The sequence below is a fragment of the Lissotriton helveticus genome, chromosome 7, assembly GCF_964261635.1.
Source record: "Lissotriton helveticus chromosome 7, aLisHel1.1, whole genome shotgun sequence".
Lineage (NCBI taxonomy): Eukaryota > Metazoa > Chordata > Amphibia > Caudata > Salamandridae > Lissotriton > Lissotriton helveticus.
Genome location: NC_136068.1, coordinates 180,984,188 through 181,056,276, shown reverse-complemented (window position 1 = coordinate 181,056,276; position 72,089 = coordinate 180,984,188). Strand labels below are relative to the sequence as shown.

Below are 72,089 nucleotides of genomic sequence, written 5' to 3'. Positions count from 1 at the left end.
GTTTTGCACAGAACAAAAATTATTGTGAATGTAATATATGGCACTATGCCATTAATTCAGTTTTAAATGACAAACATCTCTGTCTAAAAAGTGAACAGTAAAGGGTTAACAGGGGTAGGTTGGAAATAATTAACACCACCCCTTCTTAAGTACCCTCGTCACTGTTTAGCAACTGTATCATGTGATCAAGCCTCGAGCTAGAGGCGAAACGCGTCATGCGGACTTGCTGGGTTTTATTTCTGAAATAAAACACTACATTTGCACAACTTTAGGTCTGACTTGTTCGCTTTTTTCGAAAACTGTCCGAGCAGAGAGGACAGTGATGTGGCGGCTGCAACATCGAGTGGAGTACAAGGAATACTAAATACCGTAATTGGCTTCTAAGGTGGAAGTCAGACCCCTCCCCTGTGGACTGGCTCGGCGGCAGGAAGCAGTTTGATTCCCTAACCCGGAACAAGCATCTCTACACGGCTTCGGCGAGAAGCATACCACAAAGAGCCCCTGGATACTGGATGAATTACCTACCTGGCATACGGGAGTCGAGTCCGCCAAGTGTGAGAGAATCCGACGGCAGTGGAGACAATCCGTGAAAGGTAGGACGAAAAACCGGAGTTTCCAGTGGGGAGTTGTGCGAACAGCAGAAGCGCGAATCAACTCGAGGATCCGAGGTTTGAGTGCTCAATCTGTTCTAGTGTTGAATCTCAAAGGAACTAATTACCCGTAAAATAGAAGCGGTAACGCTCCAAGCAAGAATGTCTGCGGATACGTTGCGTAACAGGGAGGAGGCGGCGGACAACATGTTTGACAAAGCCCCGGCTGGGGAGTCGAACCTGCAAGGGCAGTTACCACCCAACGCCAGCTTGAGCTCTAATCCCACATTGAGAGACCTATTCAAGAAATTAGAGAAGCTCATGAAAAAAGAGCAATCCAAGTGGTGGGAAAACAAGTCCTTATCAAGATACTTAAAAGTTGGCAGAGTTCCGAGAGGTCTTAGAATAAGTCTTGCACCAAGTTATGAAACGCCAGACCCCGCAATGCTCACGGAGTGGGCGGAAACCAACTTAGAGTGTTCTGGCAAACTAATGGGGATCCTGGTTCGCGATGCAGAAAGCGACCGCCTGAAAATACAAGCGGACATTCAAAAACTTGAATTAGAAATAGCGGCATTGGGACCCAGTGATGAAGCAGATAAATTCAGGAGTGACATGACACAGATGGTGAAAAAAGATGAGGAAATAATAAAAAAACGCAAGACTTTTAAATTTGAGCGTGACCGCCTTGATTACCTGAATGGTCAAATTTTCACATATGCAAAAAAGTATGAGAATGTGAAAGCCTGGGCAAGGAAAACCAGACAGATTGCGGTGGATAATGGAACCGTATCGGTGTCTTCTACAGAAGCCAGTCTAACATCGGGCAGTGAGGCGGAAAACGAGGCTGCAGGGCCCTCCACGGTGGGGTCAGGGAAACTGTCATTAGGCGCAAGAAGTAAGCTGCCTATGTCTAGACCGGCGTGACACTTTAATACCAAGAGTGAAAGGGAGGACACAGGCAAGCAACATCGTGCCAACCAAAAGCGGCACGCCATGAGAAAATGCCGCAAGTACAAAGCAGCCCAAAGGGCCGCTGGAACAAATCGAACCGGAAAGCGACCCAAAGCTAAAAAATAACAATAAAAAATCGATTATTAACCTCACCAATCTCACCCTAACGTCTAATGAAGAAATGATCCTAGGCTTAGGATTATCATATTGTCCTCCATCGTATTTTAATTATGTTGATGCAAGAATGGACTCCTATCGGTTTATAAGAAAGTTGAAACTTAACAAGTTTTTCCTCCTGCAACCAAAAAGAAAAAAACCAACAGGGGCACAAAGTAGTCCCTCTTTGTTGGAAGCAGGTGATCGTGGCACATTTGATGAGATCTGGGGCTTAAAACAAGAAGGAGAAACAACCAGTGACCTGCCCTTAATTACATCAAGTGAGGACCGTGCTATGAGTCACACTCCTTTTAAGCCCAAATCGACTTTCCAACCTGTATTAGTTCATGACAACTTGGAGATATATCACAAACTTGTTATGAAAGAGCTTAAGCAACTTTACATTGTTACTAATAAAAAACGTAAAGCAGCCGATAAAAAGACTCAATGTTATCACAACTTAATCAAAAAATTGGAGTCTAATAAAAATGTGATTGCCCGCCAGGCCGACAAAGGCGGTAACATTGTTTTATGGCCGCGAGAGATGTATGTTGCCAAAGCCGAGAGTCAATTATTGGACACTACTTGCTATAGGAAAAGTAACTTGACTGTTTTGAAAGGAGCATGGCAAGAACAAAACATGAAATTAATGGCATGGAGGAGTGCTAAACTTTTGTCCAATGATGAATACAACTTCATGAAGAACGACCACCCGGTAATACCGACATTTTATTTAATACCAAAGGTACATAAGGACATTAAAACACAGCCTGGACGCCCGATCATATCGGCGATAAACAGCGCGACTGAAAATATCTCACGATATATAGACTTCTTCTTACAAGAATGGGTAAAAGGTTTAAGATCTTATGTACAGGACACATCTGATTTTATCAGAAAATTGAGCAATGTTGTATGGAGTACGGACTGTTTATTGATAACATTAGATGTAACTTCACTATATACATCAATCAAACATTCCGATGGGCTTAAAGCGATAGAATTTTTTTTAAATAAAAGACCCATGAATTTCTCGGCCCACAACAAAATGTTGTTGTCAATGATTGAAATGTGCCTTGAACAAAATGTCTTCCTTTTTAACAATCAGCTATATCAGCAGGTCAGGGGTGTCGCAATGTGGGTCTGCTTCTCCCCGAGTCTGGTATGTTTACACATGGGACTTTGGGAGGAGCAGGTCCTCGGAGGCACTCTGAGTGAAGTAATGCAGGAACATGTTCCCTTACATGTAAGGTACATAGACGACCTATTTTTGATATTGCAAGGTTCATGGAAAGAAGCCAACGATTTTGTGGAAGCGATTAACAACAATGGTCTTAATTTGATATTTACTTCGCATATAGATGCTAGGTCGGTGGTATTTTTGGACACTGAGGTTTATATAACGGAAACAGGTATAGCCACGAGGATGCACAGAAAACCGACGGCTGGAAATACAGTCCTGCATGCGTCCAGCCAGCACCCTTATCACCTGATCAGCAGTCTGCAAGGCATGTAGGCACGGGTGCAATAAGACACAATATATAGTACCCTTTAAAGTGAGCCCTTGCTGATTAGGAAGCGCATGTCTTGTAGAACAGAGTTTACAGTGTATGTGCTGCAGTGCCCTTGTGATCTCCGGTATGTGGGGAGTACCCGCCTTCCGGTGCACAAGCGGATACTGCAGCACATAAGGGCCATCGTGGGGAAAGATCAGTCGTACCCGGTAGCCCGTCATTTTGAAAATCTGCATAACAGTGTCCCCGTATTCCTTCAATATTATGCCATAGATTGTGTCCTGCCATTAAAGAGAGGAGGAGACAGAGATGCGAAACTCCGGGTATTGGAAACCAGGTACATAATAGAATTAGACAATAAGGCCCAGCGGGGGATGAACGCCAGTGAAGATCTTTATACTTGTCTTTAGTTTCATATTTATATTGTACCTGGTTAATTGAGAATTGAGAATTTAGATAACTTACAAACCTGGAAAGATGTCCCTTTTGTCCCCCAAGCTCGCTGTGAATTATGATTGATGTCTCTCAAGTTGGTTTTTAGTACTCGTTGACTAAGGGTGGTATAAAGATGTCCTATAAAATCTGAAACTTCTTCCCACACCTTTTTATGACTTTACCAAAAAATGAAATTTTGAATTATTATTTTGCACTATTTTTTTCACATAGGGTTAAGGTATTGACGAGGATAAATTATAAGATTGTGTGAGTTCATATGAATTAGATGTGAATATAGTTTTTAAATATTCTGATTATTTTGTCCCTTTGTGAAAAACAATACTGTCATTTTATAAAATATGCACAAGGGTTTGCACATGGTCTGATGTTAACATAATATTTATTATGATGTTTACAGAATCTGATATCTATTGCTAAAAATTGCACATACATTTTATCAGTGGTAAATTACAATTATGAGTAGGAGTAACTTCTTTTTCCTACGCACGGGCATTTTGCCTTTTATTGTAAATAGTATGTACATAGAATAACAATGAATGTTATTCTATTTATGCATATATATATATTTTTTTGAACTTTATATATTTTTCTATATATATTATCATATTGTATATGGATTGTATATTTATGATTGCGAAATTTGCACAATATATGTTTTGCACAGAACAAAAATCCTTGTGAATGCAATATATGGCCCGATGCAATTAATTCAGTTTTAAATGACAAACATCTCTGTCTAAAAATGTGAACAGTAAAGGGTTAACAGGGGTAGGTTGGAAATAATTAACACCACCCCTTTTTTTGAACTCCTTAAGTACCCTCGTCACTGTTTAGCAACTGTATCATGTGATCAAGCCTCGAGCTAGAGGCGAAACGCGTCATGCGGACTTGCTGGGTTTTATTTCTGAAATAAAACACTAAGGGGACGATTATGATGGCGGACGGACCTGAGTCCGTCCGCCACCATAGAGTAGGAGGGACCGTCCGCAGGGGCTGCGGCGGTCCCTCCGTGCAGATTAGGATGTGACCGCCAGGGTGGCGATCACATCCTCAATCTTTAACATTGCGGCGGGTGCAGCTTCAAGCTGCACCCGCCGCAATGTTAAAAATGCATACATTGCATATGTATGCAGAAAGCGGCAGGCATCGCGCGGTGCCTGCCGATTACTGTATAAAAATGCAGGGGGGTACCATAGGTACCCCCCATGTGCACCCCCACCCCCCCTACACCCAGGGGGCCCGCAACGGGCCCCCGCAGTGAAGCTCCGTATGCTTTTCCACAGCGGAAAATCCGCCGTGGAAAAGCATTTCTTTTTGGGCATCCTAATATGGCTGACGGTGTCTGAGAGACACCGTCATCATATTAGTGCTTTTCAGCCGCGGTTGTAAGCCAACCGCGGCGGAAAAGCTGCGGACGGAAACCAGGGCCCACCAGCCATCCTAATGTGGCGGTGGGTCTTTGGTGGGTCCGCTGCGGTTTTTCCGTATCCTCCGGGCCAGCGGTGTCTTCCGCCGGCCCGGAGGATGCGGAAAAACCGCTATCCTAATCTACCCCTAAATTTGCACCAGAAACTTTGGGTCTGACTTGTTCGCTTTTTTCGAAAACTGTCCGAGCAGAGAGGACAGTGATGAGGCGGCTGCAACATCGAGCGGAGTACAAGGAATATATATATATATATATATATATATATATATATATATATATATATATTACCTACTAGCAGCTGCCAGTAGGTAGCTATAGTTAGGACCTATTGTCCATAGGAAATCTGCAACATTGTATTCCCAATAACTATGGCGCCGGTTGACGAATCTTCGCGAAATTTTCAAAACTTTTGGCCAGCTCCAGTACGCTCCTATCCTGAAAGTCTCGGGGGGATTTGTCAAGCGGGGGCCGAGAAAAAAGGGGGTCCTAAAATGTGTTTTCCCCATGCAATTTTCCATAGGAACCTTAAGTCGCAGCTACAGCCCGAACTGCTGAACGGAATGACACCAAATTTGTCAAAAAGGTAGCCCTTGGTTCAGAGTCGTGCCTTTTGGTTAAATGGTGTAAATCCGTTCAGTAGTTCCTGAGAAAATCAAAAGTAAAATCACAAATATATCTATGGCTGCGGTGGATCCACGCGCCCTAAGCGCACCCTGCCGAGCAGAGCTGTATGCTAATTGGCTGTCAACACTCCAAACCAGGAAGTGTTGGCAGCCATCTTGTGCCAAGGAGCTGCGTTGCAGAGTGCTGTAAAAAGGGGTGTGGCCTCTGAACACCTGTCCGCAACGCAGCTCTCTGGCGCATACTGGAGGTGCCTGGTGGGCTAGTTGGTCTCCAGGGACCCTCAGGATTGCCCAACTATGGGGTCGATTATGATGGCGGTGAATCTGCATCCTCCGGGCCAGTGGAAGCCACCGCCGACCCGGAGGATGCGGATTCACCGCCACGGTCCCTGTCAACACCACCCGCCAGATTAGGATGACGGTGGGATCAGCGGCAGATGGCAGGTCCGTCCGCCGCTGATCCGCGGGGTGTTGGACGCAATTTGGTGGTGGTGTCTGCAAGACACTGCCAGCCAAATTACGATGGGTTTGTAAACATGCTTTTCCGCGTCTGATTTACCGCCGTGGAAAAGCATGTGGACAATAGCTTCTGGGGGGCCCTTGCGGGCCCCCAGGGTGTCGGGGGTGGGGGGTGCACATGGGGGGTACCTACGGTACCCCCCTGCATTTACATGCACAAAGCGGCAGGCACCGCGCGGTGCCTGCCACGTTGTGCATGTAAATGCAAATCATTCATTTTTAACCTTGCGGCGGGTGCTGCTTCAAGCAGCACCCGCCGCAAGGTTAAAGATACGGGATGTGACCGCCAGGGGACGGGGCCTGAGGTGACGTGTGCAAACACACCCTGGGACACGTTTTAGGTTTCGGAAATAATTCCCCTTCAATCCTGAGGGACCCTGGGGGCAAACTAACCCACCGGGTATTTCCAGTAAGCGCCACTGCGCTGCGTTGAAGAGAGGTGGTGCAGACTGTGCCCCTTTTTACACCTCTCTGCCATGGTGCTTACTGGACATACCTAGTGGGCTAATTTGCCCCGAGGGACCTTCAGGATTCAAGGGGAGTTAGTCGCCCAACTTAAAATGGCCACAGGACGTGTTTACACAGTGGGGAAGGGAGGGGACGGGGCCTGAGGTGACATGTGCAAACATGCCCTAATGCGCATTTTAAATACTTCCCATTTAATACCGAGGACCCATGGGGACGAACTAGTCCACCAGGTGCTTCCAGTAAGCTCTACTGCGATGTGTTGCAGAGAGGTGGTCCAGGCCGTGCCCATTTTTTCTACAACGCAGCTCTGTGGTGCTAACTAGAGATACCTGATGGGCAAGTTGCACCCAAGGGACACTCAGGATTCAATTGGACTTTATCCCCCAAATTAAAATGGCCACAGTGCGTGTTTGCACACATGTCATCTCAGGCCCCCCCTTCCCTTCACCAGTGTGCAAACGTGCCCTGTGGCGCATTTTAAGAGGTAGTTTTAATCCCCCGCCATATTATATACTATGGGCTTACAGAGGAGGTCATGCTAATAACAGGGGTACCCTAACGCATAGTGTTCCCTAGTGTATGTAGGTGTTTTAACTGTATTCTAAGTGTCTTTTAGCTTAGCACTGGCTCTAGGACTGGTTAGTCAGAGTCAGTTACCACCAGTACCCATCTGAAAAAGTGGAGGGTACAGGATGATTTTGCAACAAAGGCCTCTTTCTGCTCCTCTGTTTGGTCTTTCTGCATGTCTTCCTTCTTCCTGCACTTTTCTTCGTCTTTGAGGACTTCTGTTGCTTCTTTCTGCATTTGTTTTTCGTCTTTCTGTGTGTTTTTTCTTATTTCTTCACATGTCCTACCTTTGTAGGCATAGTTAGAAATTAACATTTAAAAAAGCTTTGAAATTCACTTGAAAAATCATAGGTTTCAGTTACGTTAAAGTTAGAAATTAGCATTTAAAAAACCTTTGAAATTCACTGAAAAAAACATAGGTTTCAGGCATGTTATAGTTAGGAATTAGCATTTAAAAAACCTTAGAAATTCACTGAAAAAACCATAGGTTTCAGGGGCGTTATAGCTATCTGGACATTTCGCTCATACGAAACCATAGAAATTCCCCTGTCATAGTTAGTTCAGCTAACTATAACTTGCGGGCCCTCAATGCACTGCTGATGATGTCACATATTACATCACTCATGACATGGTCAGTGACATCACTCATGACATCACTGATGACATCAGAAATGACATCACTGATGACATCATCCTTGTGATAGAGTGGCAGACCTCCTCTCACCCTAATATAACCTTTGATACACACATTGAAAAATGGAAACTAACGTTTTCAAAAAAATTGACATTCCAATACCATTTACAACACACCTATTCAGTAATTCCAAGATCTACATACACATCCACTCATTCACCAACAGTACTATATACTCACTCATACATGTACTCACTCATCATATGTACTCATACACCTATAAATCCTGTTACACACCACCACTCATTCATAGAGTTACTCACACACATAGTCACTCATGCTAATAAAGAATCAAATACATTTACTTGCATATACCGTTATACACACACCACTACACTTACTTCTACAGAAACGTACACATACTTACTCTCTTAAACAATCACTTATAGAAACATATACTTATTTATACAGGAACTTTTCCAATCTCTCACTCTCACATATACTCACTTATATACACCAATACTCACCTATACTAGTTTAAAACATATGTAGTTACTCATAAAGACACTATTGAGACAGTCATTCACTCACTAACACACCCATGCACACACTCATCCACCCATACAGTCCTGCACACATGCTGTCTTCAAAACACATACAAACAGTGAGTCACTCATTCATGCATCTATGCGGAAAGTAATAGCCCCCACCGAACCATACAGACACTCATACTGATACTCAAAAAACAACTAAAAACCCGTATAGACACTCATGTAGCTACTCACCAACCCATGCAGCCAATTATACACAAAGTGAGAGACTGATACAGATATTTACATATTTAAACATTACACGCTAACCCATGATACACTTAATCAGTCCATTATACAATCAATTTCACACAAAAAATCATCCATTTAGACACTTATTTACCCATTTATTCTTCCATCGAGCTTGAGATATATATATAAAACATATTTAATTTTCAGAAAAACACACATTCACTGGATGATGTCATCAGTGATGTCATTTGAGATGTCATCAGTGATGTCATAAGTGATGTTACTGACCATGTCATGAGTGATGTAATATGTGACGTCATCAGCAGTGCATTGCGGGTGCGTGAGTTATTGTTAGCTGAACTAACTATAACGGGGGAATTTCTATGGTTTTGTACGAGTGAAATGTCCAGCTAACTATAACGCCCCTGAAACCTATGGTTGTTTCAGTGAATATATATATGCGTATAAATACGGTATTATGAAATATGTACGTTCTTTTTATAGGAAATTTTATTTAATTTCAATTTTTTTTATTGACAACTTGAAAGATAACAAGCAACAAACACATAACATCAGAAGGGGAAAAAAAAGAAGAAAGGATTTGTTAAACAGAAAAATAAATTTAGCAATTTGTAGTAATTATAGCACCAAATACCAACCATAGAAAAATCAAATAAACGATCCCCAGATTTCCCCCAGTTTCCGTAATGATTGAATCCCCCTTCTTTTTGCCAATGCATATTCCATATCATATGTTTCCTTAACCAGACTCCACCACTCCAGAACCGTCGGTGGGCTCCGCGATATCCAAACCTGGGCTATTGTCAGTCTCGCACTAGCAATTAATATAATTATTAAGTCTTTCTGACAGGTATTCCAGTTCTGCCCACCCACTAATACTTCTAGAGCTGTAAGTGAAAATGGTCTCCCAAATTTCTGAGAAAGAGCTTTAGTGACTCCTTCCCAAAATTCTGTTAATCCAGGACAAAGAAAAAACATATGTTTCAGGTCGGCTGCCCTTAGGTCACATTTTGGGCACTTTGTTCGATCACTGTTAGAATAGTTTGAGGACCATTTTGTTATTCTTTCCAGAGTGTGGTATAGCTGACATATTGTTCTATATTGTTGCAGCTTTAAATTAGAAGAATGTACTGATCTGCTAATGCTGTTAAGAGCTGTGGAGATAGAATTGGCTGTGACAACAGGGCCCATTTTTTTACTCCATCTCTCCGCTAATTTCACACAGTCATCAGTCCTATAGCAATTTAAACTTTTATATCCAGTACTAATCAGCGATTTATCCTTAACCGCGTATAGGCAGTTCTAAATGTCAGGATCTAAAATGGCTGTAAGATTCAGCTTGCGTATAAAGTAATCACGTATCTGATAGTACTTAAACCGCACCCCTTCTGTAAGATTGTATACAACCTTCAATGCTTGGAATGTCATGAATCCGTTATGGTCATATAAGTCCCCAAGAATTTTAATGCCCAGGCTAGATAAATGTTTACCAGCTTTATCATGAAAAAATTCTGGAAGACCTGGATTACCCCATAAGGGAAGTCTTGAGTGATAAAACAATGTCTCGCACTTGATAAGAAATGCACGCCAGATATTTACAATGTCCAGTGCGGTCTTAAATTTGACCCTCTTAAAATAATTTGGGTCGTTAAGTCTGAAAAAAAACATATTGGAATCTTCACCCAGCATAAATTTATTTAAAAAAAGGACTATTAGTAGGATTTAGTAAGCTACGGAAACGAGTAAGAAAAGCTGACCAAAAATATAATTTAAATCTGGGAAATCGAGGCCTCCTTGTTTAAATGGAAGTTTTAATAAGGCAATTGCTCGGCCATCTTTTTTGTACCCCCAAATAAAGCTACTAAGGATCCCATCTAGACGTTTAAAGAAAAGGTTGTCCACCTGTAAAGGTATAGACCGAAATAAATAAAGATATTTGGGCAGGATCTTCATTTTTATTAAATTTATCCGGCCACTGATACTTAGTGGCACCTTATGCCATTTTTTAAATGAAGTAGCTGTTTCTTTTAGTAGTGCCTCATAATTTAATGCAGCTATTTCGTTTATTTTTGCAGATATTCTGACCCCTAGATAAGTAGCAACGCTACATACTCCCTGTATTGGAACCAAAGGTTTATAATTCATTAAAACTTGGGTTTTATTAGTATTCAGACTGTATCCAGAGATAGCCCCGAATCTTTTTGCCTCCTGGATAATTCCCTTCATAGCTTCAGACACATCTGTTGAATATATTGCAATGTCGTCTGCATATGCTGTAATTTTAAGAGAGTTCGGACCTGATACAAAAGGGGCTATCCGGTATTGATTCTGTAAAGCTAATAAAAATGGCTCCATTGTTAGCGCAAAAAGCAGGGGTGAAAGGGGACACCCTTGTCGTGTACCTCGAGATATTAAAAATGTAGAGGAATGCATCCCTGCGTAGCTGATTTTAGCAGCCGGGTTGTCATATAAAGCCTGTATCCATTTCAAGAATTGGCCTTTGAAGCCAAATGCTGAGAGCGAAGCCCAGAGAAAGTCCCACCCCACTCGGTCAAAAGCTTTTTCAGCATCTAATAATATCATACCGAGTGGGGTTGACTTAGTCCAAGCAACGTCAAATGCTGTCACAGCCATATTAATATGGGATGTAGTGGGATAAACCCATGTTGCTGAGGTGAAACCATGCTAGACATTATTGGTGACAGACGAGTCGCTAGAACTTTCACAAATATCTTTGCATCGTTATTTATAAGCGAGATAGGTCTATAAGACCCACACTCATCAGCCGTTTTTTTTATTTTTTTAAAGAAGACAATTTGTGTAGAGTTCCAAGATTTAAGGGCCATTTTCCCTGTCCCGATAAAACTAATAACCTGACTAAAGACTGGGATCAGCTCCTCCATACATGTCTTGTACAGTTCCAAGGGTATTGAGTCCTCTCCTGTTGCTTTACCTGATGGCAAAGCATTGGTTGCAAGTCTAATTTATGCTCTTGTAACATCATCTATTAGTAAATCAGAATTTTTGTTCCCCATACATTTTATTGTGCTCTTATCTATATATCTGAGTATCTCATCTTTTGCTATATGGCTTTCAGGAGTATAGAGTTCTTGACAGTAATTAACAAATTGCTGCAGAATCTGCCTAGGATTGTTGTAGACCAGAATATTAGGCCCCTTAATTGCTTTTATAACAGTCTTGGCCCTGTCCTCTGCAACTTTGTATGCCAAGATCCTGCCTATCTTTTCTCCACTCTCGTACTGTGATAGATTTTACTTCTTTAATTTAGCAATGCTTTTTTTCCCTGAGTGTGCTTTTCAGAGCGGACTTAAGATCTATCAAGCTATAGCCCAGTTCTTCCGTCTTTGCCGATACCAAAAGTAGCGCTTCGGCGAATTTTTTTTTTGCAGAGTTTTATATAGCGCGAACTAGAACCGAACCGAATCAGTTATCAGAGCGCTTTCCATAGCACCAGTTACGTTACATGAGGACACACTTTCATTTTAGGCACGGGGAGATTAAGTGATTTGCCCAGAATCACAGGAGGTTTTTGGCGTCGTTAGCGAGACTCGAACCAAGTTCCCCAGGTCCGAGGTCGAGCGCCTTAGCCGTTAGGCCAACCCCTCTCCCCAATTGATTCTCAATTGAAATTATGTTGGCAATAGTTTTCTCATTTTCTCTCTTACGTTCATTATTCTGTCTCCATTTAAATTGTTGTGTAAAGCCCCTTATACTAGCCTTACAAGCATCCCATACCACAATTGGTGAGGCCGAGTCAATATTTATATAGATAAATTCTTTCAAATGTTCCTTTAGTTGTGTTAAGAAGTCTATATTTAAAAACAAATATCTAGGGAACGAGAAAAGCCTAGGCCCTGGCCTCTCTACTGAGATATTAAAAGAAAGGAGAATATGATTGTGGTCAGAGGTCACTCTTGGGCAAATTTCTCTTACTTCCCTCCTTGCGCATTCCAATCAAGATAGTCTTACTGATGATATTCTTTATACAAAATATCCTCATGTTGTTTTTTCCCCAAGTTTTTCCTCCTCCCCAGGATCCACCCACCACCATCCCCTGATCCACCCACCCCAGACCTTCAGTTAACCCCCATAAAGGAGGACTCCTCTTTTGGACCAGCTGCCGCTGTCTGGGCAGCCTTACAGAGTCACAGCCTTGGGGATCAGCCCTGCACCCATATTATTCTGCCCCAAAAAAAAATACAAGTATGAGATTTGGATTCCCTGTTCCAATTCCCAATATAATATACTTAATAGGGAAGAGAAGAAAAAAAAGTCAGAAAGCAAAATCTTCAGCATCCCTACTCTCAATTGAACTGATCAGACATCAACATCGAGAGACGTGCGTCTTTCTAGCAATGTTCAGAATGTTCCAGTCCTTATTTCAAATTATTAGATCGCGTCTCTTTCCAGTAGTCTACATAATGTTACGATCATTATTTTACATTGTTTCACATTTTATCTGCAGCCTCAGTTTGACACTTAATTACAAATTGTTCTGCTTCTTTTTCATCCAGAAAGAAATATGTACGACCGCTCTTAAATACTTTTAACTGTGCTGGTTCCTGCAGAAAGACTTGTCCACCAAGGGCCTTTATTTGATCTATAAATTGACGCAGCTTCCAGGACCTTTCCATTGTGGCTTTACTTAAATCTGATCTCACAAAAAATGTGACAGAATCTACTGAAACAGGAGTGTTAGGTCTAGCTTTTAGCGAAATAGCCTGTCGTAATAAGAAGTTTCTCAGATTAATCAGGAACGGGCAAGGGTATTGACCCCCCCTTGTTTCTTTGTACCAGCGGCAGTCTATGAGCACATTGTATCTGTGAGTCCCAATCCCAGTCGGAGAGATCGGGAAATGCCTTCTGGAGTAGTTGTACCGTATATGCCCTCGGGTCTGCTCCTTCAGCCCCCTCCGCAATTCCAAAAAGTCTAAGGTTTTGTCGGCGCTGCCGGTTCTCCATATCCTCCAGCTTAGCCTGCATACTTGCGATCTGAGCCTCATGTTTATTGACAATGACTTCTGTATATGCCGATTTTTCTTCGGTGCCCACGACCCTTTGTTGCAGCTCTGCGACTTCTTGAGACATACAGCCTAATTTACCTGCCATCTCCTGTAAAGAAGATTGCGTTTTGCTATTATCCTCTCGCATCTGTAGATAGTGCTGTTGTGCTTCTTGTCTTTGTTCGTCTAGTGTTTGTAGTATCAGATTAAATGATGATGGTAGATCTTCCTGGCTATCCGCGGCCGAGGTCGTAGCCCTTTCTCTTGACTGTGAAGCCACTGGAGTCAAATTAGAGCCTTCTATAGCATAGGCCTGGGCAGTAATAGTAGCTGGGGTAAGGATTGGTATTGACATTGGTATTGGTATTAACGTTGAACCTGATGTTGAAGCCATTGTTGCAGATTGGCCCCCCTCCGGTGTACTCGGTTTAGGCTTAGGCTTGTCCAGCTTATCCAATTTATCAGGCACTGGATTTATATTCATAGGGCTAGTGCCAGAGAGCCGCAGTGCCATAGTCTTGACACCTCCTTTTGCCTGCACCCACTTCTGCAAAGGGCTATTCTCTGTGATAACTTTTCCTATTGATGCTATGGTATTCTGTTTGGCGGTTATTTTTTTTACCTTATTTTTAGATTTTCTCTCCCTTTCTTAATGCCGGCAGATTTATTTGCATCCGTAGCAGTTTGTATCTGACCATCCGTTAATTCCACATAATCTTCGCAGAGCCCACTTCCTCTATTACATCCGTCTCATCTATCATTCCATCTATAGTCAGAGAGATCTTTGAACCTAGTTCCACCACTGTATTGTATTGTAAAGTCTCGGTAGGGATGGCAGTTAAAATATCAGTTGGATAAGAGCGTGAGTTTGGCACAATCAGCGAGTTCTCCGATGACTCAGATAGCCCAGAGAAATCAGTTGAGTTTTTCTCCGGAATTTTTTCCTCCTGTGCTTTCTCCCCCGGTGTTTTCGGGATTTCACACGGACCCAGCGGCTGAGCCATTCCAGAATTTAAGGTCACTGGCACTTCGATATTTGTCCAAACCCCTGGGTCTAAATTTGGCCTTTCAACTGTTTCACCTGCTTCTGCTTCCATGTTTACCTTGATATTCCCCCCAGAAACATTAATTGAAACACTGGCAGCCTCATTATCCACCCTATTCACAATGACTACTATGTTGCATGATGAATCTGTTGTTGTCGTCCCTGCAGTCACTTTGTTTCCACTGCTCTCTTTCGCAGTGCTCCCTGCATTGCAGGCAAAAGACTCTGCTACCTTCCCGAGCAGCGGTAAACGTAGAAGAGGCTTACCAATCAGCTGTCCAGTTTTCTCTGCAGTTTTCGCCGTTGTTTTCTCTGTGGCCGATTCTGCCACTGTTTCACCACCATTGGCGGCACTTACTTCTCCTGCTCCGGCGTTCCTGCCAGCACGAGTGTTCCTCAACGGATTCTTAGGTGCCATTCTCTTCAGCATGCCAGAACCCAGAGCTGCCACAGGAGTGATTCCGGGAGTAACTGCCAGCAGGCTTGACCAGCCGATTGCTGACCAGCCAACCGGTCCCAGTGCAGGCAACCGCACAAGCTGAAGCAGTCTGCCGAAATGACTTCTAAACGGCCGCCACATCCGCTTCTCCAGCCCCGATCAGACCGCACGTCAGGTACTGTTCTCCGCTATATATATATTTTTTCCCCATAAGTTTTTATTCTTGGAACGAGCGAATCTCATAGAAAACGGAGGCAGATAATCTCCTTATATTTTCAGTCTCCTAGCATGGGTGCCGTTAGATCCGCCGCCAGCCGTTCTCCGTGGCGGCTTCAATCCGCCATCTTGCTCTTTTTATAGGAAATTGTAATCACTGACATTATTTTATTTTTATATGCTCGCATTTTTGTTTCTGTTTTATTGTAATAAAATGATTAATACAATAAAGTATTTTATTCATTCACATAGCTGAGGACAATTTTCTGACCAATTATCAATTAAGTCTATAACAAGACTTTAGTTCAGCTATCATGTATTTCAGATGATTCCATGCCAGACACTGATAATCACAACAAAATTGCTCTCTCATTTCCTAATGATGACACAAACAGTATGACCAAAGTTTCTGCTGAGTCAGCGTCAAAAGTGGCAATAAATGTGGTATAGGAAAGAAGGGCAAATAAACACATTTTACCCCAATGTGGACCATCCCTGTTTAGCCTAAGTGATCTAATAGGAGGAGAATTGGAAAGTGAAATTCCCCAGTCTAGCCAAAAACCATCCCAATTACACAAATCACCACCAAATCCAGTAGTCACTGAACTTGATCTTTCAGCTAAATCTTTTATTCATGCCTAGAAGGTTTTTCTGGAGTCTCTGCTTGTCTGGCCTCAAAAGGATCTGGGCCAAGAAGTGAAAGTTTAAACTGCCTGGTGCAGTTGTAGATACAATGGAGGTTGTTTATCTTCTAACAGTACACACTACTAAGCAAATATTTGAAAATGTATCCCCAGATGAGGACGTTTGATCCTCCATGAATCCATCTCATGTTCTCGTAGTTCTCCACATGACCCCTAACTTAAGAGTAATTTAGTCAACTGATATAGATCTTATAGAGATCACGAAATATGACGCTTTAACATGGACTTGTGCTTGAGTTACATTCTCTTCTGCTGCAGTATGTGCTATGTTTTGAGTGTTACGGATGTTCATCATTACTACTTTGGCTTTTCTGTATTAATTCCAACTATACTTCTCCAAGCACACTTCAAATTCCAACATATTCGAACAACTGCCTGAAGAGGGGTCAGGCAAATCTATTCCATCTCTGAGACAATTACAGATTGGCAGCAAGTAACAGAGGCTCTACATTTACCTAGTTAATCTCAACACTCTATGAGGCCTGGTCACGCTAACTAAATCTAAATCTAAATTAAGCAGTTTTTCTGGTTAATATAAATTAATATATCTGGTTAATATAAATGCTCTCACAACAATCACAAACGTTGGAGTCATACGCCTGATACTAAATCAACCTTACCTCCTGGAACATCACAGATTTGTGTAAACTCTATTAAGATCATCGCACTGTCCTCAAGGTAATGTTCGTTTTCAGTAAACCTGGTTAACGCCGGACCAAGGTCTTTCTGATTAAATAGTGTTTTATAGCAATGCAATTTTTTCTAGGTTTGACAATGTGAAGAGGGGGCATAGCTAAACTATTAGATAAAAATGTTCATTGGAATTGTGAACATGTTTGTGATTTAAAATCATTGATTGCTTTGAAAATAGAAGTACAATTTCTCCTGTATTGACATTTAACACACACATGCCGCCAGGCAGTGGCGATGATTCTAAGTCAGAGGATACTATGGCCACTCTGTAGAATAATGAACATGCAACCTAACTTATTTGCTATTATTGTGGACAGTTATAATGCTTTTGTAACATCATCCCCATACATTCGGACACCCCTATGGGAGTTGTATGAGATTTTGGGACTATATTCCCCATTATAACATTAGATTGTCGGGAGCTCGATCGAATACAATGGAGTGACTCAGGGCTAACGATGGTTGGTGTATTTCAGCTCCAACATTCCGATGTGTGTCTTTCTGTTTCTTACTTTTTCATTGAGAACATTCTACCCTCAGTGGGTGGAATTTTCTAATTAGCCTCATAGCCTACCTGCCTCGGGCTATACCGTTTGTTAAGGGCCCTCTCCCACGCTATATAGTCCCTCGCCTATGGCTCAGCCTATAACTGGGGCTTAGAGCCTTTAACAACTGGTTTAGCCCCCAGCAGCAGGCTATAAAGTAATATCACTATATAATTCAATTTCTGATGTCTATGGTAAATCCTTACTCAGCTCTGATAAATTGTCATGTGCTGGGTGATACCAGCTGGAGTCTTTGTCTATCAGGTTTGTTCCAGGTGGTGTCATTCTAGAAGCATTGACATGATCTGATGTCTACTTTCAGAGAGCACTTTCAGCAAAACCCTGGCATATCCCAGCGTAACGACATGATGACTCATAAGGATGCTTCAACCTAGACAGCCATGTATAGATGGACTCTCTGAGATCTCTCCCACTACCTGGAGCACAAGAAGCATTGCCCTTCTGTCAATACCTCTCTCTCTTGCTCTCTCTTTCACCCTATCTTCCATTATCTTTCTCTCACTCTCTTCCTTTATCAATCTTCCTCCCACTTAGTATCCCCTACTTGGTGGTCCAGGTTCACTAGAAGCCACCATTGATTATGCTTTGGTATATAATGGGTATGCCAACATGATGAAGCGCCTCCATTACAGAATAGGCACTTTAAGTGATCGTGCTTAATTCAAATAACCTTGAAGCCTGGCTCAGCTCCTCATTATGTTTTTGGAGACAAAACCAGAAGGCCATGGTCTAGGGGGTTTTGACTTAGTGATTAAAATAGTTTCAGATATAATCCATGCTCCTTATGTCAGACCAGGTTCGACATATAATTTGGAAGAGACTAAAAATGTGTCACCAATTATCATACTTTAATAATAGACAAGTTAAAGAATTGTGATTTTTTTTTGTCTTGGAGTGGTGCATTCAAGTCATGTGTCATAATGTGTTTAATAAAACGTGAAACGTAACTATTTCTGTTCCTTGGAGTCTATGTGTGACTTGGTGGGTTTGGGCGGGCATTTAGCAGGCAGCTCCAGAAGAAGACCTTTTTATCCCAGGAAAGATGTAATATTGCTGTTTGTCTGCTCCTTCTCCACTGGCATCAGCAATTATGTGCCATCTGGAGGCCATAGCATTGGCGCCCAAGGCAACTGCTTCCTACAGACCCAGTGCAGTTCCGGTCTTGGCTTCTAGTTCAGGTCTACCTACCCCAGCAGTGCCTCGGGTACCAGCATCCCAGCGTTTCCCTGAATAGTCCTGCATTTTGGAGAACGAACATGTCTACTTTTAGAGGACAAGGCAGCCATTACACAGTGAGGTCATTTTCAGCTTCTTGAGACATGGAGTGGAAAGGCCAAAAAAAAGATAATTAAACGTGTGATTCATTGTCAGAGTTGAATGTGTATCGCTAAATAGGAATTGTTCCAAACACTTGCTTGACAGGTGAACGCCCGATGAATTATTATTCAGCTGAGAATATCCGCAGGTTCGCACGTACCGCGAGCTCGGCGCCACTCCCGAGAGGGTATAAAAGCCCAGACTCGGTGAGGCCCGCAATCAAACGGATCCACAGCGTCACCATGAAACGAGTGGGCAGCGCATCCTTCTTGCTGCTGGCAGCGGCCCTCACCCTCGGCGGGCTGCACGCGGCGCGGGTAGCCAGGTTGGGCGTTGCACGGGGAGTCACGCCGCACGGGGCACAAGGAGGTGAGTAGTACTGTCTCAAAGCCTCATAGCTGACGTGCCAGCGCCCCATATCGGACGTTTCAGCGCCCCATAACCTTCTGGGGTGTCAGGTGAGCTCAGACGACTGTGAGAGGAGGCCGAGGAGACTTGAGGAGACGGTGACAGGCTGTAAGCGAGATGCGAGTCTCTGTGAGAGTAGAGAAGTTAGTATCTGTACTGGGGTGGGTGACAGCGTAACTCTCAAAGAGTCTCGTATTTGAAGGGTCAGTTTTGCAGTTTTGTACAGGTGAACTCGACCCCAAGTATAGGAGCGCTTTACAGTTGCATTAGATAAGGACATTCTTTTTTTTTTAGATTTTAGGCACAGGGGAATTAAGCGATTTGCCAGAATCACAGGATGTTAAACCAACACCGGCACTCAAACCCGGTTCCCCAGCTCCAAACTCGGCAGCTCAGGCCGTTACACCACATCCTATCCCCTTATTTTTTCCTCCCAGTACTCATAGTCTGAACTTCCCACCTGGAGATAATTTATCTGCCATCTTCATGACTGCCAATGTGCAGGACAATCTCACTGTGTGTTAGGAGGGGACGGGGACTTGAAAGCAGCAGGGCCTGGTGACGAGAAGTACCTAGGAGGCACTTTTGAACCCCACCCCGCCCCCAAGCCCACTCCCGGAAAAAAGCTTGCTGAGGCTGGTGCCGATGTCCTGGGGTGTTTTCACAACCCTCAATAGGTGTCGGCAGTTCAAAGCCTCGGAAAAAGAGCTGGAAAAATCACTATTTACAGTGGTTTTCAGCTGGTTTTCCCTGCCACGGTGTGATATTTATATAAATACTTATGTTATATATGTAATGATCTATATACATTTTAAGCATAAATATAAGGAGTGTATATATTTTAACCATAAGTAATCTATACATTTGTTATGAATACATACACAAGAATATTTATATTTTTATTCATAAGTAATATGTGCATTTGTACAAAGAGATGGACATATTTGAATACAAGATATGAAGAAACAATAGGAGAGGCAGGGAGATTAAGGAACACTCTCTTAGTCCCCGGTTATCATGTATAAACAAAAGAAGAGAGGTTACATGTGTCTCAGTAGCCACAGAGAAGGAGCTGTGTAAAGAAGGAGCTCAAACACCCAATTCCGCAGGCTCCTAAAAACGTGGTTATTTAACCAGTAAAAGGATCACTGACCCCAGTAGCTCCACAGCGCCGAGACACCCCAGGGTATTTGTTGCGCTATAAAAATTACGAAAATAAATAAATAAATAAATTGGGGTGGATAGGAAGGCCCTCACACACCGACCCAGTCAGTGTCATGCTTCATCATTGGGCCCCACCGCAGAGGCCTAATGCCTCTTTGGTGTGCTACGACGCCAGAAGACTGCGGAGCTGGTTGTGTGAATGGGCGTGCAGTGAGGAATATAAATAAAAGTGTCTAAAGAGTATCTCAAAAAAAGCTTTAATTAGTAGATCCCTATGACACAATTAAAAAGGTTCCTATGTGCCTGAATTTACGGCCAAAGGTAATGGTTTGGTTTAATTCAGAAATTATGTTAAATCAGTCAACATGTTTCAGCCTTTAGAGTGGTGTCTCGGGAGGGGGGTAGGAGCGTACCTGGCACATTGCCCTCAACGCTCGTCGGGGTCCGGTTCAGAGGAGAAGCTAGGTGCCTAAGCGGGTGGCGAGCGTTGAGGGCGGTGTGCCAGGTACGCTCCTACCCCCCTCCCGAGACCCATGGTGCAGCTAGCGCCATAAACCAAAGTGCAGAAACACTCCTAAATTCAGGAGTTTTTGAATGAGCTAGTAGCTCTTCTTTTGCACTTTTTTCACGATTTTTATCTTTTCACTTTCACGTCCCCAGGTTAGGGTGGACGATTAGAGAGTCCATACCGCCGGGGTTCACACTAGTCCTGACGAATGCCTAGGTAAATTAACACCACTATAAAGGCTGAAACATGTTGACTGACTTAACATAATTTCTGAATTAAACCAAACTATTACCTTTGGCCGTAAATTCTTTTGTTTATACATATTTGAATACATCCATATAAGCAAAGTATACAAGTTTACTAATAAACGTATATGCACCAGTGGTGTCTTGTGTATACTATTGCTGTACATTTGTATTTTGAATATGGTGGTCATGGAGGGAAGACCTGCTATTGAGCAATCTTGTTCTGAAGATAAGATGATTATCTATGGATCTTATGCTTATGAGGAAATGATTTTGGGATGTGCTGTATGACTAGGAGAGGGATTCATGGAGATCAACTCTTTGAGCGAGGAAGGGGGTGCGGATGTAGACCATGCGGATCTAAGGATCAAGTTGGACCAGCATAATGCTTGGAGACCCTTATAAGAATATTGGTTGAGAGATATGGGTGAGGTCAAGTACAAAGGGCCCACCGATTTCCTCTGTTTCTCAACAAACGAGCACAGACCTCACAACAACACCCTCGGGCTATGCTGGTGTTCCTCGGCAGTTCTCTTCTCCGAGATGCCCTATTTGATCTGGCAAGACCTAACAGTAAAAAGTCGTTTGAAGGTTTCACCTTCTTCACCAGGCCAGATCTTGCGCACGCCACAGTCAAGAGAAGGTGGAAATTAAGGCAGTTTTTTGATCCCCTACAGAAGTTGGGGGCTATTGTGTACCAGCAGAACCCAGCCAGACTGAAGGTCATCTTTAATGGGACCACCCGTAGCTTTGTCTCCGAGATACAAGCTAGAGCACATCTTGATGAAATTTCAGCTCAGGAAAATCGATAATATTATTGTGTTCGAATAGGAGATTAAGGCAAATGAATTAGGAATTCTTCTATTTTATTCTCTTCTCCTTTTTTCGTACAAGGGTCTTTGTCTCGGCTGAAGGTATTCTGAAAGAGATATGTTAATCTTTATGTGTTTACATTTTTTTTCCATGCCTTGTTCTTAACTTATTCCATTCTCTTCTTAACTTTAGTAGAAATAGTATTAGGCTGCTAAAGCCATCAAACTAGAATTTGTGAATATGATTAATAAGACTATAGATTGCTAGAACGGGTACAGCCTGGCGTTTATGTTTTGTCTTTAATTACTCTTTTTGCGAAATTTTCTATGCATGCGGGGAGGGCTCAGGGGGGGCACGGTGGGGCTTTCCGGACGGACGCTACACTCCTGGCGACGCAGCCAGGTAACCTCCAAGGTTGGTGGGGGGGGTGGCTCGGGGTGGGGGGGAATGGGAGAATGGGACTGACGGACAGGTTATCAAAATCTATGTCAAAAAAGAATAGGGAAACGCACACAAGGTTTAGAGGAAATTTGAAGGAAGGGATCAACAGCTGTGGCACTCTTACATTGGTAGTATGGCCAGGATAAAAATAATATCTTTAAATGCATGTGGTCTGAACGATCTTAAAAAGAGACAAACAATGGCAATTGGCCTACAAAATTGGGGAGCAAATATTGTATGCATGCAAGAGACTCATATCGAAGGAGCACAGAGCCATATTTTGAATACACTAGGGTATACATTGGTGTGTGCTACCTCACAAGGGGCTAAGACACGGGGGGGTTGCCATCTTGGCTAAAGTGAGCGGGTATGCTTTTAGAAAATCCAAAACTGACAAATTTGTCTGCTGGGCTATCACCGAATGCAACTATCAAACAGGCCAAAAAATGACAATCTGTGCTATTTATGGGAGCAACTTAGACGATCCTGGGGTCATTGACGAGGTCTCTAACGAACTTTCACACTGGTCTCTTCCGCTCCTGGTCTGTGGGGATCTCAACATAAATCTCCCGTCCGATTGGTTTCTGAAGGACGACTGGGTTTATAAAAGCCGAAAACCAAAGGTATTTCGTGCTATCAAGAATCTTTGTTTAGCACAAAATGGCTTGTGGACAGCTGGCAGACTTCTAATACTAATAGTAGTGATTTAGGCTACACTTATTACTCCAATCCACACCGTACACACGCCAGATTAGACTACATGCTTATATCAAACTCGCTTAGTCAGGACTGTCAAACTGTGAAATTGCCCCGTATATTATAGATTATAATCCCCTATTTTGTACTTTAACTAATAGATCGGCTAAACTAGAACCAACACCTTGGACATTTGAAAAAGCCCTATTGAATGACTCCCAATATTGTCTCCATATGAAAGATTGGATCCCCAAATTTCTAGTAGATAATATTAACAGCACTTCAATAGAAATTGTATGGGACGCTTTAAAAGCCGGGATTCGGGGTGAGACCATGCTATTTGTACTCACATCAAACAAGCAGGAGAAGGAGGAGATACGGAGGTTACAGGATAAGCTGACGATAGCAGAAGTAGGTCTTGTTAGAGCCACCAGCAATGGAGATCCAACTGTGGATATCTCGTGTTGCTTAGCCCAAGTAGCAGTTGCTAAAGCAGCAATTACTAATATCTTTATAGACAAAGCCATTCGGAAAGCCACTGCACGAAAAGAACTAGTATATGAAGTATATGAACAAGTGGGTCATCAACTAGCGGTGCGAATGCAGCAACAAACTAATGTTAACATAATTAGGGAGATTAAAGATCCAGTGGCAGGACAACTAAAAGACCCAGAATTAATTAGGGAAGCCTTTTGTCGGTTTTACACAGAACTATATTCTGAAGATGGCAGTGGGGACATAGCTGAAATGGAAAAGTATCTAAAGAACTGTGAAAGCGGCAGCCTTGAGGAAAACGTACAGCAGACTCTAAAGGAAACTCCTAGTATGGAGGAGATGCTAACGGCTGTCAAGAGTCTCCCGAAAGGGAAGGCAACAGGACTTGATAGCATCCCCTCAGAGTTCTATAGTACATTTATAGATCAAATCAAGCATATACTGATTGACTTGATTATACATATTTTCTCTGGGGGTCAACCACCTAGTTCCTGGTCCAGGGCTAAAATTGTGATCTTTGCCAAAAAAGGGAAACCCCCTGAACTCTTGGGGTCGTACCGCCCCATAACTCTTATAAATGCCGATTCCAAAATATATTCAAACATTTTGGCAAACCGGGTAGCATCAATTATACAAAAAGTAGTAGCCAGTAGCCAACATGGTTTTGTCCCCGGGAGGTCAACAATAAATCATATTCAGAGGGTTATCACGCTTTTTGATGGAACAGGAACTGCAGGAGGCCCTATGGCCCTAATCCTTCTGGATGCAGAGAAGGCCTTTGATAGGGTCTCCTGGCAGTTTCTCTGGAAAGCAATGGCAATGATGGGATTTCGAACAGGGTTTATTCGGGCTACACAAAAAATGTATGTTAATCCAAAGGCTGTAGTGCCCGTTAATGGAAGCTTAACCAAGGAATTTCTTATATCTAGAGGTACTCGCCAAGGCTGCCCTTGCTCGCCATTGCTCTTTGCATTATAAATAGACTCTTTTATTCGCTACCTGGAAAAAAATGACAACATTGCACCTATCATATCTCAGGGACACGCTTCAAAAACGCTAGCATATGCTGACGATATTGCTATAGTCACCCCAGATCCTGTAGGTGCAATGCTGAACATTGAGGCAGAGGCTGTGAAATTTGGAGTTGTCTCTGGCTATGCACTCAATCAGGGGAAGACACAAATTGTTTTAAATCAAAACATTGTGATGGACGATCCTAGAGTAGTAAAGGGAGCAACTTACCTGGGGGTTACCATCTCCTCAAACCTGGAGGAAGTTGTGGATATTAATGTCAAGCCAATGCTGAACTCAATGCATAAGGATTTATGACGCCTAGATTACCTTCATCTGTCCATCATTGGGAGAGCAAACGCAATCAAAATGGTGTTTTTCCCAAAAATATTATACTTATTCAGGGCAATTTGCTTGGAATTCTCTAACCAGTGGCTTACCTCAATGGAACGTACATTCTCAAAATTTATATGGGCAAATGAACAACCCCGGCGGGCATATAAATATCTCACTCTTCCTAAAGATAGAGGTGGGCTAGCTCTTCCTAATCTGAGAAGATATTACTGGTCATGTATACTACTTTACAGTAAGGAACTACTACAAGAGGGAGATAACACAGAAGATCACACAGTATCAATTTTCCAGCTACTCGTTGGAAACTCTAGTAATGGTTATCTATGGAGGCATATTCATGACAGTTATCACAAGAAGGTCAAATTTAAGACTCTCTATAGCTGCTTTAAAGTTTGGAAGGCCGTAAGAGAAGCACTAGGAATAGGACAAATCTCACATTACACACCGATATGGAACAATCCAATTCTCCCACCAATGGTTTTCAAGGATGATTGTGTAAGCAAATGGCATAGAATAGGAATTACACAATTAGGGGACATGTTTACAACACAGGTGATTACATCTTTTGAAGCTTTGAAGGAAGAATACAGCTAATACTGGAGAGATTTCTTCAAATACCTCCAAATCAGGGATTTTATAACTCGAAAACCGGGGGCCAGGACATTGGGGGAAGAATCTACCCTAGTAGAGATGATCATACACTCTTAAAATCATTCTATAGGTGGAGTTTACGCGCTGCTGTTAGCCATATTCCCGGACGACCTAAATAAAACATCAATGAAGTAGCAAAGCAAACTTGAGATTTCAAACAAAGGCTTTCTATACACCTGTTTTTTTCTTTATTATACACCTGACAAGATTGCAAAATGGGGAACCGGCAAAGGGACCTTTTTCTCCGAGATGCAACTTACCTAAAGCCGATTACATACATATCTTTGCCTCTTGCCCTGGGCTAATTCCTTTAAAGCAAGACATAGAGAGGTTCTTATCATCTGTTCTTCATAGAGAGGTGATTTTGTCAAAAGAGGCAATGGTACTTGGGGCAGACGAACCAGATAACATTGAAAGTGGCCAAGAGTTCATATTCGTAGCGATGGCTGTCCTGCGGTTATGCCTAGCTTCCGCATGGCTCGACCCGTTAGCGCCCTCTTTCCAACAGTGGCTAGCTAGGCTATTGGCGGTACATAATATTGAGATATCCATTTATCAACGAAAAGGTAAACAATGGCATAAAAGAGGTATGAAAATCTGGACCCCTCTAACACAATGGCGGGATTCACAAACATAATCGAATGTACCTATAAGGCTGTAATGTATATAGGATTTTGCTCTTAAGTTTGGTTTATGTAATGATGGGTTAAAACAAAAAGAAAAAACAATGTAATGCTCATGACGTTAATGTGCGTATGTTTACCTGTCCGTCGTACGGGGGATCGGGGGGGGGAGAATAAATGTAATACCATGAATAAAAACATTTAAACAAAAAAAAGAGAGATATGGGTGAGGACATTGACTTCGTTAGAGTTGAGAGTTCAAGTTATGGTGAGGCAATGCCACCTCTGTTTGAAAAGAACAGTTTTCTCATTCACTGGCTCCCACCTCCAGATGGTGTCTTCCAAGGTGCAGAATGCAGTGTCTGTTGATCAAGAGCTTTGTCCATATAAAACCACATCTGAATTGTCAATATACTTATGCATATCTCTTGTTGCAATTATGTTCTGACAGAGAGGCCTGGAGTGTGTCCACCCGAGCGTAAGGGCAATCTTCAAGACCAATTCCAGGATTCATACTGTGAGAAGGATGAAGGCTGCCCTCTGGCTGAGAAGTGCTGCTTGGACAATAAGGACAAGATTTGCAAGCCTCCTGCTAAAGGTACATATGAATTCAACATTTTGTCTTCTTACCTTTCTGAATACTGCAGAAAGGTAAGAAGTCTCATTTTAAGAATTTCAGGCCCAGATTTGATAACATCTCATATTAGCGAACAACATGAGACATCCAGGGTGCTCTAGATGCATTGAGTTTGAATGTATTTTATTGGTGCTTTCGGGATACAACGATTACTTTTTGCACCAGGATAACTGTATCACAAACATTTAAAACAGTAGACATGAAGACTGCCCAAAATCACCTAATACACAAAGGCATATTAGCAAAACGACAACATATGGTATAAAGTCGTTTGTCAGTTGAACTGAAGTTCCGCGGGAGTGACATTGAGAGGACCTTATTGAGTCCCTATGGTTTTTTTTTACGTTCTTTTCTCTTAGGTCCTAACTTTCAGCAACATATCTTCTTGTGGTTCTAGTTACATCCTCAAAGATATCACTTAGAAGAAAGAAAATACATTCACTGTCCTATTCCAACAGCTCTTATCTAGAATGAATCTGAGGGTACTTCATCTGACATTTGCATATAAGGAAACATCTTACCAGAAAACTAACGATGTATTCAGTTTCACTACAAAGCCACTCTGCAGTGGTAAATTGCTTTCTTGAGTTTACATAGTTTTCAAAGGATCAGTGCCAGTTCCAGTTTGTGCGATGAGTCTCCTATCCCTGTAATACATACGTTTCTCCAGGTAGGGTTGAACCAATAGCGCAACATCGAAAAGTCCGGACTTGCAGGGTGAAACCTCTCAAGAATTTTGCGCTTTTCATCCATTTCCACTGTAATACATTGTGAGTAGTCTGGTTTAGTCTTTGAATTGACTTGAGCTTCAGTGCTCCATTTTCTGTGAAGAAGACCAGATCGAGGCTGTATACTAGTGATACAGGCAGATGCTCAGCCTAGCTTGAAATGTTCTTTCCAGGCTTTGTCTATCAAGTTTGCTCCAGGTGATATCACTCTAGAAGCATTGACAGGATCCGATGTCTACGTTCAGAGAGCACTTTGAGCAAAACCCTGGCATATCTTAGCATCAGGGCATGATGACTCCTATGGGTGCCTCAACCCAGAGAGCCCTCTAAAGATGGTCTCTTTGTGATCTCTCCCACTGCCTGGAGCACTAAAAGCATTGGCCTTCTGCCAATAGCTCTCTCTCTCTGTTTCTTTCTCTGTCACACTCTCATCCCTTGTCTTTCTCTCCTCTTGCCATCTTTTAAGGGACATCCAGTAAACACTTACATTTATTCCATACCTTCTTCTGCTCATCCTTTAGAAATTCTATCATTCCAATCCTTAGTCATTAAACCAATGTTGCTCCGTGATATAAACTTTGTTCCTTTGCCGCCCATCTTAGAAATGGATCAATCATGCCTCATCTACTCCATTACCTAAATGGAAACGTTGTGTCTTAGTAGACTGCAGATGCAACTTCTCCTCATGTCCCCAGTGGCATAATACGAAATGATTCCTCCATGGTGAATTCCTCTTATATTGAATTGAAAGTGGCAGCCTCAAAGATATCCAAAGTCCTTGAGTAGATTGGGAGCCTGGAGAGGGATGTGCCAGTTTGCGCCACAGAGGCAGCATGGGCCTAGATCATGCAGCTTGTGTGGATAGTGCAGGTGGCCTGGCAGTAAACACTGAACTCTATTGATTTAGCTGAAGAACCACATGTCTGCAATGAAGTGAATCAGAAATTATGGACGTGTTTCATGTCTTTGTTTACCCTTTCACAGTTCAGGTGGTATTTTCCACAGTTACTGTAGAGTGTGAAACTAGGACCCTGAAGAGACCTCTGGGTCCACAGGTCTCTAACCCAACTGGATGCCATTGATGACCACTTCCAAGTTCAACAGGACCAAGAAAAAGGGGACGGTAAACCAGAGGAATAAAAATAGGCTGCAGGCTCGCTTATCTACTTTATTTTATGCTATGCTACGATAGATCACGAGTATTTGAGAGATACAAAGAAGACCCCCTGGTAACACTGTTCCTTGTAGACAGTAGTTCTGACATCATGGCAGCTACCCACCTCGAAAGTATTTGATGTCTCCCCAAGTGCTTTGTTGTTACTTTAGGTCAGTGCACTTTACATTAATGGCTTCTATGCAAGGAAAGCCCAGCCCTTAGGTATGTTATGTTGTTACAGTACAACAGTAGATCTTTTTAACCACCAATTTATGTTTGGTGTGTGCTCCTGTCTTAAATCAATCCATTCTTGGTCCCCTTAGCTGTCAGCCCTCAGAGGAATAGTAACTTTGAACCAGCCAAGTAATGTTAGCTTGCGATACAATAGATTCTGATACTTGTTGATGAATGTTCATCAGTAATCATCCCTTGTCCTTACTCTGAGTCCTAGTCTTCATCTTCTTGCCTTCTTTCCCTCCTCCTTTCTCCTCTAACACTTAGGACCTGATCAGATATTCTGTAAACTTGTTTTTCAAGTGTTTTTGGAATCGGTGGGATGGCATTTTAGGAATGGGGAGCAAAGTAAGATCTCTAATGTAGAAAGAATATAAAGAAAATAGCCTTCAGCTTGGACAATGACTGCCACTGAGCGAAGCCACTCCTCACATAAATAGGTACTGGAATGAGGAAACTGAACTCAAGGTTAATGAAGCGTAGCCAAGAAAGAACAAAGTCCAGAACAAACTCTGATCTGTCCGTTCCATTTGGACTTCACGACTCAAAGCACCCAAAGAGCTTGATCATTTATTTCCACCCCTTAAAAAGAGAAAATGGTAGAAATGAAAAAACATAAAAAGACTAAAAAAGAAAAAAAGATTCCAGGCTGGAATTTGTAATTTTCTGTTTCCATTCTTTTTCCATTCAGAACGGCCTGGCAAGTGCCCGACTGTGTCTTTCAAAGAGGCTGCCATTAAGAACAGAATGGATTTTTGCAGCTCAGACAGTGAGTGTGCAGACAGCCTGAAATGCTGCCTCACGAAGAAAGGACGCAGGTGTGAGGGGTCTTTTAAAGGTAAGTGGCCGAAGATCCTGTGCTGCAAAGTAAAATATTTGTGACATCTCCTTCATGTGTTTGTGATGGCTAGTGTCTATGTGTGCGGCAAACACAAGTGGTGCATCTTCTAGCTTCATCCTCCTTATGGTATTTTCTATGTTTACTTAGAAGTTAGAGCTCTCCTTTTCTCGTGCATCAAGATGATTTTAGGGTCCTGCTATTTTAGTCTTTTTCCAACAGGCCAGTACCCTAACATCATCTTCATGCGAGAGCTCATGATTTCTGAAAATGAAAAAGAAAGTAAAGAGAGAGGGTGGGCTTTGGATCAGCCCTCTCCGGCTATTGGCTTTCAGGTGTTTTTCATCCTCATATATTGCTTGGATGGGCAGTCTGTCAGTGGACAGGTTTTGAGGATGGTTCCCGTTTGTTTTCCTGTTGGACTTTGTTGATTTGATCATTTGGTCAGATAAAAAAATGATTGTTGGTTTACTAAAAAACAGTACAATAAAAGCACATGTAAATGTAATAGATAAAGGTAACAGGTAACACAATCATCAAATCAATCAAGAGGTATTAGCAAAAGAAATGCACTTGACCGAACCCCCCAACTAAACCCCCTGCAAAATAATGCATTTGCATTATTGTCATATCAGTCATGTACAGTGGGTTAGCAACAGGAATATTCAAGTGATAGTTAAAGTGTTTAATGCATACAGAGTCTCTGACCTGGGAAGTGGCCTCCTAATGTATGAAGTATCAATAAAGTGCCAAGTGTTGTGCTTCTTAATGCATCCTTTTGTGCATTATGCTGATCCCTCTTGCATGTCTCTGAGCTAATACCAGAAATTCAGACTGGATTGCTGGATTTATTGTTAAAGGGTTAGTTACATACATAAGTCCAACTAAAAATAGAGTGAAGTGCAACCATAGGTACTTCTCCCTGAGCCCTTGTTCTTATCTCTGTATTGTCTTGGCGGACTCAATGAGAGAATTACGTAATCATTTGGGAGGCACTAAGGTGCTTTTAGTAACAGTTATGAGATAATGAGAATTTTCAGTTTGAATGTTGTACACTGATTAATAAAGACTTTGTTTATGAGCTATGTGTGTGGCATGTTCTTGTGCAGTCTCTAGGGCTGGGGAAGACATGACAACTGGCGACGAAGGTGGGATACATGCCCCAAAAAAACAAGATTGCTGTATTCTTGTAAACTCAAGAGTTTGCAAGTATACAGCAAACTGCTTGTGCATGCCACCTGCTCCCCTAGCCAGTGCAAAGGAATCTGCAGTTGGCATGTGGAGTGCAAGCTTCACTCCAGCCCATACAAGGCCTCTTGGGGAAGTTGAAGGCCTAGCAGTCGAGCTGAGCCATCATTCATAGAAAGCGAATGGTAAAGGCAGCGACAACCAGGTATGACACTAAAGGCAGTGACAACAAGGTAATAACATAAAGAGCTGCAAAAAACAAATATGGTAAAAGGCAGTGGCAACCAACTTCGAGTAATGAAATTTATTCAGACTCAGGACCTCAAAATCGGGCAATGTGACTCAAGAGAAAATACCGGGGTTGTGCTTGCAAGGTTGTTGGTGTCCGGAGAACGCGCAGAGGGCAGGGGAAGTGTTCAGTACAACTCAAAAAGTCTTCAAAATAACAAAGGCTCCCACTTGCTGACACAAGAGACATGGAATATGGAGCTGCAGCTTTTTTAAAGCCTCCACCACCGTTCAATACCACCATTCGATATCACAAGTTAGCAGAGTATTGGCGCCAGATTGACCTCATGGTTTGAGATTTTCTGTGACTTTATTGATACTCTGAAAGAAGTAAATTTCCTGGTGAAGGAGTAAAAGAAGTGATAAAGAAAATCTCACAGACAGAGACAATATCGTACCATCAGATCAAATAAGCTCTAGGAGACAAGTTCAATCCAATGTCGACTATGAAATGTACATATTCAATCCAGCGAGACAACAAGTTGGTGAAACTATGGATGAGTTTTTTGAGAGACTTGATGTGCTTATCAAACAGTGTAAGTTTAGTAGGACTACTGATAAAGAATCCATGCACCTCAGAGTTATTGATGGCTGTCTTTCAGACTCTTTTAGAAGACGCATGTTAAGAGAGATGCTTGGCTTAGAAAAAAGTACTACTGGCTGCAAGAGCTGAGGAAAGAGCGGACAAACAAGTTGTCAACATGGAAGTTGGAACAGCAAATGGTGGATTGGTGTTAACCATGAAGAGCACAAAGGCGCGTTGTCTCAACATAAACAACCTCCCCACTGTGCACTCCATGGGGTAAAAACCCTTTAGTATCTTGCTCCAAGTGTCAAAATTCAAATAAATAAATTGTAGACATTTAGATCCGTGATTTCATTTGATTTGAAACACGTGTTGCATCACAGTTATGAATCTTTTCGATACATAGACATCTGTCCTCTTAGTGGGTCGTTCTTAACGGATCCCTTTGTAAATCACTTAGAGTAATTCCCAATGCATTTCGGGATGGTGCCCTCCATCAGGGGAATCATTCTGAAAGAATGGTAAAAAATTACATAATTCAATAACTCAAAAAGCGTCTTGACCAAAAACTAAAAATGACAAAACTGTAAAGGGGTGAAACAGTGCAATTGTTCTGGCTGTGCTTAGAAAGCTCTAGATTGTGTGAAAAGACCGGAAGTGCCATCTAATGTCAAATACTCAGAGGTGAGTATACTGGAATCAGTGCTTGTGATCTTTACAAAAATTGCCACACGTTTTTGCGCTGGAACACATGCAGTAACAGTCATAGTAGAATGTCATAATATGTAATTGAGAGTTCAGTTATCGTGTTCCACGTTATTACCTATAAGTGAGGTGCGCCGTTAACATATGGTGCTCATCAGATGGTGACAGAAACGCTGCTATCAAGAAAATTTAAAAACAAAGTTTATCGGGAGTAGAAAAAAGCGCTACCTCCATGCAATTACACAACCTAACGGTGCCCAAATATCTAACCAATCTCAGTCCACATGGGGAACTCGTACCTTGGTGAGTAAACTTGTTCGGTCTCAATCAGTGTCTTAGTCTCCCGACTGGTTTCAAAGTGAATTGCGAATCCCACACATGTAAATATTTGAACCCAAAAGTGAAAACAGAGTAAGAAGAAAAAAGAAAAAAGTAGTCCTGTTCTGCGGCCACCATCTTAGAGTGTAGTGGGCTAAAGAACAGGAAAAGGTGAAATGCTCAATAAAGTAGACGGTTACACACATGTGACCTGCCATAAGATCATACAAAAGAAGAAAATCAAAAATATACCATGAAACAGTAACCCATTAACCCCCTTATATCCAGTTTTAATCATGATCTGCTACTTCTCATCTGGCATGATAGTAACACTCCCAAACCTTCTTCAAAGTGCATTTTTTAATTCTGAATGTACAGGTTAGTTCATAAGTAACAATTGAAGTCTGAATGTTCATTCAGTCCTTTAGGGTTGCATGTATCTAGTTCATACATCCAAAACAATTCCCGGTGCAGCAGCCACTTCTTGTTGTCTCTTCTTTCTACAATTGGCACCACTTCTATCACAAGAAATCTCAATCGGCTAACATTGTGATTGTTTTTCGCAAAATGCATTGCACCCGGCGATTTTTCTTGATGATATTACTATTGTGTTCGGTTAGCCAAATCTTGATCGTCCGTTCAGTTTTTCCCACATATGCTAGCCCATATAGGCATTTAAGTAAGTGTACTATGTTTTTTGAATCACAGGTGGCAGTGGTATGTAATTTTATCAGTGTCCCTTTGGTTGGATGTGCCATGGTATTTCCTTTGATTATGTTCTTGCAGTGCTCGCAGTTTAAAAACAGGGTGGTACCTTTGTGGCTCTTGGTACTAAGTAGGGAAGGTTTATCCAAACATTCCTTAAAGTTTCTTGTGCGTTGACAAGAAAAGAGTACCTTTAAAGTCAATTTTGTTTTGAACCGTAGACTAATGTTTTAATACGATGCTCTTGATTTGATAACTTCGGGTGGGGTATTTTGAAGCAAACACAGACCTTTCTGTCGTTTTTTTGGATTGTTGCATGGTTAGCTATTGATCTCTTTCTTTAGTTTCAGCTCTTTGGACTGCTTTCTCAATATCATTCATAGAATATTTCCTTTCTCTGAATTTTTTATCATCTTAATGGTTTTGTTTTCGTAGTAATCATTATTAGATGAGATCCTCTTAACCCTCAAAAGCTGTGAATAGGGCAAATGTTTTTTGAGAGCTCTTTGATGGCAACTGTTAAAATGGAGTACGTTGTTTCTGTCGGTTGTTGTTATGAATATGTCAGTTTCTAGTTTTTCACCTTGTCTTGTGATAGATACATCTAGGAATGTGATAGTCTCATTGCTCATGGCATTCGTAAATTTGATATGTTCATCTATTGTATTCAGTTGATCAATGGCTTTCACTAGTGCAGATGTTTGTCCCTTCCAAATAAGAAAGATATCATCGATGTACCTCCAGTATCGTATGAGATTCTTAGACCTTTCTGGGTTATGTAAGATGTTCTCAATTTTGAACCTGAGCATAAAGAGGTTCGCGCAGCAGGGTGCTGCACAATTTCCCATCGATGTACCTGACAGTTGCAAATAGTATTCATCTTTCCAACTAAAATAACTGTGGAAAAGTGAAAAATGTAGTAGTTCCAACAGAAATACTTTCAAATCCTCGTCAATGTTATGGTTCACTAGAAATGACTCCACTGCATCAATTTCCTGATTGCGGGGAATGGACAACTCACCTTTGTACTTTCAAGATTCACGCCCGAGGTCAGAGGGCGGTACCCACGGGCACACTACCCAATACCAAAGGAGTATAATTAGAGAAAGTCTGAGCAACTACAGAGTGCCACAAAAACATGTTTTCATTCCTAATCATGAAGAGCAAACACAAGCACAGAGTGAATGCATGTAAGTTGACATCCTCGAAGTGAAAAAAACTGTGTTTCCAAAGTGGAGTAAATGTCCAGCCATCGGACAGACGTGCAAAGGTTGTAGAAAGAACCACTTCATAACAGTTTGCAGAGCAAATGAGAAACCAATTGCGTCATAGCGAGACAAGAAAATGGGCATCGGAAGGTTCCAGAAGCATTCCTACTACACCCACTAAGACAAAAAGCAACTTCTATTGCGATAGGCGGAAACTAAACAACGGTGATCATCATCAAGTTCATCCTGCAAGAGTTCCTCTATGTCGCCATCAAGTAACACTGAAGAGGGGGAATGTGCGATGATTATATCTAATAAGAAACAACATCCTCACGTAAGCCTTGCTGCTTGCAAAGAAGACAAATGCAGAACAAAAACAAGTGAGTTTTCAACAAAAGAATTCATATGGACATTGCCCCAAGATCACACTGAAAGTCACTGGTAGCCCCCTAACCTTTGTAATTGACAGTGGTACATAGATTAACACCATGCCAATCAAACAATGTAACAGCTTGTCACCCATACTGCAACTCACAGCACCAAACATGACGATATACACCTGACCAGCATCCAAAATGTTGCAGAGTCAAGGATCATTCACAGTGACCTTGCGGCATAAAAAGACACCTGTGCAAGCCCCAATCCACATTCTTAATGGTACTTTGTCCACTGAATGTCTAATTAGGTTTGAAACTGCTGCTGGCATGGGATTAATATCCATCAATTACAACATAAATACGTAATCTGACATCGTGAGTCAATTCCCTTCACTATTTCATGGCCTAGGAAGGCTCAAGACAATGAAAGTGCAGCTTCACATTACCAAAGACATCCAGGTGGTACCGCAGATTGGCATTTCACCTACAAGAAGTGGTTGAAAAAGAACTAGAATAGCTGTTGAAACATGACATCATAGAATGCTCTACCGGCCCCATACCATGGGTGTTGCCCATAGTGGTAGTGCCAAAAAAGGACAGTGGAGGTGCAATGTACATTTGCATGGATATGCACCAGGCCAACAAAGCAATTGAGAGGGAAAGACATCCTGGTTCGCACATTGCAGACATGATCATGCCGCTGAATGGAGCCAAAATCTTTTGTGTCTTGACTTGAACAATGGCCAGAAGTAGATCTGTCTTGTGTGATAGACCTTTGGATGTTATTTAATGTCTCAAATATTCATCTATTAAAATAAATGTTCACCTGTCCCTATTGCAAGTCACACCTCTATCCGGCCTGGTCTCCAATACACTTCCTATAATTTGATTATGTAATTCAACAGTTTTACAAACACCAAGATATCTTCTTGGAAAACCACTAATTTCTCTATTTTCCCAAAGAGGGATGCAATGAGTTTTTGAAATACGCAGCAAGCAAAGCTAAGACGAATGGTATGCTTAAGTACATCAATGCCCCTTACTTGGAGTCACCAGTGTGGTCTTGTGTTCAGGGAAAGCTGGTCCAGTCTTCCTTCTGAAGACAGTCGGGCAGTCCGTTTTCAGAATCTTTTCAGGTCAAGGAGTATTCAAATTTCAAGTTCTGAGGGTACCACTTGCATACGTATTGCCAGCCTGTGGGTGGAGGTCACCACTTTGTCTAGCTCTAAACTGGATCTGATCAGTTCTTCCTTTTTCCCTGGGCTTGGCTCCTGTTTGTGTAGGGAAACAAAGGGCAGGCAAACTCTAGTGTGAGCTGCATGTGCCAGGGACAGGGTTGGCATATTCTGAAGGTAGGAAACTGGTGGAAACAACCCTCAGAAAACATTTGAAGCTCAGGGAGGGGCAGGGTACAGACCCCTAGGTCATACTGCTCAGTACCCTTCCCTACACTCAGCCCCCTTTTACCCACTGTCTAGGAGGAATACACATCGCACCACAGGAGAGCCTATACTGGTAATGTGTCCCTGGACACTGACAGAAAGGCACATGTGGCTGAGGCAGGAAAATTCCAACTTTCCAAAAGTAGCATATTCAAAAATAGTAAGTTAAAATCATACTTTACCATTAAAGAGAATTTTAGATTACAATAACAATGAGTGAAAGAAGTATTTTTCTAGATGCTCACATACTGATTTTATCAGCTATTAAAAGTAATACAGTAAACTAGTGTTAGCATGTAGGAGGCTAGCCATACAACAGTGAAAAATGACTTTGGGTTCTATTCACTGCTATATATGTAAAACTTAAGTACACATGTCTGACCTTTTAAATACCATGCACCCTGTCCATGAGCCTTTAGCGCCTACCTTAGGGGTGTTTTATGAGTATTAAAAAGGAAGGCTTAGACATGGAAAAAGTGTTATTTTGCCAGATGGAAATTGTAGTTTTAGAACTTCACATAGCGGCTACAATGGCAGGCCTGTGACATATTTTACAATGCCACTTTACTTTACAGGTCCTGTGTACATGTGATAACATCTACTATGGACATATAAGTAAATTAAAGGTACCAATCAGGTGTATACCAATTTTACCATGCTTGGAAGGGGGAGCAGGAGTAAAGTGTGCCGAGTGCTTATGCCAACAAAATGAGTTCCGCAAAAATAGGTTAGTGAATGCAAAAATCTGGGAGATTACCACGCAAAAGACTGTGATTTCCAGCACCTGTGGTATGTCTTGCATGTTTGTAGAATCTTCTGTCTCTACGGAGGCCTGTGTGTTCTGTTGGGTCTCACTCCAATGAGTTTTGAACTCTATGTGGTCTTTTGCTTCAGAACCCTGTTTTCTTTGTGTCTTTATAAAATTGTGTGTCATGTACTTCTAGAAACCTGTCTTGTGTGTTTAGAAGACTGTCTATTTTGAGTGAATTCCCTTGCCTCGATACTGCCCCGTGTCTTCAGATGCCCAAATTGTGATTTGTGTCCTCCAAAACCCAGTGAATCTTGTTGTCAAAATTTATGTCCAAGCCAACCCCAGAGAGACATACAAAGAGGCCAGCTAAGGGTATAGCCTCTCACTGTAACCTTCTTAATTACTTGCAAGTTGAGGAGGCTGCTAGCCACTCCTATGGGGTTCCTTTTATACAGTTATGTTAATTTCTTTTCAGCAAGACAGCAAATTATTGTACTATGTATTACCCGGGACCTGCCTGAAGAGGAAACTTGATTTCCAGTAAGGGTTTGAGTCTGACAAAAACAATTGTAAATATTTGCCATTTTGTGATGAAAAGGCAAACCCAACTCTTTGAGGAAAGGTAGGCACATTACTGTGCCCTGGTATGTAACCTTACAGTGGATGCAAGTGCATCCACTGTCTATGCATCTTAACCAGTTTGGGGTAATCCTCCTTTTAAATGTCCTTTCTAAGCTGTTCTCCAGACACAATCTTTGTGTGGCGAGGCTCCTTACTAATGGATAGCCTTCAACCTGGAGCACCCACAACAGAGGCATAAAGCAGTGTGAGGTGTATTGTGTCTGCACTTGTCGGTCATCAGAGCGACTGAAAGGGTGATTGTAGTAGAAAAATGACTAAACCACACATAAGGGGCCTTTTCACCTTGTACAACAGACTTCTGCAGTTCCACCTGTCAGCCCTACTATCTAGCAAAGGGGAGTCCATAAGGACGCCTAATCAGTATCCCCTTGTTAACAAAGCATTTATTGAATTTCTAAAGGGAGTCCAGATTCATCTGCCACACCTCAGTGTTTGAAACTCCACCCTCAGAAATGTGAGCAATACTCTTTACTGTCTGGTGAACCTATCCTCGCCCTATATCTTGTACAGTGCCAACCCGGACACAACCAAAAGAATCCCACTTTGCTTTCATAATTAATACCGTGAGCAAAACTTATGGATGAACATCTGAAGTCAGCTCAGGTATTTTAAATCTTTACATTCCTTATGCATATATTTTCTTGAATTCCTATGATCTTGAGGTTACTGTTTCCTTTCAACAGCCTAAAGCACTAAATATTTCCATTACTATGCGTGCGGCTGTTAAATTTCGCTTTCAACTCTTTATCACACCACCTGGTCTTGCTGAAATGGCGTTATAAAAGTAGCCCGGCAGTGGACAGACTGTTCGCCTCATTCTAATCCTTCTAAAATACTGATTATAAATAGCACTATATTCACATGCAAATAATGTTTCTTTCTACAGTCTTACCACCCTCAAAGGGGATGCTATCTAAAAAGAATTCATTTATAATGCTAAAACCTTGCATGAAAAACTGATCTTTACTTTAAAATTTCTGATTGCCTCCACTCTTTTATCCTTTCAAATTGCTCTCTCCTTCCCGTACATCCCCTGCATGCCTCCTGTCCTCTCTCTGAGCACAGCCTACCCTATTACATGTATGTGTGCCTTAATGCCTGTTAATGTATTTCTGCAAAGTGCCCACAACTCCTTTATAAGGTCAGAATCTCTCTTCCTCTGAAACTCATACCCCTACAACCTAACAATGCCTAAACCTCCCCAGGCTCATCTATTAATCCCAGGGGCATGTGTTACACCCCCCAACTAATGATCACAAGTAACTCCTATTAATGTAATCCACCACAAAGAAACTGTAGTGAATGCATGGAATGGTTTGCTGAGTGCACAACACTAATCGCAATAACCTGCAGTATGCAATAACACTACACTAACCCCTATCCTTGGGTTCGGGAGCAGCGTGCTGCCCCATGAAGTGTGTTAGCGCCTCGTCAGGGATAGTAAGAGCTATATAATACAATTACAATACAATCACGATGAGCTTCTTGTGGAGAGTTATGGTAACTGGCATTGTCTGAAATAATAATGGCTTCAATGTGCTCTAGTGATCAGAGCTACCTATAAGATAATCGGCCACATGCATCATTGTTGCCGTTTGCGATTCCTAAATTGCGAAAATTAAGGAATCGCAATTTAGAAATCGCAAACGGCAATGCATGAAAAAATCTCAACTTTATTTGCGATTCCTTATTTTTCCTTAATTGCGATTCACAATTTGCGAATCACAATTAAGGAAAACCTTCCCATTGATCCCTATGGGCCAAAAGGCCCATAGGAATCAATGGGAAGGCATTCACATATTGCGATTTTCAATTTGCGAATTTGCAAAATGTGAATGCAATTTCAAGGGTGCAGGGGGGTCCAAAGAACCCCTCCCTGCACCCCTGAAATTTAACTTTAAATGCAATTTACACACACACATGCCCCAAGGACATGTGTGTGTGTAAATTAGAACTTTCAAATATGTAACTTGTGCATGTTTGAAAGTTTTCGGTAAATTAGCATGAAGTTCAACTTCATGCTAATTTACCCCTTCCAATTTGCGAATTCGCAATTTAAAAATTATCATGCATTGCATTTAAGAAATCTCAAATTGCGATTTCTTAAATGCAAACGCAATTTTAGAAATCGCAACATGGTTGCGATTCCTAAAATTGCAAAAAGCATGATGCATCCAAAATTTGAGAATTGCATTCGCAAACGGCTGAAAATTGCGATTCGCACCGTTTGCGAATGCAATTCTCAATGATGCATGTGGGCATAAGTGACAAAAGGTTAGTGGTGTAGGAGAAGGTGCAATCAAAGTTGCTGCCATGGGCCACTGATGGGCAGCCTCTGCGGTCATCCTATTTGTGAAGTGCCGACTTATGAAGTGCCAAACAAATCAGGGGGGTGGCTATCAAAAGCGAAGCAGGTACAGTGGCACCTTAGCCTACGGTGTAGAGATGTCTCCTACAGAGCAAATGTGGTTATATGTCACTAGTAAACCAGGAGAAGAGGGTCTTGTTCCTGTCTCGCATTAGGGTGTATGACACTTTGTTACTCCACTGTGACGACACTGTCTCTGATGCTTCTGTATTTCAGCTAAACCGGGTTCATGTCCATTGAATGAAATATATTGCCTCCGTGCTGCTCGTCAGGCTTGTGATAGCGACAGCGGATGCGAAGCAAACCTGAAGTGCTGCTCATCTAAGTGTGGAAGGCAATGTGTGCAGCTAAGATAAGGTACAGTATTCGCTGGAATTTATAGAAAACAGGATTGGGGCGATGTTGCGGGAGGGTCGCGTCCTAGTAGTATGCCCTTTTATTCTAAAGTTATGTGACGAATTTGGATTCAATGTATTTCAAAAATCCTCAAGAGCGAGAAGTAATGAAAAGCAAATATATATTAACAAAAGATAACTTTTTTAATAAGAAAAATGTTAATGCTGATGTTCCACATCCCAGTATCTGCCATCACTGTTGGTGCCAATTCCGTCTGTGCCCGACACGCCAGTACCTCCAGTGATCTATATTACCTGCATTTCCAGTACCAGTACCTCCTCTGATTTATATTTCCAGTATGCCCAGTGCCAGCACCTCCAGTGATTAGTAGTACAAGTATTTCCAGTGTCAGTACCTCCAGTGATCAGTATTACCAGTATGCCCAGTGCCAGTACCTCCATTTATCAGTATTATAAGTATTTCCAATTGCCTGTACCTCCAATGAGCAGTATTACAAGTATTTCCAGTGTCAGTACCTCCATTTATCAGTATTATAAGTATTTCCAGTTGCCAGTACTTCCAATGAGCAGTAATGCAAGTATTTCTGGTTGCTAGTACCTCCAGTGAACAGAATTACCAGTATTTCTAGTGCCAGCACATTCAGTATAGTCAATCCTGCTTTCCCAGTACTTCCCGCAGACACAGGTCCCTATGTGTTCAATACCAGTACCTGCCACCACCTTCATTACTTTTGAAGTCAGCATCAGTACTCTCTGATCACTATAATATCCAATCTCATTCATAGCTGTAGTGCACTCAGTATACATATCTTAGATTTTTCAATGCATGCTAACCTAAAGGAATTGTAAGGAGTGTGAGGTTTTATTGCTACAATCTATTTCTGCTGAGCAGTGCATTGTACTAGAATTTTGCTTTGAAAGGAATCAGAAGATAACCGACCATTGTAGGAGGGGGAATAACCCTCCAAGTGTGAGATATGAGAACACCTACAGATAGAACTGTCAACAAGAAAAATCACAATGATTGACACTGAGAAATGCCCATTGAATATTATTTCAGTTAAGTGAACTTAGGAAATATTCTTCCATTGCCTTATTGTGGAACTCTCTAGGATCATCTATTTGATCATTACTCACATCAGATCTGCGGGAAGAGCATTCTCTCTTCTGGCCCCCAGTTTCTGGAATGCTGTTCCACTCTTTCTCCGCTCCATCTCTAGCGAAAGTTTGTTTAAGGCACAGTTGAAGACAGTTCTGTTTGGGGAGTTGTACATCTGTTCCTTCTTAAACTTATGTAAGTGCCAGGACGCTTCTTATGAAGCCGCAGTCGTGCTCTATATATTCCTTTTCATTCATTCATTCATTCATTCATTCAACCAACCAACAGTGGAACATACTAGTGCTGAGTGGAGGTATTTCTTTGGGTTGTATTTAGTTTCGTAGAGAGTTTCATAAATAGTTTCATGCCTAGAGCAATTTCGGTCAGCAGGTACAGAGATAAAAGGTTTGTAACAGAAGGAGATAGATGTGCACTTATATAGACGTTTAGAGAGTAATTATAGGATGAATTGCTTAAAATAAAACAAATAATATAAGAGATATGTTTTTCACATAACGAGTGAAATCTATCTCTGCTCGAATACTCCAGTAGAGAATTTGTCCCAATATGAATCTTTTTTAGTGACACCGTCCTATTTGTGTAACGTGTAACTGTATGTGTGTATATATATATGTGTATATATATATATATATATATATATATATATCATTTCAGAAAAGAGAGTTGTCCCCTCGAAGAAGCCACACAGAGAAGGTAATGTTCATGCTTTAATAGGAAAGCTGCCGCATGGAATACAGGACGCTCACCCAGTCTTTAGAGCCCTGGCGCGTTTCGTGCTGACTCGCACTTTCTCAAAGGGCACAGGCATCTGTTAATCACATCGCGTTGCACGGGGCACCAAATAAAGTTTTATAGTCCCGCCTCAATGGGCGTAGCCAGGCTCAGTGCCTGATGGTTCTTGTAGTGCTCCCCTCTAGTGAGTAGCGGTGCGTTACTCCATTTTATTGCCATATTTCCCAAGTGGGTAGTGAGGGTACCCTGTAAACTCCAGGCGGCACATAACATCTTCCCTCGCAGCCTTCTCTCCACAACAGCGAGGCGCCCCTGAGCGCCAGCATGGGACCGATGATAACGGCGGGGTTCCTTCACGGCAGGACTGGCCGTCATTAATCATTTCAGAAAAGAGAGTTGTCCCCTCGAAGAAGCCACACAGAGAAGGTAATGTTCATGCTTTAATAGGAAAGCTGCCGCATGGAATACAGGACGCTCACCCAGTCTTTAGAGCCCTGACGCGTTTCGTGCTGACTCGCACTTTCTCAAGGGGCACAGGCATCTGTTAATCACATCGCGTTGCACGGGGCACCAAATAAAGTTTTATAGTCCCGCCTCAATGGGCGTAGCCAGGCTCAGTGCCTGATGGTTCTTGTAGTGCTCCCCTCTAGTGAGTCGCGGTGCGTTACTCCATTTTATTGCCATATGTGTGGCTTCTTCGAGGGGACAACTCTCTTTTCTGTAATGATTAATGACGGCCAGTCCTGCCGTGAAGGAACCCCGCCGTTATCATCGGTCCCATGCTGGCGCCCAGGGGCGCCTCGCTGTTGTGGAGAGAAGGTTGCGAGGGAAGATGTTATGTGCCGCCTGGAGTTTACAGGGTACCCTCACTACCCACTTGGGAAATATGGCAATAATATGGAGTAACGCACCGCGACTCACTAGAGATGGATTTGGGAGCACTACAAGAACCATCAGGCACTGAGCCTGGCTACGCCCTTTGAGGCGGGACTAATAAACTTCATTTAGTGCCCCGTGCAACGCGATGTGATTACCAGATGCCTGTGCCCTTTGAGAAAGTGCGAGTTAGCACGAAACGCGTCAGGGCTCTAAAGACTGGGTGAGCGTCCTGTTTTCCATGCGGCAGCTTTCCTATTAAAGCAAGAACATTACCTACTCTGTGTGGCTTCTTCGAGGGGACAACTCTCTTTTCTGTAATGATTAATGACCGCCAGTCCTGCCGTGAAGGAACCCCGCCGTTATCATCGGTCCCATGCTGGCGCCCAGGGGCGCCTCGCTGTTGTGGAGAGAAGGTTGCGAGGGAAGATGTTATGTGCCGCCTGGAGTTTACAGGGTACCCTCACTACCCACTTGGGAAATATGGCAATAATATGGAGTAACGCACCGCGACTCACTAGAGATGGATTTGGGAGCACTACAAGAACCATCAGGCACTGAGCCTGGCTACGCCCTTTGAGGCGGGACTAATAAACTTCATTTAGTGCCCCGTGCAACGCGATGTGATTACCAGATGCCTGTGCCCTTTGAGAAAGTGCGAGTTAGCACGAAACGCGCCAGGGCTCTAAAGACTGGGTGAGCGTCCTGTTTTCCATGCGGCAGCTTTCCTATTAAAGCAAGAACATTACCTACTCTGTGTGGCTTCTTCTAGGGGACAACTCTCTTTTCTGTAATGATTAATGACGGCCAGTCCTGCCGTGAAGGAACCCCGCCGTTATCATCGGTCCCATGCTGGCGCCCAGGGGCGCCTCGCTGTTGTGGAGAGAAGGTTGCGAGGGAAGATGTTATGTGCCGCCTGGAGTTTACAGGGTACCCTCACTACCCACTTGGGAAATATGGCAATAATATGGAGTAACGCACCGCGACTCACTAGAGATGGATTTGGGAGCACTACAAGAACCATCAGGCACTGAGCCTGGCTACGCCCTTTGAGGCGGGACTAATAAACTTCATTTAGTGCCCCGTGCAACGCGATGTGATTACCAGATGCCTGTGCCCTTTGAGAAAGTGCGAGTTAGCACGAAACGCGTCAGGGCTCTAAAGACTGGGTGAGCGTCCTGTTTTCCATGCGGCAGCTTTCCTATTAAAGCAAGAACATTACCTACTCTGTGTGGCTTCTTCGAGGGGACAACTCTCTTTTCTGTAATGATTAATGACGGCCAGTCCTGCCGTGAAGGAACCCCGCCGTTATCATCGGTCCCATGCTGGCGCCCAGGGGCGCCTCGCTGTTGTGGAGAGAAGGTTGCGAGGGAAGATGTTATGTGCCGCCTGGAGTTTACAGGGTACCCTCACTACCCACTTGGGAAATATGGCAATAATATGGAGTAACGCACCGCGACTCACTAGAGATGGATTTGGGAGCACTACAAGAACCATCAGGCACTGAGCCTGGCTACGCCCTTTGAGGCAGGACTAATAAACTTCATTTAGTGCCCCGTGCAACGCGATGTGATTACCAGATGCCTGTGCCCTTTGAGAAAGTGCGAGTTAGCACGAAACGCGTCAGGGCTCTAAAGACTGGGTGAGCGTCCTGTTTTCCATGCGGCAGCTTTCCTATTAAAGCAAGAACATTACCTACTCTGTGTGGCTTCTTCGAGGGGACAACTCTCTTTTCTGTAATGATTAATGACGGCCAGTCCTGCCGTGAAGGAACCCCGCCGTTATCATCGGTCCCATGCTGGCGCCCAGGGGCGCCTCGCTGTTGTGGAGAGAAGGTTGCGAGGGAAGATGTTATGTGCCGCCTGGAGTTTACAGGGCACCCTCACTACCCACTTGGGAAATATGGCAATAATATGGAGTAACGCACCGCGACTCACTAGAGATGGATTTGGGAGCACTACAAGAACCATCAGGCACTGAGCCTGGCTACGCCCTTTGAGGCGGGACTAATAAACTTCATTTAGTGCCCCGTGCAACGCGATGTGATTACCAGATGCCTGTGCCCTTTGAGAAAGTGCGAGTTAGCACGAAACGCGTCAGGGCTCTAAAGACTGGGTGAGCGTCCTGTTTTCCATGCGGCAGCTTTCCTATTAAAGCAAGAACATTACCTACTCTGTGTGGCTTCTTCGAGGGGACAACTCTCTTTTCTGTAATGATTAATGACGGCCAGTCCTGCCGTGAAGGAACCCCACCGTTATCATCGGTCCCATGCTGGCGCCCAGGGGCGCCTCGCTGTTGTGGAGAGAAGGTTGCGAGGGAAGATGTTATGTGCCGCCTGGAGTTTACAGGGTACCCTCACTACCCACTTGGGAAATATGGCAATAATATGGAGTAACGCACCGCGACTCACTAGAGATGGATTTGGGAGCACTACAAGAACCATCAGGCACTGAGCCTGGCTACGCCCTTTGAGGCGGGACTAATAAACTTCATTTAGTGCCCCGTGCAACGCGATGTGATTACCAGATGCCTGTGCCCTTTGAGAAAGTGCGAGTTAGCACGAAACGCGTCAGGGCTATAAAGACTGGGTGAGCGTCCTGTTTTCCATGCGGCAGCTTTCCTATTAAAGCAAGAACATTACCTACTCTGTGTGGCTTCTTCGAGGGGACAACTCTCTTTTCTGTAATGATTAATGACGGCCAGTCCTGCCGTGAAGGAACCCCGCCGTTATCATCGGTCCCATGCTGGCGCCCAGGGGCGCCTCGCTGTTGTGGAGAGAAGGTTGCGAGGGAAGATGTTATGTGCCGCCTGGAGTTTACAGGGTACCCTCACTACCCACTTGGGAAATATGGCAATAATATGGAGTAACGCACCGCGACTCACTAGAGATGGATTTGGGAGCACTACAAGAACCATCAGGCACTGAGCCTGGCTACGCCCTTTGAGGCGGGACTAATAAACTTCATTTAGTGCCCCGTGCAACGCGATGTGATTACCAGATGCCTGTGCCCTTTGAGAAAGTGCGAGTTAGCACGAAACGCGTCAGGGCTCTAAAGACTGGGTGAGCGTCCTGTTTTCCATGCGGCAGCTTTCCTATTAAAGCAAGAACATTACCTACTCTGTGTGGCTTCTTCGAGGGGACAACTCTCTTTTCTGTAATGATTAATGACGGCCAGTCCTGCCGTGAAGGAACCCCGCCGTTATCATCGGTCCCATGCTGGCGCCCAGGGGCGCCTCGCTGTTGTGGAGAGAAGGTTGCGAGGGAAGATGTTATGTGCCGCCTGGAGTTTACAGGGTACCCTCACTACCCACTTGGGAAATATGGCAATAATATGGAGTAACGCACCGCGACTCACTAGAGATGGATTTGGGAGCACTACAAGAACCATCAGGCACTGAGCCTGGCTACGCCCTTTGAGGCGGGACTAATAAACTTCATTTAGTGCCCCGTGCAACGCGATGTGATTACCAGATGCCTGTGCCCTTTGAGAAAGTGCGAGTTAGCACGAAACGCGTCAGGGCTCTAAAGACTGGGTGAGCGTCCTGTTTTCCATGCGTCAGCTTTCCTATTAAAGCAAGAACATTACCTACTCTGTGTGGCTTCTTCGAGGGGACAACTCTCTTTTCTGTAATGATATATATATATATATATATATATATATATATATATATATATATATACAGCTCTGCCCAAACGTAGAATGGACGAGCACTCTCGTTAGTTTCACTCCAATTACAGATTTATTGACGAGAAAATATACTTGTGTGTACTATGTCTTAGGCATGGTACTGTCACACGTTACAGACATTCCCCAACTGTTGTCTATGTTCCCGACCATCCTCTGCAACTCTTGAAGTAGTGCCCATAATTAGCCCGCCAAGTCCACCTCACATTGCTGGTCTCTCTTCCTTTATAGACCCAGAATGTAAAGACTAAAGGTATGCAAAATACTGTCATTTTTTTCTATAGAGTTTCACACAGATGATGCAAAAACTCCTGCAAGCTATTGGCAGGAAGCTAGCTTGAGTTGGACAGTCAATTTTGAAATCCGGGGACCCCCTTCTGAGTCATTTCTAAGCATTGTCGATGATTTGAACCCCAACACAATACACACAAATACTGTAAAAAGCATTCATTAAACAAATACCCAAATGATGACGCATTTTATTTACTTCGATAACACATATAAATAAAAAAAAAACGAAATTTTGATTTTGAATTGAAAAGTTGGAGCTTTTCTAAATTCAATTTGGGCCACTGGTCATGCATACTATATTCTGTTTGATGCACCTACACTGCTCCTGTGAATGAATTTGAGGATACTAATTTAGTTTTTTGCCTCCCATTTCACATTCCTTCACATTTACAGTACATTTTATAAGTTTCAATTGTTCATTCATCTACATTATTCCTATACACTTTATTAATCTGTTAATATTATTTAATTTTCGAAGCAGTCATGTTCCACAGGCTGGGAACCACTGGAGCAGAACATTTCTGCTCAAAGCTCTTTTCCATGAGCGAAAAATGATGTTAAATTGTCAAATGCAAACTTATCTGAATTTCCTGTGTGTGTGATTTGAGTTTAACACATCTTGGAAGTGTAAATACAATTACACATGGGATATAAAAGAACTGGGTGGACCTGTTCTTGAATTGGAGTGTGCATCACTTTGTCTCCTCTCCTTCCAAGTTGTGCAAGATTACCTTCACTTCATGACATGAGAATATCCTACTTTAACATTAATGTCTCCCTCTCAGCTATCTTTGCATTTGAGCCTGTAGGATGGCATCGGTAAGCACACCTTCACCTGCAGACTCTTGGAGGGAGCCCACCTCTCGTGGCAGGATATTTCTCATCCTTCAGTGTCAATATGTCTTTTGGGTTTTGGCCTGCAGGCTCACTGATACCAAACTCACTCTAAAAGAACACTTCACCAGGCTGGCCAGGCTGTTGAGGTTGAAGAAAAGGATCTCAAATACTAATCTGCCAGAGGTTATAATCAATAGGAATGCAACAACTTGGTGCTGTTCTGCTTCCCACTGTTGCTTCCCAGACTGCTTCACATTATGTATTGAATGAGGTATGGAAATGTGAAAGGCCTGTACTCACTCTTCATTATTCTCTATATTCCTGTGTCTTATAGGAAGCCTCAACAGGCCCTCTGAAACCTACCATTGCATGAAGGATCCACTAGTTCATGAATGAAGCTATACTCAATGTACCAAGGCCTGGCCGTTACATGGCCAGTGGCACAATGGCTTCTAAAGCCATATTTCAACCCCATTAAACAAATAGGATGCATTGGTACTTGATAGACTTTGAATGTGCAAATGGAAATTTTCACAGCCTGTGCAGAGAAAATCAAAATTAAATTAAGTAAAAGGGGGCACATACTGCAAGACACCATTTCCCCCCATTGACTTTTTTCTAACTACATCATAGCTGGCCCTCTGTACAGAATAAATAGTAACTTACCCATTTCTAAAAAAACGGGAGAACAAGAGAAGCCAAAAAATTGTTTGGCAAGTGGTATTTGTTTCACTTATTGATATTTAATTATTGTTCTTTTGCATGCTGTTGCCTTTCTGTTGTTTTACACATGCCATTCTGGACTTACACCTTAAACCTTCTTTCTCCTCTCTTCCTCCTTATAGCCTCTCTGGCCATAGATGGATTAGACCTTCCTTCCTCAAAATCTCCCATGGTTTATGTGTTGAAGTTGATACCTGAACTGTCCTCCTGCTGTTGAAGCATATTGCCTGATGTGGGAATCCTTCAAATTTGATGCCATCGTCAATCGCTGATCTTGATGTTGCAGTGTATCGGATTAAACGACTTCTATTTTACCCAACATTTTTGTTTTTCTTTCTGTTGTACCTGTCTGCCATATCTGCTGAGTAATGGAATGTCTCCTTGATTCAGTGTTATTGGATAGAATTGTTATTGTAGGAATGTGGAATGTATTAAGCCATAGTCTACTCGAAGACAGTTGAATCTGGCGCTTGGGGCATGAAGATATATATTCTTTCTCACATTTATGGTTAGATTAAAGTGCTTCTTCATTAACACATCCATCTCTTCTCAATCAATATTGCTGACAAGCGACCCACACAAAGCCTATGCTACCTGCTGCTCGCTGTAGTTTCTGTTGTGGGTTGTTTACAGGATGGCAGATATGGCTTGACTTTACTTCTAGCTGAATCCCTTATACAGTATGCCTTCCTCTGTCTCATTAGTCCATGGGGTTGTCAAACTCGCTCATTCTGTTTGCCTCAGTTTTGCTGCCTTTTAAGTGGTGCTTGTAAATATGCACCATCAATGAGGAGAGTCCATTACTTCCTATGCATGATAAAATAGACAAGATCAGGCACGTGCCAGACACATTTTCAGTAACACAAGTACCTCGAGGGATTCTGACTGCCTGTTCTTTTTTACTAGGCAAAACAGACAGAAATCCAATTGGTATATGGTCTAACAAGATGGCGGAGGCCTTTGCTACTGCCCATGCGGTAGTAGACTGCATATCCACCCTATTGGGAGATTACTTCCTGCATGTTTGGATCTCTTTCCACAACGTGAATCCTCTGGTGCAGCGGTTGCACTGTCAGACATGATGAATGCCCAGTGCGATGTCTTTCTTTGCTCGTTCACCATTCATTTTTTAGAGACAAACCCCTTACCATGGCTTTTTGCTTTCCATGCCCAGGAGTGTTGCCATGCGTCGCGCCAGGGGTAATAGCTATCAGAAGGATTGCTGTAAATAAATAGGCTGTACCAGGGGTCTACCAGTAGTTACCACACCCCTAAATGATCAAGGACACCACCACTTAGGTGGCAGAGTAGAACCACCTATTTACAGCACTTTCACCATCCAGATAAACTCTAAAAGACTGGCAAAGTCGAGAAATCAACAGACATATTTCAGACCAAGACTTAGGCGATTGATTAATCATTGCAGGTCTACTTGCAGCTACCCCTGGTTGTCTGATCACATATTACATTTCAATGGACAAGAACCCAACACTACAGTGCCATCTTTGTTTGGGATTGTTATGCAGTGGACGTTTCTTTAGTACTGTCTACACCATGCGCCAATGGAATGGAAGTTTCTGTACAGCATTATCCCCCACCATTCATGCAAAGTGAAAGCACCCTGTAGGGTTCCAAAGAGTACTGAGTTGTTTATGAGTAAAAAATGAGTACCATTACTATTAGGATACTCCTGTTGAACGCTTTAGACATCACTTTGTCCTTAATCCCTGCGGTTTTAGGTATCAATTTCAAAACTGTTACGATCCATGTAGATTAATTTAAAGGACCTGATCACGATTTAGGGCATTGCTGCAGTGGCGGCCGACACAATGAAGGGGTGGTGAGGCAGGTGGAGGAGGTACGGGGGAGTGCGGGGGAGGTTAATAATTAAAAAACACTTAAATGAACTGCTTGATAAAAAACTGCACAAATAAAAAACGACAAGGAGCCAGGAACAGTTTACCCAGAGGACTGGGACTGCTACCCTCTTTGCTATCCATCCACCTCACCCCTATTTTGCCAACTTCATTTAGCATATTCTTTAAGTTTTCTGTCAGTCACTGCCACTTTTAGGACCAAGACCACAAATTCTACCCCTCCCCCTTGCTATTGACAGAAAAATCTGGATCTCTGGATGGTCATTGCATTTAAAAAACAAAAAAGCTCTTTCATCCCACATTTATTTAGTGCTTATTACCGCTGACATGAGTAGTAAGCACACTATAAATGCAACCACAATTTGGGATTTTTCCTTGTTTGATTGGAAGCACAGGAAGATGGCAGAGATTGCCTCTAAAGTGCTGGTGGGTTCTCACATACCAGTATTAATGGGAAAGCATTATCACTCTGTAAAACAGAGGTTGATCAATAAGGTGCTGTGAGAAGTTGGCCTGGTAAATGCTGTCCCCTAATTAAAGTGGGACACTGTTGTGAATTAACTTTACCGGGAGGAGCTGTTGAACTTCTTCTTCCCTTTTCGGGACCTGTCTGCTGCTCGCCGGACCCGCTGCGCGGGTCCTGCTTCGTGGATTGAAGGAGCAAGCACAGCAATTGGGGGTGATCACCGAGGGCACCAGAGGCGAGGGAAGGACTCGTTGCAGGGCTGCGAGCAGTGCCGCAGGGACTCCATCTCCCAGGAGTCCCTGCACGATCTAATCAACTGCACCTGCTCTCCCTGCTTGCCCCGCCCCCCGCCCGCTACGGAGTGAAAAGCCCAGACCCTCTTATCATCGTGGGACACTGTTATGAATTAACTTTACCGGGAGGAGCTGTTGAACTTCTTCTTCCCTTTTCGGGACCTGTCTGCTGCTCGCCGGACCCGCTGCGCGGGTCCCGCTTCGTGGATTGAAGGAGCAAGCACAGCAATTGGGGGTGATCACCAAGGGCATCAGAGGCGAGGGAAGGACTTGTTGCAGGGCTGCGAGCAGTGCCGCAGGGACTCCATCTCCCAGGAGTTCCTGCACGATCTAATCAACTGCACCTGCTTGCCCCGCCCCCCGCCCGCTACGGAGTGAAAAGCCCAGACCCTCTTATCATCGTGGGACACTGTTGTGAATTAACTTTACCGGGAGGAGCTGTTGAACTTCTTCTTCCCTTTTCGGGACCTGTCTGCTGCTCGCCGGACCCGCTGTGCGGGTCCCGCTTCGTGGATTGAAGGAGAAGCACAGCAATTGGGGGTGATCACCGAGGGCACGAGAGGCGAGGGAAGGACTCGTTGCAGGGCTGCGAGCAGTGCCGCAGGGACTCCATCTCCCAGGAGTCCCTGCACGATCTAATCAACTGCACCTGCTCTCCCTGCTTGCCCCGCCCCCCCGCCCACTTCCGCCTCCTTATAGTTGACATAACCATCCGCTGCGCGGGAGCGTCCCGGGAGAAGCCCGGGACAAGGGCGGGACCGTCTGTGGCCGTCAGGGGCCGCAGGAGGCTGGGCTGGGCCTCTTCTCTAATATCTGGCTCCGGTCCTTTTTAAGCTCTATGACCGCGACACAGCTAGTCGCTTACCGGCCTCTTTAATTACTGGTGCTAAGGCTTATTATACATTTTGGTTCCCTCTACTAAGCGGTCCATATTGTTTAGTCTTGTTAGGATTGATCGTTGCCCATAGCATGACTTTATGCTCTCCTAACCCCTTAACATCTTCTGTAGGGGTCTCAATATTAGGCCCTCTAGATAGATATTTCATCAGGGCTAATCGGGAGATTGATAGAGAGATTGCCCTGGCTGAGAGACGTGCTGAGCGTCGCTTATCCATCGAACTCCTTACAAATCTCCCTGAGAAGCTGCTGTCATTGGGCTCTACAGCGCAAGCTTCCAGCTCAGCAGGCGCATCTGACCCTGCGGAGATTGCTTCGCCTTCCATAGACCACATAAGGGCTGTAGATCCAAGGGGCAGCCTTGTTAGGCAGGAGAGTATGGTAGTCTCAGCCCCACTTATTGAGGTAGATGCATCAGACTTACGACCTAGCAATGCATCTGTTCCCGTGTTCCCCTCCGACAATACTCCTAGCCATGGGGACACATTACACTTACCAGTATTGGCCTCGCCAGCAGCAAAAAGATCAGTGCATAGTAAAAGGAAGATAATTATTAGTCCTCGCAGTGGTTGTCACCCCAGAGCCTGTAAGAAAATCAGAAGATTTGGTATTAGAGTGAGTGCGTCCAAAAAGGGAGTATGGGCGGGTGCAAGTTGTCCTCAAGAGGTTATGGAGGGTGAATCCACAGACAATACAGTTGTAGAGCCATTTGTCGACACGATTGTAGTACCTGATGAGTCCCCTCCCAATGAGACCCTTTCAATCATTATAATAGAAAAAACGCTGAAATCATTGTTGCTCCCGGTCTTAGAGAGAGTTAAAGGGATGACTGAGCGGATGGACAGGTTTGAACAGGTAACCCTGGATAATTTTTACTCCATAAAATCTCGAATCAAGCTTCACTCCAGAATTAGAGAGGGTGAACCAGGGGGGGATCCAATCGGTCGGGCGACCTCCGTTTCCCCACAGGATCTATCTACTGTATCTGAACCAGCCAAAGGGGTGTCAACTGCAAAAGCCCATGCAGCATTTGATGCAACCACTAACGAGGGTACACGGCCTCTGGGGCCGTCCACAACGAAGGCAACTGAACAGCGAACCAAGCCAAAGACCAGTAGTGCCCCTGCTACAAAGCGCATGCAATCTGAGGCTCCTAGCAGCCATGGCCCCGTTAATCCTAGAATTCCTGCCATTAACAAAAGACCTGAGCAAGTAAACCCCAGAAGAACAAGCTCTATTCATTTACCTGGTATCCAGCCTAATGAGCCCTTATCCAAAGAGGTTCATAAAAGACCTCCAATGGATCTACCACCAGACTGCCACCCCTATGTTGCCATTCTGACAAACGTACCACCCCTGAAGGCCGACCAACTAGAGTCCTACCAAATGCTAAAAAACAAAACCATGCATTGGCTAAGGACAAATAGACCTTTGTCAGGGGAACTTGACTGTTTGATCCTAGGTGTTAGAAGGGTAGAATGGGTAGGTTATGGGCATAAGCAGTTTGAGGGTGACTGTGTGGTGGTTAATTTTAAGGATGTCAGGGTTGCCCAAACAATCTGTAACCAAAATCCGGGGACTGGCGGTGCTGGCATTGGGGTAGTCGATTTGACTTACTTCTACCCGAGACCTGTAGGTAACCCATATGGCATCCAGACAGGAGGTAGACGGATGCATAACTTTATCTTCCCCAAGAATCACTCTATCCCCTTACCTCCTCAGCCAGCAGCATGGTCAGAGCCATATGGGAGGATCCCAGGATACTGAAACGATACTTTCCCTGGGGTGGATCCATCTTGATTGAGTCTGGGTTCTGTGCCAGAGTCATATGTCTCTGGCCTTGATGATGAAAACCCCCCTCCTACCCCTGCTTTATGCAGCCCCCCAACTAACGGTTCTACCCCGGCTGTAGGAAGAGCACCTTGGGCACTAAATAAGAGGGAGGAGTTATCTAGTCCCGAATCCCGCGGCGAGCCTGCTGTGGCGGATCCAAACTTAAGGATTCTTAGCTGGAATGTTGCGGGCATTCTGATGAAGCTGGCTCTTCCTGGCTGGAATACCTTTGTGGAGGGCTACTTGTTGTACAGTGCTTAGCTCATCTCCTGAGCTAGCACTCTAGATCTCTGTAATGTTCTTGGTTCTGGAGTTCTCCTTCGCCCTGTTGGCAGTTGGAGCTCTGGCCAGGGGAGGTTTGGGCTTACCTGTTCTGTGCTGCAATAAAGCTGTTTCCTGCAACATCCATCTGTGGAGTTATACTTCTAATATACAACATTTGGCGACTTGGACTTGAAATACGTCTGGCCACAGCTTCCTATTGAAGATTGCAGCTAATTAAGAAATTATAGGACAGCAGCACCGATTCCTCACGAACCCGCGTGGTATGCAGACCGAGAGGAGACTTCAGCGTATTGGCGTTAGTTGCAGTGGAACCGATCGTGATTTTTGGGAGATTACGAGGTTTTCTCTGTGTGCCGACGAAAGTGACGTCACGTCCTCCAACGTCTTTCGTGATGTGATTTGGTGAGTCGCGCACACGCACTGCTGGAGCGCACGCTGAAGCGCACGACGTAACTGGGTGAGTTGCGCATCTCCTACGCGCACTGCTGGAGCGCATGCTGAAGCGTACACTGAAACGCACAACTGCGCTTCTCTGACACTGTACGCATCGTCTTCATGCACATGCCTGAGACGCACACGTTCATGCGTGTGTGACAACAGACGTCAGACGTAACTGACGTAAATCGGCCATTTTAAATGAATTTTCTGTCTGTTGTCAGTGGTTGCGAAGCGACGCGTTTCACGGATATCTTCACTTCAAGCTCTCGGAAACACCGTGGTGCAGCGGATTATCACTACGGACTACCTAAAACGTCATTATTTGGCGGATCTTCAGAATTATAAAGTAGAGTAAGCATTTAAATCGAGTGAAAGGATAAATATATGCAGACTGTTTTCTGTTCTCTGTGAAAAAAAAAAAAAAAATTATACATAACGTGCTTGTGTGACAACTGTTTCATGCTACAGTACTTTACATTTCAATCCAATGGCTCAAGCAATTAATGTTGCACTACCACCACAATTTTTGTGCGAGCCAGGGAATCCACCCATAATGTGGGAAGACTGGATAATAATGTTTAACAACTATATCCAAGCTTTAGACGGGGAGGATTTCTCACCTAAGCGCAAGAAAGCTCTCTTGATGACGACTTTAGGTAAAGAAGGACAACGTCTGTTTAAATACTTACCACAAGTATTACCTTCAGGGTCACAAGCAGATTTAGATGAATTTAAAGAGGCAGTAGAAAGACTTGAAACCAGATTCGGTAAGGAAGAAAACCTTGTCTTACAGAGATACAAATTCTACAAGAACAAACAGTTAGCGGAAGAGAGCATTGATGAGTTTGTTGCGCGTCTACGTGAACTATCAGTGAAATGCAACTTTGGCCAAATGGCGGATGAACTTATAAGAGACCAACTGATTGTTCAAGCCAATAACAGAAAAGTTCAAGAACGATTATGGGCAGCAAAAAATCCAACATTGAAAGTTGCGATAGAATTGGCTAAAGTAGTAGAAGAGAGTGAGAAATGTATGAGAGAGTTGCAGAAGAGTGGCTTGGAAACTAAAGTTGCAGAAGTTTCCAATAAGAGTATGACTAGTGACAATAGTGATGATGAAGCTATGGCGATTGCTATCGTAAGAAAAAAAGGCTATATTCTTCAGAAAAAGAATATTCAACAAACCTCGAGTAGTAAGAATAGTCAGAAAGTGTGTTCGAGGTGTGGGAGTTTTTCACATTCTTCAGATGCTAAGTTTTGCTTTGCAAATAATAAAGAGTGTCTACGTTGTGGGAAAACGGGACACTTTGCAAAGATGTGTAAAAACAAAAACAATTCAAGGGTGACTGTAATTAATGACTATACTGATGTGAGACGTGAAAAGAATAAGATATTAATTTTGTCTGACACTGTATGTTCATGCAAAGATCGAAGAGGGAATCCTTTCAAAGCTGAGTTCAAAATTGATGAGAGGGTAGTGAATCTCATGGTTGACACAGGTTCAAAGTGGACCATCATCCCTCTATCCTTAATGAAGAGTGTGTGGGGCGAGAGAGTATTGAAAGAGTGTGATATTTTTCCGTCTGGATATCAAGGCGAGAAAATTGATCTATTGGGCTATTTCGAGTCAAAGATTGAATTCAGAAATAGATCGGCACCTGGAAAAGTTTACATTTCGACTGAAGGACCGGCCATATTAGGTCGTCACCACCAATTTGACCTACACATTGTAGTGGATCCCAGGTCTGATGATCCTGTATCAATAGTTGATAAGTCTTCTATTGGTGAGATACTAGACGAATTTAAAAATGTGTTCAGAGACCAATTGGGGGAACTTATAGGATATTCTCATCGCATAATACTCAAGGAGGGTAGTTGTCCTGTCCAACATAAAGTGAGGAAAGTCCCTTTTGCCCTACGTAAAGAAGTTAAGTCCACTTTAGAAGAAATGCTTCAAGGTGGTATTATCGAACCAATTGAAGCATCTCCCTGGATTTCGCCTGTAGTGATTTCCCAGAAACCAGACAATAAAATTAGGTTCTGTGTAGACTTACGCTCACTCAATAGATGTGTGGTTGCAGATGTATTTCCCCTACCAAACATTAATGAGCTAGTTTCGACACTTAAAGGGGCCAAGTTCTTTAGTAAACTGGATCTAAAGCATGCTTATCATCAAACTTGCCTAGATGACAGCTCCAAACATCTTACCGCATTCATCACTAGTGAGGGGACATTCCAATTCACGAGATTGCCCTTCGGACTTGTCTCTGCCGCTAGTGTATTCCAGAGACTTGTTTCTGAAGTGTTTAAAGGGTTAAATAAAGTCCTTTACTTTCAGGATGATATCTTGATATATGGAAATTCACTAGAAGAACACAATGAGATTTTGTGGAATGTGTTACAAAGAGTAGATGTTGCTGGTCTGACATTGAGAAAAGAGAAGTGTGCATTCCTTTTGAAAGAAATAGAGTACTTGGGTTTTTGCCTGTCTGAGGAAGGAATTAAACCAAAAAAGAATTTGTTAGAGGCCATTGAACAAGCTCCTTCTCCAGTTGATAAGGATCAACTTCGATCCTTCATGGGTCTGATCGAGTTTTACTCGAAATTTGTGAAGGATTTTTCTTCAAAGACAGCTCCTTTGAGGAATTTGTTGAAGAAGGGTGTTAAGTTCAATTGGACTGTTGAGCACGGGTCTTGCTTCGATATGATAAAAAAAGAACTAAAGTCTGCCAATGTCCTTACACCGTTTGATACTGCTCGGTCCTCTATTTTGATGGTGGATGCTAGTATTGTAGGTCTTGGTGCAGTTCTTTTACAAAAACATGGTGGAGTGGAAAAGACTATAGCGTTTGCCTCTAGGCCATTATCTATCTCAGAGTCGAATTACTCGGTTATAGAACGTGAGGCTCTTGCTGCTGCTTGGGGCACGAGTTATTTTAGGACCTATCTGTGGGGTTACAAATGTATCCTTCGTACAGATCATAAACCTCTCTTAAATGTGTTGGCTCCGGGAGGTGCTGGAAAGGGGTCTCCACGTTTAGCAAGGTTAGCCTCTCGCCTACAAGATTACCAATGTGAAATTGAGTTTGTTCATGGATGGAAAAACATTCAAGCGGATTGCCTGTCACGACTTCCTATGCGATCTTCTAGTAGTGAAGATTCAGTAGAGGATATTTTAGATGATGTAGCAGTTGCTGTAATGGATGATGTTACGAGTGTAGGTGGTGGTTCTTTTTCTCGTGGCGAATGGTCAAAAGGTATGGAAGATGATCAGGTTCTAAAAGCTGTCATAAACCTTGTGTCGAAAGGAGCAAGAAGAGAGAGTACTGTTGAACCTCAAGTCAGACCGTTTTTAAAAGTCTTAGACGAACTCTCCTTAGAAGGGGAGCATGTTTTAATGAGAGGTGACCGTTATATTCCACCTAGTTCTTTAAGGTGTAGGATCCTAGACTTAGCCCATGAGGGACATTTGGGCCAAAGTCTCACGCAACGTCGGGTTAAGGAAAAATTTTGGTGGCCCTCTGTCGATTGTGATGCAGTAGATTGTGTTTTAAGGTGTAATTTCTGCAAGGAAGGGGAGAAACGTCTGAAAGTGTTGGGGTCTCAGTCTACGCAGAAAATTGGTTTTGAAAATATACCATGGCATAGTGTGTGTTTGGATTTTATAGGTCCCATGAGTGAATTGCCGTTAAATCAACGTTATGCTATTGTTGTAATAGACTGTTATTCGAAGTGGCTTTGTGTACAGTTTGTGAGAGAGATAAACACTGATACTACCATTAGCTTTCTTAAAGGCGTGTTTTTGAATGAAGGATACCCTTCTGTTCTTATCACAGATAATGGCACTCAACTGACTTCATCAAAAATGACTCAGTTTGTGCGTGAATGTGGCATCAAGCATCAGAGGACGAGTTTATACAATCCGCAAGGAAATGGCCTTTGCGAGAGGGTAAACCGTCTTGTAAAAGGGGTGATTCAAATGTTTGTTGAAGGTGGTTGTTTTTCCCATGAGCGGGTACAAGAACTTGTTTGGGCCTACCGGTCAACACCCCATAAGAATGGAGAAAAATCCCCTTTTGAGTTGATGCGAGGGCGTACTCCAGTGTCAAGATTGACTCCTGCATGGTTGAGGGGCTCTGAAAGTGAGGTGTCTTTATCCCAGGGCAGTGTTTCTTTACCTATATCTGTAGGAGATCTGGTCAAAGTAAAGCCAGGAAGATGTGCCAAGGGTCTTAGCAAGTTTAGAGGTCCCTTTAGAGTCAAAAGGGTTTTTCCACATTTTGTTGTTTTGACCAATGGGGAAAGTTGGAATTATAGGAGAGTTGCGCTATACCAAAGGAAGATTGACTGTTCTGATGACGTAATACCTAGTAGTCCTGAGGGATGTAATGGGTACTTGTTAACTTCTGATGGTAGCTCCTCTTTCACTTCTCAACCAATTGTACGGGGGGAGGTGGGTAGTGGTGATGCTTCCACTTCCTTGAGTACACAAGAAAATTATTCAGTTGAAACTGCCTCTATTACAACTGTTCCCACTACTTCTTCTTCTTCCTCATCAGAAGCTAGTTTGAGGTGTACTCGTTCTCGTCGTCCACCTACTTACTTGAATGATTATGTACATTGATTTTTGTTTGATCTTTTATATGATGTTGTTTTCTTTCCTTGTTAAGGGGGGAAGATATGTTGTACAGTGCTTAGCTCATCTCCTGAGCTAGCACTCTAGATCTCTGTAATGTTCTTGGTTCTGGAGTTCTCCTTCGCCCTGTTGGCAGTTGGAGCTCTGGCCAGGGGAGGTTTGGGCTTACCTGTTCTGTGCTGCAATAAAGCTGTTTCCTGCAACATCCATCTGTGGAGTTATACTTCTAATATACAACACTACTCTATTTGTATTTTTCAAGAAACTTGGAGTAGGGAGCCTTGCCTTAAGGTGGGTTATTCATCTTTTCTTATACCCGCAGAGTCCCCCTCCTCGGGGAGGGACCGCCCTTCAGGAGGCCTCCTTGTATGGGTAGCTATCTCCCTTGGGTGCCAAGTTACCCAGTATGTGTCTAATTCCCTTGATCTATTGGGCATATCAGTTAAAGGACTTCGGGGGGGAGGGGGGGCTGACCTTGGATATTTATAATATTTATGCTAGGGGCACGAAGGGAGGCATTCACTCACCCATAGTATCAGGGCTGGAGTCTCTGCTTAGGCAGCGCCCTGCTTGTTCGCATGTCTTGGTCGCAGGAGACCTAAATTGTACGTTCGAGCCCCTTGGCCTGGAGGACAGCCTGGGAATTACCGAGGACGATATACGGAGAGGGATACCCCCTCTGACTATACCCCCCATCAGGAGGTGGACAAAGGTGGTGATTCAAATTAACTCCTTAAATATGGAATTCGGGCTGAGGTCTGTTAATGGAAGGACATCGTCAGACCCAGCTGGAGCCCATACTTACAACAGGGTGAACCATACGTCCAGGATAGATTATATTCTCCATGACGTAAAACTTTGGCCCTTCCTACAGGATATGGAGGTCCTCTCTTCAGTTGAGAGTGATCACAATCCCCTCTCTCTTACTCTCTGTCCGTTGGGGACCAGGATACAGGGGGCGCTTACGTCCCTTTCAGTGCCTACCCCACAGGAAGTACATCCTTCTAACTGTGGCAGACGCCTGAAATGGAGCAAGCTTATTATGGATGAAGAGAAAGTGGAAGTAATTGCGGCTCTTTTAGACACAGCTCAGTCCAAAATGAATTTTTTGACTCCTCTGTCAGGGGAAGCCACAGTGATATGTTGTGATACAATCTTAGCCTTGAGCGACCTCTTCACTCCCCCATACAAGGCATCACGAACCGGTAATAGCAAAAAGCGGCCGAATCCCCCTGGTTGGTACACTCAAGAATGTAGGGGGAAGAAAAATGCCCTGATCATTGCTGTTAAAAGTAGATCCCAGCTCGCGATTAGACTAGCTAGGAAAGAGTATTCCCGGATTATCGCGGCAGCCAAGAGAGAATGGGAGGACAGGCTTTGGTCAGATCTTATGGACGCAAGCAAGAGCAGGGACGCTAGAAGCTTCTGGAACCTTATAAGAGCTAGGTATAGGCCAGATAGCACTCTGCTGACATGTAAGATCCCTGCCCAGGCCTTGTTCGACCATTTCTCTAGCCTCTATACTACTACTGGGCTGGCTTCTAATAAAACTTTTTCTGTAGCCATCTGTGCAGGGGGTAGCGAGAATGTTTCTTTTTCCACTAGAGAGGTAGAAGATGCAATTAAATCATTGGTTCCTCTTAAAGCAGCAGGGCCGGATGGTATACCGGGTGATTTGATAAGGGCTAGCCCTAAGGAATGGGGAAAGCTGATTTCCTCTCTACTCAATGCTATTAACGGAGGTGCGCCTATACCAGACTCCTGGAAGGGGCCAGAGGTTGTCCCGATATTCATTAAGGGGTGCCGGGACAACCCTGCTAATTATAGGCCAATAAGCCTTATTGATTCCTCCCAAAAATTGGCAGGGAAGGTGATTTGGAGAAGGGTGCTCCAGTGAGTGGACGACAATAACATTCTGTCGGATCTCCAAGCCGGTTTTCGCTTGGGAACCGGGACTATTGAACAGGCTTTTAGACTTGCCCTCTTGTATTGGAAGGTGGTGGTGCTGGGCAAAGGCAGTCTATACTTGGCCTTTATAGACCTTAAGACTGCCTTTGACCTGGTACCTAGAGAGGAGATGTGGAAGGTCTTAGCAGAACTAGGGCTCCCTTCGTATATTCTATCCCTCCTTGTGAGACTACAGAAAGGTAATTTTGCACAGGTGCGATGGGGCAAGAACGGGGAAAAAACTGATAGGATTCCTGTGGGAAGGGGCGTACATCAGGGATGCATTCTAGCTCCCACTCTGTTCTCTCTCTATGTGAACGGAGTGGTAGAGCACTTGCTAAGACATCCCTCCGATGCTCCTTCCCTGGCGGGTAAAAGGATTCCTACACTGCTTTTCGCAGATGACACCCTGCTTATTTCAAAGTCCCCAATGGGCCTTCAGAGCCTCCTGAATAACTTTCAGGAGTTTTGTTCACTGAGGGGGTTGGTAATCAACACTGATAAAACCAAATATTTGATTATGAACCCCCCCAAAAATCCAGGGCGCCCGCCAATTTTAAATTCTGTTCCATTGGAGAGGGTACCCGAGTTTGACTATCTGGGCATCCGCCTTAATGATTCGCTAAGTTGGACTCCACATATTAACAAAATGCTCCTTGGCCATAAAAGAGTGGGTGGAACATTACTCAAGGAACAACGCTCCACCACAAGTAAACCTATAGTGATGGAGATTTACAAAGCTAGAGGGGTTAGCGCTGCCCTTTATGGGGCCGAGTTGTGGGGTACTTGTAATTTGGATGTGCTTGCAAAATCGGAGAGCAAATTTTTGAAAGATCTGATGGCTCTCCCGACGAGCACTCCAACTGTCCCAGTGTCCCTTGACTTAGGCTGTAAATCGATCAAGGATCATGCGCAACTTCGCCCCTTGCTTCTCTGGGCTCGGCTGTGGCGGGTGCCAGAATTAGCCTCCTATGCAGAAGCACTATTAGAGATAATGGCAATGACAGGCTGGTCTAGGATTAAATGGTTGAGGGATGTAAAACGGCTGCTAGTGGAGGTTGGGCTAGGTGAGGCTTGGGCATAGAGATCTGCCCCTCCCAAAGCTGTGATTAAGAAATTGTATTGGGATTGGGTCTCTTTCAAACTACTGTTAGACCCAAGTCATTGCAATTCCACTGTAGCCTTCTTGGGGATTAAAGACGTGGTGGCTTATGAACCCTACCTTGACACGATTTCCATCCCTCTGGATCGTACCCTGTACTTTAAGTTTAGAGTGGGAACATTACCAGTAGGCGAATTAGTTGCCCGTTGGAAATCCCCTAATCAGATATCTCCCTCTTGTGCGTGCTGTCCCACTCGTGTGGAGTCGGTAGCCCACATTCTCTTCGAATGTCCGGATTATTGTGCGGCCAGGAGGCGATGGCTTAAACCCCTATGCAGACTTTTAGGCACCCGTCACTAAAAAGTCGCATTACGAATTTTAATGTCTGACACATCAACTTTGATTGCTTGTTCTGTGTCAAAATTTTTAAAACGGTGTTGGTTGATTCGTGCAAGAAGGCTTTCAGTATCAATTTAATCTTGTTTTAACTGTTTTTAACACTCTTTTTCATTGTTTTTTTTCTCTTGTATATTTGGAAAGTGATTGTTTTAAATACTGTGTTTTATACTCCTTGTACGTGCTTTTATGGTATTTTTATACCGAAATAAAGCCTATCAATCAATTAAAGTGGGCACCCTGTACCAGTCCAAACAACCCATGTGGTGATTTAAGAGGTCACAGATAACCTTAGAACTCTATTCAAGTGGTAGCTGTGGAGAGCATCCTTCAGGCTTAGTCTTGAAGGAATGTTAAGCAGCTTGTTGTACCAGAATGCAACCTTGTAGTATTGCTTAAATGAAAGGAGAACCCCACAGTAGTTATAAAAATATGTATTTATTCATATAACACTCTCTAGTATGACACAGTATCTTCTACACGAAGATAATCACAAAGCACACAACACTGTAGCATAGAAACAATAGTAAATAGCACCAATACACAGTGGGCCCCAGGGGGGGACCAAACCATATACTAAAATAGTGGTATAAGAACTACCACTTGAGTCAAGACAGTGTCTAGAGGGTGTAGAATCACTGGGACCTCAAGGACCCACCCAAGGTGAGTAAGTAGGGACCCCACGGAGGACGGGGTGCAGTGCGGTAGCACAACAACGTGCTCCGTACAATTCTATGGGAGAGTCGTGGTTGGAGTTTTAAAGTTTAAGGACCCTTCCCATTGGACTTTGAAGAAACCCCATGGAACTTAGGAGATTGGAGAGCTACCCAACCCATGGATACTGTAGTACCAGAATTACCTATCCCAGGGGATCCGGGTGCATATGTCTGAACAAGGCATCGGAAACCACCGTCGATCTCAATGGAGGCTTCAAAGAAGAGCCACTCCGGTAAGGAAGAAAAGTGTCAGCTGGAATCCAAAGTTGTATTCTTGTGCAAGCAGATGGGACAGAGTCTGGGTCACTCAGTAGTGATAAGGGACTCCATAGACAAATGCCCACTGATGTCAGGTGCTTCAGGTGCGTTGATGAAGTTCTTGACTCTGCAGTTAGGGGGACCAGGAGATGTCCAGGACAACCAGGAGCCAGACACGAGCTGTCCCACAAAGGATGTCAAGTGCTGAGGGGTCAGTGTCCAACGGGAGCACCAACAAGCCTTGGCAATGGCAACCCACATAGCAGGTCAAAGAAGGTTACGGTTCAGACCAGCAAGATCCAGGAGACTCACCACAGCAAGGGGAGTCAGGGCAGGCCTGGAGCAACCAAGAAAGCCCAGGAAAAGCTAAGTTAGCCCTCAAATGGACCCACTGGCCAGAGGTACAGGAGTCGCGAGAGGACCTCGAGTCATTTCACCAAACAGCAGCCTACGGAGCAATCGGTGCGTGGAGGCTGGAGTTCTTAGTAGGAAATAGTGCCAGAGCGTGGGGCTACTCGGAGCCCAATGCACTTGCTCAGGAACTGCCAACAAACATATGCACTTGCAAATGATTGCGATGCTCAGGGGTACAGGTTTTGCAGCCCTCACAAGGTATTCTGGCCTCAAGCTTGGTAAGAGGGTGGCTATGACCTCGAGGGACATAGACACCCACTTCCTGTGTACTAGTGCCTTGGAAGTCCATTGGAGCTCAGGATCAGCAGACCGGTCAGTCGGAATGTGGTGCCTGCGATGCAGGGGAGTAACTCCTTCACTCCAAGAGAGATATCTCCAGTTGTCCTTGATGCTCCACAGGTTCAGCACAGAGCCTGTACGGTGCACAGGCACAGACGATGCTTCAGACTGAAGGGGAGACGAAGTCGGGTGCAAACAAAGTGCAGCGATGTCCAGAGTGTCCAGATGGTCGAAATTCAGTGGTTTCATGTCCAGAATCATGTCCACGTTGAACCCAGGGTCCTACAGCCAGGTAAGCCCTTTTGTACCCACGGGAGAGGGACGGAAAGATTTAGGGGACCCTCCCGGGGAAGGGTCTGGACAGTGGGGAGGTTACTCCCATGTCCTTTGACCTCTTTTGCTCCAGAGCAGCCGCTAACCACTCCCAGGACTGGTTTGAACTGGACTTTGCACAGGGACACCAAATGTGCCCATCATTAGACTTTAGGTCACTGGGAAGCACACCGACCCAGTCCTCATACACTAAATCCTGTCTGGGAGGTGGTCACACCTCCCTGTGATAGATTGCCTATTGTTCCACCTTCCTCTGCTTGAGCTTGGACCAGGGACTGAACAAAGCTAATTTTTGAGGGGTGGAATCACACCTGCTTTCCTACAGGTGCACTGCCTTGCACAGTTTGATCCCTCACTTTGGGACGTTTTTGCCTTGGATGTTGTGAATCAGCTGTAGCCCCCTATTTTTTCCTTTGAAGACACCCACACAGCTTCAGCTCGGGCTATGAAAAATCAGGGGGCGGGGGGGCTGAAGCACTCTCAGCCCTCTGGGCATTGCATGCCTGGTTGGAGTACAATTACAGTTATGATAAGAACTTTAAGTGGGCCGGGTCAGTCCGGGTCTGAGCATAGGCAGTTATTTTCGGGGGGCCTCGAAACAGGTCTCTAACGGGCTCTATTTGCGGGCCTCGCAGAGGTAGTCCATTTTCTTTTTTTTCTTTTTCTTGCACCAAACTTATTTTGCTCTAGCTGGAATTGCCAGGCTAGATCCTGAGGCCGCTGACCTTTGCATGCTGTAGATCAGGCGCACAGTGCCGATTGGGATGAAAGGGCTGCAGCCCCCTGCCCCTGTCATGTGTGTCAGCCCGGGCTGAGACAGCTTCACAGGCATACACACAGCAGCGCCAGAGTACTTCACAGGTCTTTAAAAGACCATATATATGTTAACAAGGCTTTGTTGTTTTCCACCCCTCCTTGTACAGAGTTTGAATTCTCATGCACACTTATTTTCTCATGGATTTTACTGCTGTCTCAAATACACGGAAGTCTCTTGGGTGAAGGAGGAGTAATGAATCAAATCTTTGCCTTCACCGTAAGCTGTAAACAGTGTGCTCTGCTACTCTCGCAGTATAACTTTGTTCATAACCACTTCTCTGGTGTATTTCATTATTTTTCTCCCTCTTTTCATTCTTCTACTAAGCAAGGTTTGGGCTCCTTTTCTCCTTTTTGATTCTCTCCAGTTTTCGTTTGTTCTTTCTATTGTTAACTTTTCTCTTATTTTAATCTTTCTTCGTTGTCAACTTTGATTCTTTTCCTATTCATTTATTTTTCTGCCCTTAGAATCTGTTGTTATCCAAGTCTTTTTCTGTTCTTTGATTCTCTTTCAGCCCTTGGATTTGTTTTGCTTCTCGATCTTTCCACGCCTGTTTTGTTCCCTTCAGTTCTTTCACTGTCCCTTGATTCTTTATCGCACTTATTAACACCCTCAATTGATATTTCTGCGGGGCTTGTGTTTCTGTAAACACTACTACTGTCGTGTTTTAGAAAAACGGCGTAGCATGCTATTCCTTTGTGTTACCAGCCAACACTTTACCTTTTTTTTAATACCAGACAGCCAGCTCTAGGGAAAATGTGAAGTGTTGAACATGGGAAAGAAGAACGAAATGGCAAAGCAAAATCCACACTTTGCTGTTTGAAGACAACACTTTCAAAACAAGCATTGGTATAGCCAATAGGTCTCGCCTTTGGGACCTTATACGTATTTAGTTATGAGGCAGGTCCCCAAGGTGAGACCTATTGGCTCTGCCAATGCTTGTTTTAGTTGGTTCGCCCTGGAAATTGTTGGGAAATCTTAGACTCACATTGCCAGAATTATTTCACTTACAAAGATACGACCTTGGTTCTGGCATCCTTCCTTAAGGATCAGAGTAATGATACTTCCTTTCCATGTTTTAGGGAATATACCTGTTAACAAATTACAGCTAAACTCAATATTTTGACAGCTCACTAAGCTTATCCAAGTGTTGGAAAACAGCTGAAACAGGGGGCAAGAGGAACCACCCACTGTTCACAATTCTGTTAAATCAATGCAGTGGCTACCTCATCTGGCCCACTGGCTTGTGTTTGCTGTGGCAATTCAAATGCTTTGTGTTCATTATCAAGCAGGCTGGCTTTTCAGCCAATGCAGGAAAGAGCATAAACTGGCAGTCACCTGCAGGAAAGGTACAGTAACCAACCAACACAAGCTCATGCCTCACAATCACCAACAAAACCCTCATCATTGCTCTATTAAGGAAGAAAGCCAATAGATGGTGGAGAAGGCGTGCCAAAATTGTATCAGTTACAACGTGAAAATACCTGGATTTATAGACTTTCTACACAGAAGCCATTCGGCCTCAACGACAGAATCGAATACTCTTGCTACCTGTAATAGTTGCTTTTTCGAGCAACCTAGTATGTCCTGTGTGAATTCACTGTGATGTCTTTGATGATGTTTTCTTTGATTAAGTTTTTTTGTTTACCATTTTTATTATTTACTGTTTTTTATTTCACTGCTTTTTTAGTCCATTACGAATGACTACATGACACGTACCCCCACCACATCACATATTTTCAGCACACCCCAATCACACTTCCATCCTTAACATAAAATTCCTAGGCTGTATACCTACAACCTTATCCCGATCATCACAACCACACGCGTGAGTCTTTTTTCCCTTTCTCTCAACTTCCTACTCTCCACGACCACGTGACCGCGAGTCCTTGAAACCGAGTAAACGCGGCTGCCGACATTCATGTCCAGACCGGCGTTGGTGAACGGACCGTTTTTTCGGAACATTAAACTCCAGGTTAGTTTTTTCGTGTGCCACACGAGCCTGCTTTGATTGAACTCTGTTATTTTTTCCTTAATTTACCGCGCACTGGCGGTAACCAGACACATTGACCTTTCTCTTTTCAGAGACCCACCAGCATACATTCCGAAAGCACGTAAAACCCTGCTAATTTTTTTCAGACTTTCACACGGTACCCCGGTTTTGTAAGGTGACCCCGTAATTCACAAGGCTGTTTCCCCCACACAGTTCACCCACATCTCACGATGTACACTTCATTTACAAGACGTTATTTTTCCTTTTATCACAGTATCCTTTCCCTGATGAAGGGGCATACAATGGCCCCGAAATGCATTGGATCTATATAAAGGACAGTGTTATGCTCTGAATCCAAGAGCCTAAGCCATAGTATATGCTCAACGTGGAAACTATCAATGAAAGTACACTTTGAATAAAATGTAACAAAGTATTTACAAAAAAAGTTTGGAACTCCTAATCTATGGGAAGAGTTTGTGAGTACACACGAGGATGAGATCAGTGGCCACTGATCTCACTTTTTTTATTTGATACTATAACTCCCGGTCACCTCAACATGTGCATATGGCCCCGGGGCTTGACACACGCCCCACGGGCTTCTCGGCGGCCGGCACCGATCATTGTAGGGGGGTTGCTCCTAGGCAGGCAGCATTCTCTCTGTTGCACGCCGTGATACAGCCACCTCGTCGCCAGTGTGATGTCGGGCCCTAGGCCCTCATTAGGTTCAGGGATGGAGACACAGACACCAGGATAGTGGGCTGGTAAAATGGGCCAAGAGCACGTGCCCCCTTTATTAACTGGGTCACCTGACTCGTGACACCAGTGGTGGGTGGGTGTACAGTGTAGGGTTACATCATTTAAACAACTAGACCGTGTCCAGCAGGACACTACACTGGCCATCAGTCCAATCGTACAGCAAGAAGGAATGTAGGTAATTGCAAGATTTTCTTGTGGCTGGATCCAAGTTGGGCACATTGCACAATGTCAAAAGTTTACTTGTTGAACTGTAATCGATATCAGTAAGCCACAGTAGAAGAATGAATTGCATACATTAAAGGTGGGCTAAGGAAAGGTCATTAAATTAGCTACTAAGTAGAAACCTGATTTTACTTTAAAGGTCCTTTCTTGACTCAGGTGCACAAACATCATTTGAGAATACAAAATTCCATTTCTGATTCACTGAATAATAATGGAGGGTTTTAACATTTTAAATAGGATTCACAGACCCGAAAATACAACTAACAGGTAGCCCTATCAAAGTGCTTAATTTGAACAGGTGGCTTCTGGTGCTCAGCACCGGCATTTAATTCTCAACACCGGCACCTATGACAGTCAACGACATGGTGGGCTGTTTGTCTAGCTTAGAGATGAGCATTACAGCAGCTACTTATTAATTCAATATGCATTAAAACAAGCAATACCTGCTGTCCAAGCCATTCTTACAGCATTGGGGGCCTGGAATATTCTTACAGCGTTGGGGGCCTGGAATATTCTTACAGCGTTGGGGGCCTGGATAAGTCTGAACTGTCACACTTGTAGGACTATGATGGCTAGTAGTTGTGTTGGCATTGTCATTAGCAGCGTTGGTAAGGGCATTGGGTGGGGCAAGCTGTAGTGGCCTCCTGACGAGGGCCCTGGTGTTTTTGTGTTACAAATTAAGCACTGACCTATCATTCTAGCAACTATAGTTATATAGGCAGGTTTTGATAAGTTCTATTCGAGTCCACCTCAAAACTTTGTCAGCATCCATTAACTCATAACTTAGAGAAGATTTACCAACAATTTGCAGGTAGTTTGCACCCTAGGTTACAAAATGTACAGCTTTCAACATTTGCCAATGTATTAATTGAGAAGCAGTTTGGGACCCCATTGGGAATGGCTTGCACTCACAGGGATAGTGGTCTGTGACAACTGTTTTAATAAAGCATTTTGTTTGAAAAATGCAGCCAGCTTTCCTTAAAGGAAAATAGGATATATTTAAAAAAAGAAAACTGAAACTTTTCAGTTTCATTTTTTAAGTGCAGGCAGTGGTCCCTGAGACTGCCTGCTCTTAAAAATATTTACACACTCATTCACAAAGGGGATGGGGAACCCTTCCCGCTTGCGAGTGGCTTATCACCCTTTTGAAAAGGGTGTAAACTGCAAGTGTTTTGCGACTGCAAATGCGGTTGCAAAACAATCTTACATGGTTGATGCACTGGCTATTAGGGAGGGACGCCCTTGGAATGCCCCTTCCTAATAGTGAGTCGCAAACCATATTTTGCGAGTCACTAATAGGTTAACGACTCGCAAAATATGGTTTGTACATGGGGCTGACATATTTTATTTTATCATGCCGCAGTAGAAATATGTTTAAAGATTGTGCCTTGCACTTCTTCAGCAGTAAGATCTCCAAGGACCTGCTGTATCTAAAGGGAGGCCACAGCGAGTAGGTTTAAATTGAGCATATAAGTTTTGCAACCTGTCCAACATTTTGTGATGCCACTGAAGTGCTAATCAGACACATCCCAAAATGAATATTCCCAGGAGGTTGCAACGAGTCCTGCCTCATTAATATTAATACGATAGAAAGCAATGATTGACCACCTCACAAATGGCAGTGAACACAGTGCTGCAGGCCTGCAGGCTGCACCAGTCATCCATCGCATCAAAGGCTGCTGTTGGAGGTACTTCAGCGCATTTTTCCGCTGGGCCAGTTACAATGTGCCTTCCCCTCGATGTAACTATGGAGGGTAAGCCTCCTTACCTTAGTTGGCGGTTTTGAAAGGATATAAGGTAGAAATGTACCTTTTGTTTTTACTTCCTTTTCCACCATGAACCTGATCGGCCAAGTGCTCCGTTTGCTGCTGCTACTTGATCATGGAGAAAATCAACCCTGTTGACGCCAGAATCGAAGATCAGCTATTGTTTTACTTGTTACCGTTTGCATTAGCTCTGGGCTCATGCATTTTGAAATCTTCCTAACAAGTAATAATTTTCCAATGTCCAATGCTTAACTGTGTAACTCTGTGTAATGCTGTCATTTAAGATATTTAAAGAAACACATCTATATTAAATGAATGTTATTATTGTCAAATTTGGTGCAAGCTTCGTTCACGATCATCGACACTTACACAAAATATGACATTAAACAAAATTCATAATGTGTTTCTACAGGTATGTTTCCTCATTGTTCGTAAACTATTAAATTATAAACATATGCATTACACATTTTATTAATAATTTAAATTCGGTATAATTTAGTAATTACACTAGACAAGGTATATAATTTAAAAATATATATATGTAAATGACTGTTAGTCCTAAACTGAAATCATTGCATTTATTCATTTATGTAACATTTCTCCTTGTCTAGTGCATTTTCTGTATTTAATTAATTTGAAATTATCCTATTTTTTTGTAAGGTGTAATGCATATTTATTTATTTATTTACTTATTAAGTTTACATAAACACAAATGTATTAACACTTAAAATCAATTTCAATTGTGTTTTTTGGTTAAGTGTCAGTTATCATGATAAAAGATTGCACCAAATGTTTTATGCTCATCACAATCTTTTTTTACTGGTGCATGGACTTTACAAATAAGACATTTAGAAATCGGTTGAAATTCCTTTCATATTTATAAGTAAAAATATTTAATTCATATTTTCGTCATTAACATTTATTTTAATCAAACAATTGTAATTGAAAAATAATGTTTAGATAAAATTGTAATTTTTAGTATTAATAATAAATGAGATACATCTTCATAAATATTTGATTAAATTAAAAACATAAAAGGAGAACAAAAGGCATTTCCCATAACAACAGGATGCCCATAACTTGCCTACTATACATACTGGCAAAGGGTAACCTCCTCATGGAAGGGGAATCTATTGGGCACAGACAGGCACCTCAAAGATATTTCTTGGGAGAGGTGTTTTTAGGTTTGAAACGGTTTAAGAACAGGTGAAATGTGAATTTGGTAGCGGGAATATGGGTAGGAGGGGTGGGAGAGGATTGGGATTTAGAGGTAGAGGGAGCTGGAGTGGGTGATGTGCCTGTGTCTGTATGTTTAGCAGTTACATGTGGGTCTGGTGTATTTTGTGTATGTTTGGATGTGTGTTCTTTGAAAGGTGTTTGGTATTCGGGTGAGTGTGTGCATTTGATTTTAGTTGGTGTTGTTTTATGTGCAGGTATGCTTTTGTGTGAATGTGTTGGTTTGGATGAGGGTGGCTGCTGAGGTGATTGGTGTGGTTGTGGTGTGTGTGTCTGT

At 43.3% G+C, this 72,089-nt stretch overlaps 1 protein-coding gene across 1 annotated transcript; it reads left to right on the top strand.

The window, feature by feature from the left end:
* The first annotated feature begins 18,925 nt into the window (after window positions 1-18,925).
* Window positions 18,926-49,174, top strand: LOC144768316 (uncharacterized). The gene is made up of 5 exons (XM_078651891.1): window positions 18,926-19,083; window positions 26,575-26,721; window positions 29,570-29,716; window positions 40,451-40,591; window positions 48,978-49,174. Exons 1-4 carry the CDS (start codon window positions 18,957-18,959, stop codon window positions 40,588-40,590), a joined length of 561 nt encoding a protein of 186 aa, XP_078508017.1. The 5' UTR covers window positions 18,926-18,956; the 3' UTR covers window position 40,591; window positions 48,978-49,174.
* The last annotated feature ends 22,915 nt before the right edge of the window (window positions 49,175-72,089 follow it).

Excerpts from the sequence above, each read along its gene's own strand:
- LOC144768316 (XM_078651891.1), top strand. The coding sequence starts at position 18,957 with ATGAAACGAGTGGGCAGCGCATCCTTCTTGCTGCTGGCAGCGGCCCTC. Across the intron at positions 26,722-29,569 it reads TTGCAAGCCTCCTGCTAAAG|AACGGCCTGGCAAGTGCCCG; the intron begins GTACATATGAAT and ends TTTTCCATTCAG. Across the intron at positions 29,717-40,450 it reads GTGTGAGGGGTCTTTTAAAG|CTAAACCGGGTTCATGTCCA; the intron begins GTAAGTGGCCGA and ends TCTGTATTTCAG.